Genomic DNA, 72,089 nt, shown 5'->3' on the forward strand with positions numbered 1-72,089 from the left:
TTATACCGATTTGCAGAGGGAGCATAGTAATAGGAAGCTAGTCATACAATGTGATGGGACCTGAAAACAGATTATGGTTTGAAGCATTACAACATCAATAACAGCAGTTGGCATACTGGAAAGTTCTATTATAAATGAGAATACCAAATAGATATGATATCTGGGGGCACCTGGGTGGCTCAGTGGGTTAAATCCTCTGCCTTCGGCTTGGGTCATGATCCCAGGGTCCTGGGATCGAGCCCTGCATTGGGCTCTCTGCTCAGCAGGGAACCTGCTTCCTCTTTCTCTCCACCTGCCTCTCTGCCTACTTGTGATCTCTGTCTGTCAAAAAAAAAAAAAAAAAGATATGGTATCTGAAAAAAATTGAAATATAAAAATACTACCTTCTAACTATTGTCTGGTCTCCATTGCTCCTTGATCTCTAGTAAATGCCAAGAGTGGGACTGGGGAGGAGCCAGAATTTATTGATCAAGTGCCAGATTCTATACCAGGATTTAGTCTGTGTTCATGATTATGTCCAGTGCCAGGTTTGTTTTTGTTTTTGTTTTTTTTAATTACCATTTCCCATAGTGGGAAACTGAAGTTCAGAGATATTAAGTACTTCCTTAAAGTCACATGATTAAGAAGCTAAAGAACTATTTTTTCTAGTCTAATTTATTCAGAAACCTATGTTCTTTTCCCAGTCTCTTATTGCTGCCTTCAAGAGAGAAACAGGCTGGCAAAATGAATACATTCATTTAATATTGAATGCATTGGCTCCCTGAATTATTATATTAATACTGCTGTAATTTTGTTACAATATATTATATATCACATACAGTATATTATAAAAATTATATAAATAATTACTTTTTACTGGGTACTAATTTGAGAGTCAGAAGTCAATCAGGCATGCATCCTATCACTAATGAAATGTCTGTAATTGTAGGAACAATGTGATACTTATATATATAACCACAATTCAAGGTAGAATGTGTGTGTGCTCTGAGGTCAGAGCATGGAAAGCCCCTACCTAGGAAGATCAGAAAAGGCTTCAGGAAGAAGGTGACCTTTGAAATAAGCTTTGCAATATGGTTTGGATCTGAACTTGCAGAAATGAAGGAGAGGACATTCCAAACAAAGGGAATGGTCTGAGAAATAAAAAATAAAACTACACTTTAGTGGGTAGCTCCAGTGGGTAGCTCCGGCTAGGGCTGTCAGGCTCGGCTCGGGGTGCTGTAACAATCATTATCTGGGTGGTTTAAGCAACAGACATTTATTGCTTACAATTCTGAGGGCTGGGAAGCTCAGGGTCATGGTAGTAGCAAATTCTGATCTTGGTGAGACTCTTCCTGGCTTGCCGTGTGCTCATGTAGCATTTCCTCAGTGCAAAGACGCCGAGGCAGAGAGAGAGAGAGTGAGAGAGAGGAAACTCAGGTATCTCTTCCTCTTCCTTTAAGGGCACTAATCCTGTCCTGAGAACAACACCCTCAGGACCCATTTAAACCTAATCGCACCTCCTGAAGGTGTGATCACCTTCCTGAAGGCCCTGCCTCCAAATACCTTCACATTAACATGTGATTAACATAAATGCCATCATATTAGCCTATGATGATAACATACTAACAAATTTTCAGAGGACACAAATTTATAATTTGTAACAGTGGTATCCACTAGATAGAAGGAATGGTGCATATGTCATTTCATTTAATTATTTTAAGAACTCTGTTGGATGGTATTGCTGTTTGTTCCATAAGCACATGAGACACAAAATTTTCAGGCTGAACTCAATACTTTTCTCTCCTCCTATCCTGTTCTTTCTCCTCCTGTGTGTCTATCCAGGCAAGTGGTATCACTCATTATCCATTTCTGTTGCACAGGCTTGACTTTTCCTCATAAATCTTGACTCCTCCCCCTCTACTCTTCAGTCTCGTAGAGCCCTGGAATCCACCACTTTCCCGGGCCCTGGCTGCCCCTGTTTTGGTCCAGGCCATGACCATCTCTCATACAACCACTTTCTACTAGTAGATCTTGTGGCTTCCAGTCTTGTCCTCCTACCCATCCCCATTCAGTCCGTTCTTCACACAGCAACCAGAGAGACCACTGTAGCATGCAGATTTGGTCACATTCTTCCCCTAATTAAAATTCTGTGAATACTTTTCATTTCCCTTAGAATAAAGGATTCTTGAACAAAGCTTAAAGAGCCTTCATGATCTAGCCTGCTTCCTTCATCAGCCTCAACTTGGGTCATTCTCCTCTCCCACATCCATCCTCCAGTCACGCCAGATTCTTTCAGTTCCCTGCTTTGACAGCCCCTCCCCACTCACTTGACCAGCACCAAGGTTGAGTCTGCATCTCCTCTCCCTCCATTATAACCCAGAGGGTATCAGCTCTTGAACAGCAAAGACCATGTCTGTTTGTTCACCAGTAAATATATTTCAATGAATAAATTGACTTTTTAAAACTGTAGCTCCAAGGGCTTAGATTACTTTATCAATCAAATGGCTGGTTAATGATAGAGCTGGCAATCTGAAAAAAAAAAAAATCAGTCTGTCTCCAAATCTAATGCTTTTCTCATAGCATCATGGTGTCTCATAGATAGGTGAGTATGAGGCACAAAATGATTCATTCTTCTGGATCATAGCATGCACATAGAAGTAGGCTAGGAGACAAAATGGGATAAGAAGACTTTAATCATATTGAATATGGCCTGTGCCCTAAGTTAAGGAATTAGGATTTTATTCTATAAGCAATGAGAAGTTAGAGATAGGCAAGAAGGGTCCAGAGCAGAATAATTAGGTTTCCTCATACCTTCCAAAGGTGAAAGAGCAGAGGAACATAAGAATTTGGGATCTTTTTATCAAGATTTTCATTTATAAAATAATACTGCCTATGTTATAAGACTTTTCTGAAAATGAAAATAGAGACTCTATGTAGAGATGCTGTGTAGCCATACACCTCTTTATAAGTTATTATGTGTCGTCCCCCGCCAGGTTGTTAAAGGGGTTGTTGAGCTTCGTAGCTACTTATAGAAGTCTCTGAGTGAGCCCTCTGAGGAGCCATTCCCTAAAGGTGGTGCTGAGACTACAAATGAGGTTTTCAACTACTAGGAAGTTAAAGACCTATTCCAGGAAGAAAGAGAAATCATGGCCTGGAGCAGCTGGAAATTGCCCACGTTGTCACTGGGGTGGGGGACAGGACAAATAGGAGGTTGACAGAAGATCCCCCACGAGGAGCAGCTGCCCAAAGATAACTGCCAGCACTCCCTGTGAGGAAGAGTCACCAAAAAGCAGCAACGGGAGCAGCGTGGAGCCTCGTGAAGATAGAGCCAGATTGCCTTGGCCTATGCTGTCTCCTCAGCTTTGTGTGAAGAAAGAGGAGAGCTGGATTAATTATCGGTTCCTTACCAAGAGGACAACTGGAAAAAAATGTTTTGAGGCAAATAATGATGACTATTTTAAGTATTATTATATTGACTAAGGAGAGTTAAAGACACAATTCAAGGCCCAGAAACAAGGTCTAAACAGAAAGTCTGTTTAGGAAAGGATGCCCAGAACAAGAGCTGCCTGTGGGAGCAGCTCCTTGGCCCAGAGAGTTGAGTGTTTTGCAGGTGGTCATCTGAGGAAAGCCCCCTGAAGGGACTGTTTGCCTGTACTTCTCTTTGGACCCACTGTTTGGAAAAAGGAACAGTAGAATGTTCAGGCTGGAAGTTATTCTAGAAGCTCTGGTGGTCGGAGTCGAGCCTTGGACTTGAAAGAAATAGGGTTTCTGTCACCTTTACTTGTTTTTTATCGTCCTGAAGAACTGCATGCAAACTTAGAGAAAGAAACTTTCAGGAACAGGAGAGCTGTTCTGTTTGCTGCTCTTGTGTTCCCTAGCCCAACAGTGTGTTCTGGCAAACTAGCCGGAACCCCCAAATGGCTTTCCCTGTGACCAGACTCTGGACTCTGGGTCTTCCTTGCCTAGTAGTAAGCAGTGAGGTGGGAAGAACTGGAACACGAGTCGAATGTTCCGAGTTCTATTCCCAGCTCTGCTAAGAATAACCTGACGTGAATGATGTCTACAACCGACCGGCTTTCCAGATGGTACTCGGGATTTTTTCTAGCATCTTGGCAGTGAATATGACTCATCATCTAGTCTAACAGGTCCTCTCAAGTAAAAGCTGAACATGTAATTATGACCAAAACGCTTTCACACAGTTTTTCAAAGAATTAAGCTTAAACACATTGTCAAGGAGAAAATGTTGTCTACGGGGGTCACAGGCAAGCTTTCAGTCTGCTACCTATGAAAAAAAGATGCAAATGGAGCTGATTAAAGATTACCCCATTAGAGAGGATCCCAAACCAAGACAGGCCTAAAATGATAAAGTCCTTTAGCCAAATTGAACTTCTTTGCAATATGACAGAGAAAACTGCCCTTTAATTTGGATCTAGTTTAAATTATTTAATGAGTCCCCTCTCTCAGTTAATTGGACATTAGGTTTAAGAATGAATCAAAATGCTTCATGTGGCACATAATAGCTAAACAGCGTCTGTGGCAAGCAGCAAAACCAGCTGGCATTCTTGAAGGGACGGATCAGCGGTCTTGTCTCAACCTCAGGCCTGGGAAAACCATTAACCAAACAACTCGAGTTTTATTTTTAATTCGATACACTGTGTTTAATGCAAAATGTATGGGCATTGCGAGAGGTGGTGTGCTCAATTATGGGGAATGGCTGTAATCCCAGTGGGTTTATCTTGCGGGCTTGGGAGGCTGCTGTTATTTCCTGGTGGGTGTTTAAGGGAGTAGGCAGGAGAATGCAGAGAATCTGGGCAAATGAAGCCTCATGAAGCAGCCCTTTATTAGATTAGAACAGGCCTCTTTATCCCTCAGGCAGGCTGTGAGTGAAGTGCCAAATCAGTCCTTGCCTGCTTTGTGACTATTGGGTCACAGCAGGAATCCAGGAGACAGAATTTAAAAGACCGCCTTTTGGAGCTGGTAAAGTTATGGAAATGCCACCCTGAAGAAGAGGGAGAGCATAGGTGTTCTGCCGAAAATCCACCTTTCAATGTTCACAGAGCCATTCGCCACATTCTCTTGCCTCATCCAATAAAAAGTTCTTGGATGCCTACTATGTGCCAAGCAAATGGCTAAGAAAAAGTCCCTGATCTGGAAAAAAACACTTGTGGTAGGAGTAATTCTCATCCATATAATTAAGGGATAAAATAAAAATTATCATGTTTAAGGTGGGAAGAAATTTCAGTGGGAACATAAAGGACAATGCAACTAAATATTTGGGAACACTGACTTATTGTGGCAAACATACACTTCATGCCCGCAATGTGCCAGGTTCCCTGCTACGAAACTGTGATAGGCAAGACAAGAGAAGTGTGTGCGCTTCTAGAATTTTCAGTCCAGTAGGCCAGGAAGGATTTTGCAACGTGGGTTAAGCCCATCAGGTGAAGAAGGAAGACAGAGAAGGAAAGCGAATGGGCAAAGTCACAGAGACTTGGAAAAGCAAGGAATGCTAAGATAATAACAAGAAGGTGTGTGTGTGTGTGTGTGTGTGTGAGAGAGAGAGAGAGAGAGAGAGAAGGGGGAAGGCTTGGTGGGAGAAGGAAAAACAGAGTGAACAGATAGAAAGTTACCTGAGAGGAAGTTTCAGGAAACAAGACAAGAAAAGTCAGGATGTTAGAGGCCAACTTTGAAGATATTTGTATGCCTTGCTGTTAGTTTGCTTTTTGTCCTGTAGGAACTAGAAGCCAATGTAAGGTGATTTAAATGGGGGTAACCTTGGAGCATCTTCGCATTCTAGAACAATTACTCCAGCAGTCAGAGAGAAAGGAGGAAGGGTCTTACCTAAGACTGTTGCAACCAGTGGATGGGAGCATCCAAGGAAGCAATGTTTAACCATTTGGATCGCCCCAGAAAGGTCAGGAAGCGCAGTGACTAAAAACCGGTCACTAGATTTGGCAGCAGAATGGTGCCCTGGGTGCAGCGGGGTGGATGGCCCTGGTTTAAAAAATAATTTACTGGCAGGAGAGTAGAGGCTCTAATTATCCAGAGTGCAGTTGATTTTCAAGGTTGTTCTGTCCAGGGAGAGTGGCTTGCTTGGACAGGAAGAAAACCCAAGCCTGACAGGAGTTCTGAGGCCTCCAGGAACTGTGTTGATCTCTGAGAGTTGTATTCGCAGATACAGTTGTGTGGGCATGAGGTGTGTCCTGTGACTGTGAGACCCAGGCAGATTCCGAGGCAGCCTTTGTTCAACTCAGGATTCTTTCCCCCAGTTTTCCAGCTCCCTTGAGCTTGCAGGGAGTGTCCTGGTTTTGGAGTTTCCAGCATGCCATTTACAAATCATTCTCAGTTAATTTCTCATCTTCTGAGGACAAGCCTAGGAACACCCTCCCTGAATTCTCAGGGGGGCGGCGGGGGGGGGGGGGGAGGCCTTGTGAAGTGCTGTACTGGATCCCTGATAATCCACTGGAAAGTCTGCGGAGGTGGAGTTGGACCCCAGAACCCTATCCTGTGGTTGCCAGTTCCCTTTCCCCACCCTGCAATAGAGCCAGCCTGTTTTGCTGACATTTGCCACCGGGCCAGCTCTTTGTTATAATCAATGTTTCTATTCTTTTCCAAAATAAACATGTTGATGGTCATTTGCAAACAGGGAAGTGAAAGTTTTCCATCCCTAGGTGCAGCATGTGTGTTTTTGAAAACAAAGAATTTAGCAAAGGAATTTAATCTAATCTCTGGTTACTTTTTAATTTGTCTGGGAGCATTGGACTTTAGAAGGCAATTTTTTTCGCCCCCTCTTTTAGATTCAGTTCAATTTTCCCCCACCCCACCCCCATCCCCTTCTGGCTCTGTTCAGAATTATCAAGCAGAATGGCTTGAAGAGAATAGGACCTTATTGTATCACATTTCGAGAATGAGCCACGAGAAAACAGAAGCCAAGCCTGGAAATGAAAACGTCCTTGTAAATGACCAACAGAAGATAGCTAAAATACACAACTGTTGTTGTGCCAGAAAATTGTCTGCCCTCCCTGAAGGAACTGGGGAGTGCTGGTTTGCATTTATACCAGGTTTTAAGAATAATAAATGCCATGCTCCCTGCGCAAATGAAATGTAATTGCATAACCGCTTTGATGATAACCCCTCCTTTCTGTATCCATAGAAATGAACAGCTTAATATCCCGGAAAGTCCTGTGTATCATACCTGTTTAATGTAAACAGCGTTTGTTTAGTCTGGGTGATTAATAATTTTATTTCAGAAAGAAATGACTGATGGAGAGCTGTGCAGATGTCATGATCAAAGCTCAGTTCTCATTCCCTGGGGGTGACAGAAGTGGCCAGGCTGTTTACGTATCCACTGGGCTACATTCGTACCATTAGCACTTGAGTAAAGCTTAGGTATTACTGTGCTCTCTGCTAAAGAAACCAATTATAATATCTGCCGACAGTATATTAAGTGATGCCATTTAATTAAAGCCTAATTTCTCTCTGAATGAACAATATTTTAAATTATTGTACGTTATTTCATTCAATTACTGAAAATCTCCTTCCATTTTTAAATGCAGAAAAAAATTCGTTTGGCACCCTAACTGCCAGGAAGAATAATTGCCATTCTGTCTTGTGTTTGGTGCTCGGTGCCCAGTAACAGTCAATCCAGGACACACATCGGTTCGGGAGCTTTTTTAGTTTTCAAATATTTCAGTTTTGTTTCTCAAGCCTCTAGGCAGCAAAGAGCCCTATTCTGCGATTGCCAGTGGGTCCCTCTAAGGACTGCAGGATAATGGAGACCTCTAAAAAGAATATGTTTAGAGGAATAAAGCCATTAAAGAAATACAATTCCCATGCCAGGAGCGGAGCTATGTAACTGACAGGATAGCAATTCATTTTGAATGAATATCTCATAGGGGAATGCAGGAATTAAAATGGACTCGACAATGAACTCCAGAGATAACCTCTAATAGAAAAATCCACTTGGTAGAAGGAGAGATGAGTTAAGAAGAGGTAACTATTTAAAAACAGGTAGTGCAGAGCCAAGAGTGAATGGGTTTTCATTCCTTGTTGTTATTTAGCTCGGGAGCAATGTTGGCACGCATTCAGGTGGCGGACAGCAGGAACCACCTGCCAGATATCAGTGATACGCTGCTGCTGCAGCTTTCTAACATCAAGGAATATGATGTGCGGGTATTAGGTGTTCATTGGCTTATTGGGCTATCATTTAAGTCCCAGGGAAGGAAAACAGCAGCAGTGTATCCTAGATATTGTAGGAGTATACTCCGGAACCCACACTGTGGATGGGAAGGTTGGAACTCAACCCTAGGACCTAGCACCATGCCCTGATCACAATAAGGTATCTTTGCAGATCCTAGTGTGTTAATATTAAGGGTCGGAAGCCAAGCTGATCTATACACCTTTTGGTCAGTTCTTGGTAGTGTGGCCTATTTGAGTTCAAAGGGTTTTTTTTTTTTAAAGGTTTTATCTATTTCTTTGAAAGAGAGAGTGACAGGGTGAGCATGCATGAGCAGGGGGAGGCGCAGAGGGAGAGGGAGAAGCAGACTCCCTGCTGAGCAGGGAGCTAGACACTGGGCTTGATTCCAGGACCCAGAGATCACGACCTGAGCCAAAGGCAGTCGCTTAACCTACTGAGCCACCCAGGCGCTCCAAGTTCAGATTTTGACTTGAGGAATGGAGTTGGCTAACTGTTTATAATGATGGTTATAAAGATGAACAGAGCACAGTGTAGGTTTTTGCAACACACAAGTCACATAATCTTGGTCTGTTTGTTCAACTTAGTGGGTTTTGTCCCTCAGTGTTACTTTTTTTAAAGACTTTATTTAAAAAATTTTGTAATGGGTGGGGGGTATAAATTTATTTTTAAAAAATCTCGGGGCACCTGGGTGGCTCAGTGGGTTAAAGTCTCTGCCTTCAGCTCGGGTCATGATCCCAGGGTCCTGGGATCGAGCCCCACATCGGGCTCTCTGCTCGCCAGGGAGCCTGTTTCCTCCTCTCTCTCTCTCTCTCTGCCTGCTTCTCTGCCTACTTGTGATCTCTGTCTGTCAAATAAATAAATAATTAAAAAAAAATCTGTGTTACAGATGTATGACATAATTTCATTAATGGGAGAGGGGGAAAATTTACCCAAATAATTTAGGAAATGAGTAGAGACTGTGAGAACTAAAGGAACTATACAGAAACACTGTACTATAGTGAATAAAGCTGTTTCCCATGGGAGCACAGGTCAACAATTCTGACATAACTATAAATGTTCACTGGGATTGAGCAAATAAACAAATAGATTGTGGATAGTGATGAAAAATAGAAGAGGTGAAATTTGAAAAAATAGAAGTAATTATAACTTGAGCCCTTCCTTTGTGCTGTGCCAAAGACAAAAGAGGAAACGTCTAGCTCTTTCCATATGGTCACATTCTGTTATACACTTTTTTTGCTTTTGTACTTGATCTTCCCTCCTAATCTACTGAATTAATTTGTACTCCTCCCAAGAGAAAAAAAAAAATACAGGAAAGAAAAAGAAACCTACTATCACCCCAAAGCTTGGTTCTTTTAATGGAGATATATATATATATACATATATATATATATATATATTTTAGCTGAAAATTTGTCAATTGAATTAGGTAGTAATGTATTTCTTGGTTTTTCAGCTATAATCACCCACCTCATTAAAAAAAAAAATTTTTTTTTTTTTTTTTTTTAAGAGTAATTCTAAGTTCACAGCAAAATTGAGAGGAAGTATCTCCTGTATACCTCCTGGCCCTACATAGTCATAGCCTTCCCCACTACCAGCATCCCTCACCAGACTGGTAGTTTGTTACAACTGATGAACATACATGGACATCATAATCATTCAAAGTATACTGTTTACTTGGGGTTCACTCTTGGTGTACATTCTGTGTGTTTGGACGCATAAATAATGACATGACTTTCTCATTATAGTAGTATACAGCATGTTTTCACTGCCCTAAAAATCTTCTGTGCTCTTCCTGTTCATCCCTTCCTCGTCCTCCACCCTCCCCCCCATCATAACCACTGATCTTTTTACCATTTTCACAGTTTGACCTTTACCAAAATGTCATATAGTTGGAATCATACAGTATATAGATTTTTCAGATTGGCTTCTTCCACTTAGTAATGTGCATTTAAGTGCCCTCCATGTCTTTTCATGGTTTGATAGCTCTTCTTTTAGAACTGAAAATTATTCCATTGTCTGGATAACCACAGTCTATTTATCTATTCTGTGCTGCATTTCTTTGAAGACAACTCTTGATTTTGTATAATTGTCAACTATTTACATGTAGGGAACATACACATTGTCCAAGGTATTGGGCTTATTATTGTGACTATAAAATGGTTCAGTATGACATCAAGTTTAAGGATGTGGGTTTTAAAATCCCTCACACATTCACTCATTTAGCAAACATTACTGATCCCTAATGAAAATCAGGATAGAAAGAGATCCTGCCTAAGAATACTCAAATTCAAATTCCTACCCTGCCTTTGCTAATTGATAGCATTGGGCATATTACTTAACTCTCCTCACCTATAATGTGAAGTTAATAATACATCCTCATAGAATTATTATGAAAATTAAAAGAGTAATTTCATTGCTGCTATGAACATTGGAGGGCAGGTGCCCCTTCTTTTCACTATATCTGTATCTTTAGAGTAAATATCCAGTAATAAAACTGCTGTGTCATAGGGTAGTCATAGCAGCAATGTCCACAATAGCCAAACTGTGGAGGGAGCAGAGATGTCCTTCAACAGATGAATGGATAGAAAAAGATATAGTTTGTATGTGTAATGGAATATTACTCAGCCATCAGAAAGGATGAATACCTACCATTTGCATCAACATGGATGGAACTGGAGGGGATTATGCTAAGTGAAATAAGTCAGTCAGAGAAAGACCATTATCATATGGTTTCACTCATGTGTAGAATGTAAGAAACAGTGCAGAGGGTCATAGGGGAAGGAGGGAAAATTGAATGGGAAGAAATCAGAGTTGGAGACATACCACAAGAGACTCTTGACTCTGGGAAACAATCTGAGGGTCATAGGAGGACAGGTGGGTGGGGGATGGGGTAACTGGGTAATGGACATTAAGCAGGGCATGGGATGTGATGAGGACTGGGTGTTCTATGCAACTGATAAAACATTGAACACTATATCTGCAAGTTATGATGTGCTATATGTGGGCTAATTGAATTAAGATTTTAAAAACTCTCAAAAAAAGAGTAATTTCAGCCATGTCCACAATGGCCAAACTGTGGAAGGAGCTGAGATGCCCTTCAAGAGATGAATGGATAAAGGAGATGTGGTGCATATACACAATGGACCATTACTCAGCCATCAGAAAGGATGAATACCCAACTTTTGCATCAACATGGATGGGGCTAGAGGAGATTATGCTGAGTGAAATAAGCCAAGCAGAGAAAGACAGTCATCATATGGCTTCACTTATACATGGAACATAAAGAATAGCACAGAGGACATTGGGAGAAAGAAGGGGAAAATGAAGGGTGGGGGGTCAGAGGGAGAGATGAACCATGAGAGACTATAGACTGCAGGAAACTACCTGAGGGTTTTAGAGGGGAGGGAGTGGGGGGATGGGTTAGCCCAGTGATGGGTATTAAGGAGGACTCAGATTGCATGGAGCCTTGGGTGTTAATGTGCCAATAATGACTCAAGGAACACTATGTTAAAAACTAATAATGTACTGTATGATGACTAACGTGATATAATTTTTAAAAAGTAATTTCAATATCTGCTATATAATAATATAATACTCAGTGAATAGTAAGTACATAATGAAGTTACTGTTTTAAATTTTTTTAAAAATTCAGTTAGCCCACGTATAGTACATCAGTCTCAGATGTCATGTTCAATAATTCATCAGTTGCGCTAACAGCCAGTGCTTGTATAATGATGTTACTTTAGAGAAGTAGGTGTCTCTCATCTTCTAAGAGGTATAGTTTGGCTCAGAGGCTGGACATATATCAATACAGTAATAATGACTTATTAAAAGCAGTACCTACAAACCAGCAAGAATTAATGCCAGCTTGTGTGGGACACTGCAGCACACCTGAACCTCAGCCTACACACATATACACAAGCATCATTTTAAAAATAAGAGTGTTCTTCCTGTCGAGGATACTTCATAATTGGAATGGTGGTAGGAGTGCTCTCTGCTCTGGCAGAGCACAGGACCAGACCTGGCATTAGTAGATGTCATATCAGGTTGAGTTACTTATACAAAGCCCGTTATTTGCCATCAGCCTTTTGGAGACGTGCCCTTAGGCCCTGCTTGGATACTAGCCCATTGCTATTCAGCGGGAAGTGTTTCTGTCTAAAAAACTTATCTCTTGGTTTCAAATTCTAATGTGATAAAGGACAGTCAAATAGATACTCTGTCTTAATGATAAAGGGAACTATAGACATTCATTGTCCTTCTTATGGGTGGGAACAATAGATAGGGCACGCTTGTTGAGGCTTTTAAGATAGAGAACTGAAGAATAAAATATTCAGAAAACTAAAATGTGGTTCAAAAATAAATTCAGTAGAAATTTGGCCAGGTGGGAAAATAAAGTCTTTTTCAAAGATTTTTACCCCAAGGTGGGGGCAGTAAGTAATGAGGACTGTATGGGGTGGAAAATTATCAAACAATGTTAGGATAATATGAGAAGCACGTTAGGTGTAAGTCATTTTTATTGTGATCTAACTGAATGAAAAATGGAGGTTCAGTACAGGCTGGGCATGCTCATGGAGATACTGAGGCACACTTGGGGACAGGTAGCTAATGGTACAAAATCATTTCCAGGCACTCGTGTAACGGAGAACAATTGATCAGAAAGCCACATCTTGTTATAGGATGTGCGAGAGAAGGGAGCCACCCGTGTGGACTGGATGCCCACCATCAGTGCTGCTTTTATCAGTAGCTCCAGGGTACGAATGAGGGGACTGAGGGCAAGGTCACTCACTAGCTGGGTTTTTTCTCCAAAACTCTATTGTTTTTATCAAAACCATAAATGGCATTGATCTCACCTGCTCCTACCCCTAGGAAGTTGGCTCTACTCATTCCCTTCTGTTGAATTTTCTTCCCTGACACAACGAAGTTTTCAGCTGCTCTTTGAAGATTTCCACCTGCATGTCTCTCCACCAGCACAAACAGGACATCTCAAACAGTTGATTTCCTGCCTCACTTCCCCATCCTGCCCCCAACCCCCCAGGCAGGGGTCCTTCTTCCAACCTTCTTACTTGTAATGGCACCATTCTCCAGTCTTCCAGACTAAATCTTCAGAATGACTGTCGACACTTTCTCCCTTAACTCATCCTTCTCTGCCTTCCCCAGCCAGTTCATTTCCAGGGGGCATTTTCTTTTCATGTCCATGGAGATCTCAAATCTAGACTTTATAAGCTCATACCATAAAAACTGTTGCAACAGACTCCAGATGGGCCCCCACCTTCCCATCTTCTCCTGCTTTGACTCATCCATGTACGTGCAGAATTACTCTTCCTAAACCACTGCTTTGACCCTATCTCTTCCCTGCTTATAAATATTCCGTTGGTTAAGAACTTTTGGAGCATATTTTAGAAGAGTAAATGAAGGGCGCCTGGGTGGCTCAGTGGGTTAAGCCGCTGCCTTTGGCTCAGGTCATGATCTCAGGGTGCTGGGATCGAGTCCCGCATCAGGCACTCTGCTCAGCAGGGAGCCTGCTTCCTCCTCTCTCTCTCTCTGCCTGCCTCTCTGCATACTTGTGATCTCTCTCAGTCAAATAAATAAATAAAATCTTTAAAAAAAAAAAAAAAAGAAGAGTAAATGAAAAGTCGTTGCCTTGTCCCATATCCCCCAGCCAGCTGGAGTCTCCCTGCAGCTGTGGGGGAAGACCAGCAGCTTCCCCCTTCCAGCATCTGTAGCATCTTTGCATGAGGGGTTTCTCCTCCTCACTCCCTACTGTCCACGAGTAGCCTGGAGTAAACTGCAAGTGCAGGGAGCTCATGCTGTGGGAGCAACCCTCCACCAGTGGGGGATGGGAGTTGGTAGACAATGCCCAGTCTCTCCATCCTCCAGGGGTGTGGTTCTGATGTGTGTTCCACATGATTTATCAGATTTCCCAGGGGAATTATACCTCAGGTGCACAAGTTTTTAGCTTTCTCCCTTCTCCTATTTCACGTCCCCACTCCTTAAATCTACTCCCAAGATCACCACCCACATGAACTACTTGTACAGTACTCAGATCTTTGTCTCAGGACCTCTTTTGGGAGAAATCCAAACGAAGACACTAGTTTAGAGGGGACATACTGAGAACCTCCTCAGCCTTGAATGTTCCATTTAGAAAGGGAGCACCATAGGAATTCTGCCTTGACTCTCCTAGAGAGAAGAGGATAAAAACAGGAAAAAAAGATAATTAAAAAGATGACTTTCTTGCTGGCAAAAACTCTAAGTAAAAAAGAAGTCTTTACAATGCCCTTTGAAATACCTTGAGAGCAGCCCCTTTTGGCACTTAGACCTGTCTCCAGAGGTTTAAACCAGATGGGCACACCCTACAGCCCATGGAGAGAAGCCCATCCCTCTGGATGAAGGAAGGGGGAAGGGAAGTGCAAGAGGAGGGTTTCTTCTTTGTTCTGTGGTGTGATGGTGTGATTCAGCCTTTCCTTCATTTTGCGCATTTACCTTATCCAAAGATAAGCTGATGCTCCTTGTTTCACTCAATATTTCAAAAGGCTCTGCTTACAGAGGTAACACGAGCACCTTTTTGTATCCTCAGGGAGCTGAGCACCTTTTTGTATCCTCAGGGAGCTGACCGTTTGAAGCCTAATCCTTGAGTGTTGATTCTAGTAAGTTTTCTCCAGGGAATGAATTTAATCAGTTTTTATATTCACTGGCCAGATACACGATTTTGGTGATTTCCTAGATGTTTAAAGGCATTCCCTGACCATTTGAGGATGTAGGCATCCCATTTTATTTAGTTGGATTTTATCTAATGCCTCTTGTAACTAAAAGTGATGGATGGCATACATTTGTTTCTTTAAAAACATTTTTTTAAAAATTGAGGCTACTTTGCTTGGACATTTTTCAAGGGAATGTTTTCTGTCTCTTGGGATACCTTGAGATAATAGTGGACATGCTTTTGTGTGTCCCAGTTAAGGTTGAGTGTAGATACTATCGAATCCAGAGAAAGACCCTTGTCTAATTATTTAGAGTTCCAGAGAAGGGACTGCTCTTAGAAGGGTCTTGATTAGCCTTCAACTAATCAGACTATGGGCTCTCCTCTGCCCAATTTCAATGTTAGTGGCATCGGATTCAGAAAACTATTGAGTGGATTGCCCAGTAGACTGCATGTAGATGACCCCCGACAAATACTTAGTAAAACTGGAAATAGATCATAAGATTATCATAAACATTTTACAACTAACATTAGGAACAATTTAAAAAGTTATGAGTGAAATAGAAGAAGGAGGACTGTCCCTCCATCCAACTTGAATTTGCTCCTTGAGGGTATATATGTATGTGTGTGTGTGTGTGTGTGTGTGTGTGTGAGTGTGTGGTGGTGTGGTACTTGTGAACACAGGATCCAGGCCTGAGGGAATATATGTGAATCCCCTATCACCTTACTAGACTCTTGTCTGCTTTGAACAGTACAACTACCTAGTCTCCAGTCAGGTTAACTCCTTCAACACTAGGCTTTCGAGTTTGCTGGAGCTGGGTTTAAATGCTGGTTCTGCCATAGAGTTTGCCTTATCTAGGGCAAGCCACTTCCCTGAAACCCAGTTTTTTTAGATGTGAAATAAGGACAACACTGTGTCTCAGCCCTAGACTTCCAGAAGGTAGAACCCAAGGCAGAGATGAAAGTGCCGAAGCTTTATTTAAGCACAAACCTAGAGCCACGCCGGTAAAAGGAAGAAGGCAAGTGAGGCAAGCAAGGCAAAGGCGAGAAAATGTGTTGCAGTGTGGAGCTCTGCTGGTCACGACCTGACAAGCTGTTCAACAGGGGTATTCGCCACAGAGTTTATGATCAGAAACTACATCTCAGAGCCGTTCGTGGGGAGGAGAGAGGAGGGGACCCTATTTGCTCAGTGCTTTCCTTTTTCATGTCTCCTGTTGGTCAAGGTTTACCTCATTGGCCACAGCTTCTCCCCAGCTTCAGGGCTGGATCATGCAGCCTCTTGGTGAGTACTCAGGAATCCAAATGCAGTGCTCTGCAGTGTTGCAGAAGTATAAGGGAATGACAGAAGACAAGGTTCAGCATACATGGTGTGGACTCTGGGCTACTGGGAGTGCTGAGCCGGGTACCAGGGGCACCAGCAAAGTAGCAGCAGAGGTACAGTCTGAGAGAGAGGCCTTTGGCAAGAAGCAGATGGTCGAGAGAATTGGGAAACTGCACAGTGTTTGTGCCCCATCCCTGCTGCTACTTACCTCAGCGGACTTTCATCAGAACTGAGTTGAAGGAAAGTACGGAGTGTCACGTCTGCCGTCACAGTAAGCACACGGACTCGGGAACAGATGACTTAGGTTGATTATCAGCTTTGCCACTTGTTAACCCATAAACATAGGCAGGTTACTTGCTTGAAGCCTCAGGAGCCTCCCTGTAGAGTGAAAGATAACAGTTGTGCTTATTTTATAGTTTTGGTAGGACTACATGTGACACATGGTACTTAAACACGGTTGCCTCGCGTGAGGTCAGTGGTCAGTAAGTGTCAGCTGGGATGATGAGGATAAGGGATGAAGAATCAACAGTGCTTTCATGTAGAGCAAAAATGTTCTTCCCTGGATTCCTGTGTTTGAAAGAAATTATTCTATCCTGCCAATTATCTCAATGGTCTAGGAAGAAATCTTTGGTATCTGGGAGTCTTCTATTTTAATTCCTGTTACATTCTTGTTGTGGTTGAATTATACTAAACTTGATTTCAGTGTCTCTCAAAACTTTTGGTTGCTGGAAATGGACCCCGTGCCCAAATAGGACAGCAGCACCTGTCAGTAGAATAGCCCTACGCACCTGAGTGGCTCAGCTGGTTAAGCATCTGACTCTTGATTTCAGCTCAGGTCATGATCTCAGGGTCTTGAGAGCAGGTCCTGTGCTGGGCTCCATGCTCCGTGCTCTGTGGGGAGTTTGCTTCTCCCTCTCCTTATGCCCCTCCCCCCACACCCTCTCTCTCAAATAAGTAAATAATTTTAAGGAAAAAAAAAAAAGAATAGCCCTATAAAGACTATCAGGCAGCAAGATCTCTTAATAAATCTTAAGCCTGGTCTGAAGTTTAATGATTTTGAAGGCAGCCGGAGTTGGCCAGTCAACCAAAGACACATCAACTTTATTAATAAGATTTTCTGTAGTCCTTATCTATTTATGCATCAACAGACACCCTAGCAACAGAACCCATCTCAGTGCTGCCGTGCGCATTTTCGGTTTCTGGTTTCTGCAGTACTTTTCCAGCACAGATGTATTTGTGTCCTCAACTGTAGATGAAATAAGTGATTTTCATCACTCAGGTGAAATGTCTTTCCTTACCAAAAGATCACGTTAAATATAATTGACTTTAGACACCTTATGTGTTTTCTTGGGAGAAACTATGCAACAAGTCATTGAAAAACTTGAACATGTGTCCTAAGATCCCTGGAGTGATAGGACATATTCTAGCAACATAGATGGCAGTATGTGCTGCATATTGCCTGCATAGTGCGTACGTATATATCTGCATAGTGTGTAGTCTGCATAGTGAAAGCTACCTCGACTGAGAACAGGAGGCTTGGAGAAGATGCAGGAATCAGGTCTGTCTGAGAGGTTGTACACGAAGCCATCCCTTAGCCTGACACAGCCTGCCCCTTCCCCATGCACCTGTCAGCCTGGGAGCTATCTTCAGTCAGCTCAGGTATCCTAACCAGAGATGCAGCAATAGATAAATATAGACCTCTGAGTTGTTTCCAAGATCTTAGTAGTTTATCTGGACCAAGGAGAGTAATTCTGTATCGAGGAAAGTAAGTGCTGGAGACTGGTTAAAACTCCGGGTTTAGGGCCATTCAGATATAAGTTAAGATCCTATTATGACACTTAACTACTTTATGAGCCTGAGCAAGCTGCGGAGTCTCTGTGATCTTCAATTTCATTATTTCAAAAACAGGGTTGATGGAGAAAAAGATGCTAGTGGTAATTAACCTTTATTAAGCGCTTATGGTACCCTGAGAGCTGTACCAAGTGCATATATACATTCTTTCAAGCATCTTCTTAACTCCGAGGCATATGTCACGACAGATAGTGCTCTCTAAGTGGTATTACTGGGATGTCCACTCCAAATGCCACGTCGCTGTTTTTCCAGGAACAAAACTCATCCCCAGTCCTAGACACAGTTGCTAGGAAGTGATAGATGTTCTCACTTGCTTTCCTGAGGCACCAAAGCCTTTCCCTCTTTGTTCTAATGCTAGATGTATCTGAGATACAGTGATCTAAGGAAATTTGATTCTATCTCCGTCCTTCTGAGAAGTGTGTAGTGCATGTAATTTTGTCTCACATTATTTAGGAATGTTGATCTGCTCTGTACGCTCCAGGTTTACTTAATGAAAAAAAATCTAGAGCAAGGCTTTTTGTATAGAATCAGACTGCCTTAAATCTGAACTAAAATTTTGAAGACATTAACAAAAATAACAGCAATAATACCAAAACCATCCTGGGAAAGTCCTTGACTATTAAGTATTGAATTTTCTTTGACATTGTCGGGCGATTCAAGCTGTTCAAGCTGTTCAAGCTGTTCTTTATGCAGCAATCGCTCTGTGACACAGGCTCTATTTTATCTAGTGATTTGTTATATTAATGCAGGTTCCTGAGGAGCAGCAATTGTGATCAAGACAAAGCAGTCAGCTTCCAGGAAGGTAAAATTTCTACCCCTGAAGACAGTATAATATCCATTACTGCCCTTAGCCATAATTTATTAGTAGTATTTGGGTATTAGTTTAATTTAACCCATAATGCATTGCTCTCCAAATTACAGCATGCTACCCATGTCCTAAGTTGTCTTACACAATTAGGCAGGTGGCAGCAACCCTGGGGTGCTAGTTACTGACATGGAGAGGTGTTTTATCACAGGTAGTGTCATGGATTGCATTACACCTAAACTCCCAAACCCATCCTGAGAAACCTCAGAGACACAGAATTACTCATCCTTTCCCAAAGTGGCATATGTATTTTAGGTAAAAATTGTAACTTTCTACAATCTAACTGTCTGGCTCTTACAATCTAAACTTTAAACTGTTGAGACTTTTTAAAAATCAGCCATGGTTGCATGTAAGCATGTCTAATGCCTAACTATCTCAATTTGCATGGATGAGTAGATGAGTAAGTAACTTCGGAAACTCCGCGCTGCTTCCAGAATACAGACTGGATGGCACTATTACTTGTCTGCAGTAGGAGCTTTGGGGGAGGAGGAGCTCCTTTGCTCCCTGTGGGTAGATTTGACCTTGGGTTGCTGTTTGGAGGTATTCCTGATTGAGGACTCTGAGTGTGAAGCCTGTTCCAAAGCCCATTTCAAGGAGATTCTGGAATCTTCTCCTGCATGCAGTTAAGCTAGATAGAAACCAAGGAGCAGATTTGTAGCTAGAATTGCCCAGATGCAGGTGACTGGCTTGTGTGAACTTAAAAGATTTCCTCTAGTTTAGTGAAGTCTCTTTGGAGTGTGATATCACAACTCTCCAAAAGCCAAGGTTGCTAGCTAGAGAGAGCTATGGCTGTGGTGTCTTCAGCCAGCCCAGTAAAATGGCAACCCAACAATTCGCAAACTTAGAGCATATTGGAATCACCTGCTGGGCCTGTTGAACACACTGATTCCCTGCGCCCAGTTTGCAGAGAGTTTAAGTCAGGAGTTTTCACAGGACCTGAATCATTTATTTGTTGTCATTTTTATTGAAGTATAATTTATAGCCAATAAAATAGACTCATTTGAAGTACAAAGGCAATCAGTTTTGATGAAAGCATACATTTCTGTAGTCACCTGCACAATCAAGGTACAGAACATTTCCATCACCAAAACACATTTTCTCGTGTCCTTTGAACTCAGTACCCCTTCCCACAAACTCCTGGCTCTAGGCGTTCATTGATCTGCTATCTGTTACCATTATTAGTGCCTTTTCTAGAATTTTGTAAAAAATAGAATCATAAGTTACCATGAATAATACATTATTTTGTATCTGGCTTATGTTTTGAGATTCTCCCATTTTGTTGCATATATCGTTTATTCATTCCTTTTAATTGGGAATTAGTGTTCTTTTGTGTGGTATACCATGATTATTTATCCACTAGTTAGTGGTCATTGTGTTGTTATAGAGTTTTGGCTTATTAAGAATGAGCAGCTATAATCATCATGTAATAGTTTTTGTGCAGAATTTCTGAGTCATATGATAAGTATATGTTTAAATTTATAAGAAACTGGTAGATTGTTCTCCAAAATGGTTGCACCATTTTAAGATTTCCACGAGCACTGTTTGAGAGCTCCCCAGCTCTTCCACATCCTCACCGATAATTGGGGTTTTGTCAGTATTTTTCATTTTAGCCACTCTGGTTGGTTACCTGGGACTTTTTAATGAGCTCCTAGATAATTCTGATGCACGCCCAAGTTTAAGAAGCCCACCTCTCATAAAATCAATAACCTCTGACAACCTAAAAACTGCCTGATCCCTGAGTCCCAACCTCACCTCTGAGCCCGCCACTGCTGTCTTAACCCTGTGGTCTTCCCTAATAAGTAGGATCTCTGCGATTCAGCAGGCAGGTTTCCTGCCTCTCTGCCACTCTTGTCCACTACACACTGTTGCCATGCGCTGTCCTCACACCTGCCAGCTCCATGCCTAGTGACTCTGGAGCTGGACTGTAAGGAACACGAAAACACTGTGGGGAGGGGGGTTCACATGGCAGGCAGTGGGACCAGCAGGATAAAGGTTTGGAGACCCAAAATAGCTTGGCCCATTTAGGAAACTAGGTAGTTAGGTGTCCTTGGAGGGTGGCCCTGAGAGGAGAACTTGGTGAGCAATGGCTATGGAAGGACCAGACCTCAGAGGGTCTTCAGGGCGCGGTCAAGGGCTTGGACTTTTTTTTATAGGAGAGGCTGAAATATAGGGCCTGAAGTGCTGTCTTCCATGTTTCAGAAAAATTACCCTCAGTTTGTCTGCAAAATGAATTGGAGGGGCGGGAACAGATACAGGAACACTCGTTAGGTGACCAGTGCTGTGCTTCAGACGTGTCCCCAGCACCTGTCCAGTTCTTACTCCTTGTAGGTGCCTTAGGATTATTTTTAAATAAAGGATTGAAAATAATGAGTCTTTCTGTGTCACTCACATCTTGCTTTCAGGGAGTCTTTCCCTCTTCTCCTGCCCCACCGAAGGTAGTAGAATATCTTGAGGGATATGGGGTTCTGGGACCTTCCCAGATACAAAGATCGTCCTGCCAAGATAAACACCAACTTAGCCACTCAGCGGGGCATAATAATGGCATCATTATAGTTTTATGACTGTTGCCTTCTGGTCCTCACTCATTTCTCCATCAGCAAGCTGAGGATTTAGTATGAGATAGACATGAGCTGGGCATTCAGAGATGAGATAACGCTATCCCTGCCCTCAAGGACCCTGTACTCTCTCCTCTCATCTTCAAGCCTTAGACTAGGGGTTCACAACAACACACACTCCGATCACTACAGAGTCCCTGCTGCTCTCACCAGCTGTGTTCCTTGGTCTATTGTATCGGTCCAAGTTTGGATTCTTTTTTTTTTTTTTTTTAAGATCTTATTTATTTGACAGAGAGAGATCAGAAGTAGGAAGAGCAGCAGGCAGAGAGAGAGGAAGGGAAGGGAAGCAGGCTCCCCACTGAGCACAGAGCCCAAGGCGGGGCTCCATCCCAGGACCTTGAGATGAGGACCTGAGCCGAAGGCAGAAGCTTAACCCACTGAGCCACCCAGGTGCCCCCAAGTTTGGATTCTTAATCTCCTGTTTGGTTAACTCCTGCTTGCTTGTAAGGTTCAGTCTGATCACCTTCTTTGACCACACGCCCCTAGGCAGCGTTCGGCATGTTTTCTGGCACTCGGTGACCTCTGGCAAACTGGCAAAGTTGGAGCCCCTGAGGGTCATTTTATGTCTTGTCCTTTCTCAAGCACGCACTACAGTGTGGAGGGTGTGGCAGACGCTGTGGAGACGTTTTCACGAATTCTCCAACATCAAGACCCGTTTTACATACTTCATACAACCACTGCGTGTTGTATGTACGCTCCTTTATGTGTGCTTCCTTTTCTTAACCTCAGGAGTGGTTGCAGCTAGAAAGGTTCAAGTCTATAAGCGCAGACACAGAGTCTGTGCTCTAAGTACAGATGTTCCCCATCCTTCTACATCAAATCGCACTCGGCGGCTCATGGATTCTCCCCCGGGCCTGTGGCTGATTGTGGTGGGCTTTCATTAGAGTGCCTCAAACCAGCTTGTCTCATAGGAACACAGGATGCCACTGAGGTCCTGGTAGGGTGCCTTTTCACAGGTGAGGAGACTTCTGAGACAGGAGGCTGCTTGCCCAAGGGTTCAACTGGTAAATGCCAAAACCCAAACAAGGGCTGAGAAATGGGCCTCGATATTACTAGCATTTGAATTTGATGCAGTGTGCAAGGGTAGTGTTCGGTTCTGAATGCGGATTTGCAATTTATGAGCCTGTAGGTGTGGGGCGGGTTGGGGTGTGGGGCGCACCCGGGAGGCTGGGCAGGGGTGACCTTTAGTGCCTCCCATCTTCTGAATAGGATTCCTTATTTGCTGGTCCTCCCGGCCCCTTTCTTGCTTTTTTAGCGTATCAGTCATTCCCTTAAAACAGTGACACTCATTATAGCTGGCAAACAAATGGTCGGGAACTAGGCAACTCCAATTATTGAGCTCAGCATGTGGGATCATTTAATCAGAGCTCACAGGACTGAGGGGCAGTATTAAAAAAGAAATAGGCACCCTGTCTGGTCCCCAGAATGAACTCTTTTCAGGAAAGAAGAGAGCTTATATTATTTATTGTGGCAGGAGGAAGATAGAGGGTAGTATTTCGATGCAGAGAAGGCGTAGATGCAAGAGCTTGGAAACGAGGATTCTGCTTGAACACTTGTTCCTGATTTCTTTTTTTTCAGTTTCATTTTGGAACAATTAAGTAATTACCGTGTAACTCGATTTCCCCACCATAAAACAGAAGCACTGTTTTTTTTTGTGTGTTTTTTTTTGTTTTTGTTTTTTTTATAGCGTTAAGATCTCTTATGATACTGCCCTGGAACCCCGGGGCAGTGCCGTCCGCATCATCTTTCATTCGTCCGAATTGTTGTAGTTCCCAAAAGACACAAAGGACCTCGTTTTAAGGTACTTTTCTGGGCAGTGTGTTTGCCATTGTGGCGGTTCCACGGGGTACACAGATACGTTTTTTAATGCTTAGAAGCCATAAGCACACATTTAAAAAGTAATTCTGTGTTCACCACTATTTGCCTTTTTTTTTTTTTTAAATGGTGTAGGTGGCCTTTTGTTAAATGTGAGATTATGGAGGATGGAGCATTGTGCTGAGTAATAGTTGAAAAAGGCATCAAACACTAAGCTAGACAGATGCTGGTGGTGGCAGCAGCCCTTCCTTCATATCATTTCTGACTTCTTTTGGTCACCTGTGGAGGAGGAGTCTTGCAGAGCTAAGCGTGCCTGGGCCAGGAGGCGGCAAGGGGACAGCCAGCCTCCTCCAGCCACCAGCACCGGGGCCTGAGCTCACACGTGGGTGCCACACATTCCCTTTCAGTCTCTCCGGAGGTGTTGTTATTTGGAAAACACCCTATTTGTCTTTGCAACTCTTTCATATTCTTTCCTGAGGAAAGCCAAATGGACGTTCTTCTCCTGACTGACAGATTTAAAGAAAGAAAAGCATTGTCATGGCAAATAGGATGCCCCTTCCAAGTGACCACATAGAATATGCTTTCTTCAAAACATACAGAGGCATGGGCTGAAACCCAGTACCTCCATTTAATAAAGTTAATTTCCCTTAGCTGCTACCCAGAAAGCTATATTTCTATATTTCGTTTATTTGTTTGCAGTTTTCTCTTTCAGTGCTTATTGGCCTAACGAGTTGTGTTCTTGTGTCAGACAGCTTTGAGAGCCTAGGCACTAGAAGCCACACGTGACCCAGCCCGCCAAGCCAGGTGGTGTGCCGTGGGAAGAGTACAGGAATTATTGGGGATTCCACACACTTCCGTGGTTTATGCAGCCTTCGTGAAGCCTAGCCCCTGTATCAGGCCTTTTAGGTGGTGAGGATTTTAATATGCACCGTCTCTCCCATTTCATTTGAATTGAGCTCTCTGGGGTCCAATGTCAGTGGAAGAAACTGGAGTTTGCCCTGGGCAAAACCTTATATCCTGACTGCTGGGCTAGCGGAGCCTAGAGGGAGAAGAGGGGTAACAGGAGGCCAAGGGTAAGTGGTGAGCAGGCCCATGTTAATCAGGGTATGTTAGTCAAACAGAATCACAGCACCATTATGTCATTTTTTTTTAAATCCCCATACAGCCTCATTTTTTTTTCCTGATTTTTTTCTGTCATTCTGTCTCTTTAGTTTCTTAATCTCTTTCTTTTTTTTCCCTTTTTCTCTTTCTTTTGTTTCCCCCCCCAGAAGCAAACAAACAAACAAACAAACGAATAAACATATTCAGAAGACGGGTTTAAGAACTCTAACCAAGAAGAGAGAAACCATACTGAACCACAGCTTGGCTTTGGGCCTCACAGCGTCAAGAAACGATCTTTTTGAATATTCTGATCAGGGGCTTTGAAAACAAGATTTAAAACTTGGGCTCAGAAGAGTATGATTAACTTGGAGCGGATGTAGTTCTAGCCACGTAATTTTAGACCTTCTAATTGGCAGTTTAAAAATAGCAGAGTTGCTGCCTCCTCTCCTGCTTTTTCCCTTTGTTTGCCTCTCGCTTGTGTATTGCATTTAAGGAGTCTCGTGTTGCTGGCAGCCTGGGAGCCCTGAGTCCCTGAGGGGTCTGCCTGCCTCTGCCTTGAAATACCACAAGGGTCATAAAAACTTGTGTTTTCTTAGGAATGCTCTCAGCCTTGGACTCACAGACATAGTCCCCTTCCTTCTCTAATAACCAGGTGCATGAGGGGTATACTTCGAAGATTAAATCCATTTCTGGGCACCTGAAGCTTCCAGCTGAACTGCAACCTTTGCCTGTCTGGTAATAAGTACCTTTAGGATGTCACTGAGTAAAGGAAAACACTGGTTTCAAATAACCCAATTATTTACCAAATTCTTTCCGTATCCGTGTGAGACGGTGTCCAGAAGCTGAAACCCAGGTCTGAGCCACTTAGCTACTGTTTCAGTTGACAGCAAGATAACATATCAGCCTAAGGCAACCCATGATGCCGCGACCCCTTTCCCTGCGCATTTCCAGGGATCCCTGAGTCCTGTCCCGTCAGGCACGAAGTTGCTCCTCTTTACCTCATTTCGGTGTCTGAGTTTCCCTTCCCGGAGACACTTGCTGTATCACTGAGGAGGGGGTGGGGGGGGCGAGGGTGAAAAAGTGCCCAGGCAACCGGAGGCTCTTTGTCCCCTCTGGATGGTTTGGTGGGCCCCGTGCTGGGAGATTCCCAGTGGCAACCACATTCCCTGTGGGATGTGGTTTATCAGCCCTGCTTTGAATTTTATTAACACGGAATCTTGCAGTTTCCTAACCAACGAGGCCACAAAAGCATAAACTATATTAAGTCTATAAATCCCAGAGCACCAAATCCCTGGAACATCCGGGGTCTGTTCTCTAACCCTTGGTAAGGAATCATCTCCCTGTCTGTCTGCGTGGCAGGCCTTCAGGGTCCAGACAGCACTACTCTTCTCAGGGCACCCTTTTCTGCCTGCTCCTTTCCCCAAGGGGTCTTGCAGCCACCTCTCTCTTTCATCTTAAACCCTCTTAGATTGTACCATTTAAAAAAAAAAAAAAAAAACAGAAGCACAGGGGGGAAAAACCCCACAAAGTTGTCGTTTCCTGCCTGGCTGCTTGCAGCAGGGGACACTTGCCAACATGAGGTTTGTCTTCCGTCCTAAGCTCTCAGAAGCCATTAGGAATAGTGACTGAGGTGCGTGTCCCTCTCCCCACCAGTCTTCTCCAGGCTTCCTCCCCTGGTGCCAGGGAGGGGAGTAACTAACTGTTTACCCGAAACGGGAGGTCAGTCCCTCATTCCCTTTTCCCAGAAGTCATGGTAAGTATGAGAACCTCAGTGCCCCAGGGAGGGGTGAAGAACAAGGCCACCCCCTCCTTCCACAGCCCAGCCCTTACGAATGTCAGCACCAAATGTCATCCAAGGGCCTTGACAAACACCTCTGGAGGAATGAGGTGACCTGTGCTCTGGGAAGTGGGGATGCCTTTTCTGAACATGAAGGATGGTGAAAAACGCACTTAGATGTTTAATTCTGGTGGAGAAGAAGGAACCCTCATGCACCGTTGGTGGGAATGTAAATTAGTAATTCTAAAGTAGTAGTGCATTCTAACGACATTAGTAGTTCTAAAAATAGAACTACCATATGATCCAGTAATTCCACTACTGGGTATTTTCCCAAAGAAAATGAAAACGTTAATTCAAAAGGATAATATGCACCCCTATGTTTATTGCAGCGTTATTTATAGTGGCCAACATATGCAAGCAGCCCAAGGGTCCATTCACAAATGAATGGATAAAGAAGATGTGGTATAGCTGCACAATGAAATATTACTTGGCCATAAAAAAGGTTGAGATCTTGCCACTTGCACAATATGGATGGATCTCAAGGGTATAATGCTAAGTAAGAAAAACAAATACCACATGATTTCCCTCTTAAGTAGAACTTAGGAAACAAAACAAAATAAAAAAAAAAAAAAGAGAAACAAAATACCAGACTCTTAAATACAGAGACTAGAGAAGGAAATGAAATAAAGGGGACTGAGAGGACACGTATCGGGAAGAGCACTCAATAACGCATAGAACTGTTGAATCACTACAGTGATACCTGAAACTGACAGGACACTACATGTTAACTATGCTTCAGTTTTTTTAAAAAAGAAAAAAATAAAGAACACATTCAAATGGCTCCTACCGGGGAGAGGCTAGGTGTCACATAGGTGTCACTCTGGGTCTAATAATAGTACTACCTCACAGCTGTTCACATTGGGATTACTAGTTATCTTATGTATTCATACATATTTGCATGTATGTGTACACACATATTACACACATATATATAATGCATATTATATATGCACAACATGTATGCATGTCTGAAGGTCTATAGGACTGGTGAAAAGGCTTAGGATAGGAGCAGTGTGTCCTGAGAATTATAAAAGTATTTGCTAAATAAATTAACAATGCTTTGAGGTAGGTGCTGCTTTTCTGTCCATCTAAAAGATGCCAAGAGTGGCACAGAGAGGTTGAACAACTCGCCCCCACTCATGCAGCTTGTCAGAGATGGGATTGGAGCCCAGACCCCCATACCCTGTAGATACTGTGCTGTGCTGTGCTGGTAAATACTGGAATGAATGAGTAAAAAGACAGGTGAATTGATGACAGCTCCACAAAGGGGCTTATACCGCACTCCACAGCTGGTTGGAAGAAGAGTTGGTCTAAAACTCTTAACTCCTAAAACTGAAGGTTTATGGGGATGGCGAGGAGCCCATAGATTATACGCCCCTTAATGAGAATCAGTCTGAGGAGCCTGTTATGTCCCCGACACTTCCTGACATGAGCTGTGCTGAGGGAGAGAACAAGAATACCAGAAAGGAGAGAAAAGGAGAATGTGGGTGTGCGAGGCTGTGTGTGATGAAGGCAGGCGGGGACTGAGAAGCAGAAGTAGGGACGGTTTGGCCTGCCGGGACAGCTGGGGATAGGTTTGACTTCAGGGAAAACTTCAAAGTTGGAATTTTCTTTTGCTTCAAGTCAGACCTACTCGGAGAAGAGACAGCAGCAGTTGGCCATGACTGAGGGTGGTGATGTCCCACCTAGCATGTTCTGAGCCTCCTGGAAGAGCACAGACTGTGGGAGAAGGGGAGAAGGGCCGTAGGAATCCCAGCCACTTAGAAGCACCCCACACTCCCTTTGCTGTCTTCACATGATAACTGGTTCTAAAGAAGCAGGGGTAGACAGAGGGACCCACAGACCCACCCAGGGTCTCCTGCACACAACCCACCAAGGGCCTGTACAAAGCTTTGGTGATGAGGATAGTCGCTCTTATCAGTGCTCACTGAACACTGGCTTTACGCTTCAAGTATTTGGGCCCTGTTGCTCTGATATAGTTAATCAAAGCAACACGTATTATGTTAAAAAACATGAATTAGAAAGGGAAAACAATCTGAGGGGTTTGAAGTGGCGGGGGGGTGGGAGGTTGGGCTACCAGGTGGTGGGTATTATAGAGGGCACGGATTACATGGAGCACTGGGTGTGATGAAAAAATAATGAATACCGTTATGCTGAAAAGAAATTAATTTAATTAAAAAAAAAAAAAGAAAGGGAAAACTCATTTGAGTCCATGACTCCAAATGCAGTAGTCAATACAGTCATCTACAAAAAGAGTTTATCAGAGCCGTCTGTAAACAGTTCGCTTCAAGCATATGGTATTTGGGTCTCTTCTAGACACAGCTGAATCTGTCCCAGAGACCTACAGCCCCCAGCATATCCTCCCTCGCAGTCTCTCTGGTTCCAGCTCAGACGATTAAGAAGTCGAGGTCACTCTGCAAGGCATGGCCTGTCCGTTTCGAACTCCCAGCCCAACTACGAGCAAGGCGGTATGTGCATGTCTCCAGCCAGATTTCACTGCCACAGGAGGTGAGGGAATCAAAGGCAGGGGGATGGTTTTTAAAATGCCTGGAGAAATTTATGACTCAATTTAAAACCACTTGTAGTTTATCAAAGCAAAGGAAATGGAATCGCAAGCTCCGGGGCAGGAACAGATTTTCTGTAAGCGAGAAAGAGGAGCCTGTCCTTCTACCCAGTCTTCCATGACAGCAAAATCTTTCCCAAATCCCACACATCTGCCAACAACAAAGCAGTCTCTTCTTGACATGACCAATGATTGTACAGAATTTATAAATGTCAAGTCTACCTTTAGAAACCTTGGCTAATTGGAGCGGCCGCAAGCTTCTTGCGATGGCTCTGTCTATTCTCAGACTTATTTCACTTAGCGTTATGTCTTCAAGTTCTATCGATGTGGTCACAAATGGCAAGATTTCCTTTTTTAAAAAAAATTTTTTTATTTACTTATTTGAGGAGAGAGAAAGAGAGAGAGCATGAGAGGGGAGAGGTCAAAGGGAGAAGCAGACTCCCCGCTGAGTTGGGAGCCCAAGGCAGAACTCCATCCCAGGACTCTGGGATCATGACCCAAGCCAAAGGCAGTGGCTTAACCAGCTGAACACCTAGGCACATGCTTTCCTTCTTTTTTATGGCTAAATTATATTCCACTGATATGTATACCGCATCTACTCTGTCTACTCATCTACCAAAGGACACAGGACATTCAGGTTGTTTCTACATCTTGGCCTCTGTGAATAATACTGCAGTGAACATGGGTGCTCAGATGACACTTGCAGATGCTGATTTCGTTTCCTTCAGTGGGATTTCCTTCATTTCCTTCAGAGTGGGATTGCTGGATCATATCATCATTCGAATTTTAATTTTTTGAAGGTCTTCAATACTGTTTCCCATAATGGCTGTACCAGATAGGCCTTCTTTAACACTTCTGCAAGATATGTTATCCGTAGGATGATACATGAATAAAGGAATAAAACCTGAGATTCATAAGCATCCTTCCACACCCATCTTAAGTGTCTCTTACTCCATAAAATTTCTCCCTTACTCTTTTATCTAAAGAGAGATTACCCTGTCAGTTAGCAATAGCTAGTTCCAGGTACCATACAAAACCTGGTGATTCCTTATCCTGGCTCCAAATCACAGTCACCTGGGCAACTATATAAAAAACACAGATTCCCAAGGCTCTGTCTCAGAGCTTCTTCTTCTTTTTTTTTTTTTTCCCCAAAGATTTTATTTATTCATTTGTCATAGAGAGAGAAGCAAGAGCAAGCATAGGCAGACAGAGTGGCAGGCAGAGGCAGAGGGAGAAGCAGGCTCCCTGCCAAGCAAGGAGCCTGATGTGGGACTCGACCCTAGGATGCTGGGATCATGACCTGAGCTGAAGGCAGCTTCTTAACCAACTGAGCCACCCAGGTGTCCCTGTCCCAGAGCTTCTAATTCAGTAAGTCTGGGATGGTGTTACTAAGCCCTCCAGATAAATCTCACATGCCACGAGAGGCAGAGTCCTCTTTTCTTTGTGCCTCTACGTGGCTCCTTGAAGAGCAGTTAAGGAAGCTCCTGGAGCTTGCTCACACACCTCGCCCTGCCAAACCCTGGAGGGTGGGAACTGCCTTTTCTCTTGGCATTTTGTCTGAGGGCCCAGAGCATAGTAGGTGTCGTTATTTATTTTCGACATTGTTGAAGTAAATAAAATGTCTAATGGACCTCTATGGAGTGCTTCTGAGAACTCTAGTACAAAGAAGTTTGTCTTCTCTATTAGGCAACCTGTCTTAAGTTCGAACTCAGGGACTGTGTGCTGTGAAGTGACCAATAAAGGATCTCTAATGAACTTGGTGGTGAGTCACCTTGATAGCCCTGAGATTCTTGAACAGGACCTTCTTTGTTTTTTTCTTTTTTAACAAAATAACATATATACATATAATTGTGATGCCAGTTATCAATGGTGATCATAGAGTTTATTTGGAATAATGCATGTTAAATGCTTAGTGCAGTGCCAGAACAAAATGACGTAACAAGAAATGTTAGGTGGTGCTGCTAATGATATGACAAGTATAATTATAAGAGAAAATCCTCCTTATTAAAAGCAACTTAGAACATATAGAAAAATACACCCTTAGTCTTACCAGTAGAATCAATAACCTTACAGTATAATTTCTTCTGGTTTTTTTCCTAGCATCTATATAACATGTGCTTTTAAAATGTGTAAAGTATATATTGATTAAAGTATGTATTATATGTCTTTGAATGGCCAGTAAATACATGAATAGACGCTCAAAGTCACTAATCATTAAGGAAATGCAAATCAAAATCCCAATGAGATACCATTTCATACCCATTAGGATGGCTAGTCTCAAAAAACCAGGAAATCGCAAGTGTTGGTGAGGATGTGGAGAAATTGGGACCCAAGTACTGCTGGTGGGAATATAAAATGGTATAGCTCTATGGAAAAAAGTAGCCTAGTTTCTCAAAAACTTAAAATGCTCTGGCAATTCCATTTCTGGGTATATACCCAAAAGAATTGAAAGCGGGGTCTTGAAGAGATGTTTGTATACTGGTAAGGGCTGAATCGTGTCCCATCAAAATTCGTATGTTGACACTCGAATCCCCAGTATTATGAGTGTTTGGAAATGGGCCCTTTGGGAGGTAATAAGATCTAGATGAGGTCAGGAAGGAAGTCTCATAGTGAGATTAGTGCCCTTATAAGGGACATTAGAGAGTTTGCCCTCCTCCACTCTCTTCCTCTCTTCTTCTCCCTCTCATTCTCCCTTTCTCTCTCTCCTGTCTCCTATATGAGGACACAGTGAGAAGATGGCCATATGCAAGCCAGAAGGGCACTTTTATTAGAACCTGTGGGGCATCTGGGTAGCACAATTGGTTAAACGTCCAACTCTTGCTTTGGGCTCAGGTCATGATCTCAGGGTCATGAGATTGAGCCCTGCGTTGGGCTCCAGGTTCAGTGAGGGGTCTGCTTGAGATTCTCTCTCCCTCTGTCCTTATCCCTATCACACACTCTCACTCTCCCTCTCTCTCTCTCTAAATATATAAATAAAATCTTTAAGAACCTGACCAGGTTGGTACCCTGATCTGGGGCTTCCAACATCCAGAACTGTAAGAAAATAAATTTCTCTTGTGTAAGCCACCTACTCTATCATGTTTTGTTAAGGCAACCCAAGCTAATTAAGACATAAATCCATGTTCTTAGCAGCATAAGCAACCCAAGTGCCCACAGATGAAAGTGATACATACATACAATGGAATATTATTAAGTCTTTAAAAGGAAAGAACTTCTGACATATGCTATGACATGGCTGAACTTTGAGAACCTTATGCTAAATGAAATAAGCCAGGCACAAAAAGACAAATACTATGTGATTTCATGTATGTGAGGTAATTAGAGTAGTCAAAATCATAGGACATAAAATAAAATGATAGCTGTCAGAGGCTGAGGGAGTAGGGAATGGACAGTTATTGTTTAATGGATACAAAACTGCTTTGGCTCTTCAGCGTCTTTTGTGGTTCCATGTGAATTTTAGGATTGTTTGTTCCAGCTCTGTGAAAAATGCTGATGTTATTTTGATAGGAATTGCATTAAATGTGGAGAATGCCTTGGGTAGTATAGACATTTTAACGGTATTTGTTCTTCCAATCCATGAGCATGGAATGTTATTCCATTTCTTTGTGTGATCTTCAGTTTCTTTCATAAGTGTTCTGTAGTTTTCAGAATATAGATCTTTTAGTTCTTCGTTTATTCCTAAGTATCTTCTTTTTGGTGCAATTGCAAACGGGATCAATTCCTTGATTTCTTTTTTGAAGCTTCAACCCAAATAGCCAAAGCAATTCTGAAAAATAAAAACAAACTGAAGGCATAATGATGCCAAATTTCAAATTACATGAAAAAGCTATAGTCATTAAGATAGTATGATATTGGCACAAAAACAGACACATAGATCAACAGCACAGAATAGGGAGTCCAGAAATGGACTTGCAACTATACGGTCAACTAATCTTTGACAAAACAGGAGAGAATATCCAAGAGAAAAAAGACAGTCTCTTCAACAAATGTGTTGGGAAATTGGACAGCTACATGCAGAAGAATGAAACTGAACCACTTGTTTCACTATACTAAAACATAAATTTTAAGTGGATAAAAACCTTAATGTGAGTGAGACAGGAAACCTTCAAAATCATAGAGAACACAGGTAGCAATCTCTTTGACTTTGGCCATAGCAACTTCTTATTAGACACATCACCACATGCAATGGAAACAAAAGCAAAAATGAACTATTGGGACATCATCAAGATAAAAATCTTCTACATAGCAAAGGAAACAATCAACAAAACTAAAAGGAAACCTATGGAATGGGAGAAAGTATATGCAAATGACATCTCAGATAAAGGTTTAGTATCCCAAAATCTACAAAGAAGTTATCACACTCAATACCTGCAAAACAAATAACCTAGTTAAGAAATAAGCAGATGATATGAATAGACACTTTTCCAAAAAAGACATTCAGATAGCTAACAGACACATGAAAAGATGTTCAACATCACTTATCATCAGGGAAAGACAAATCAAAACCATGATGAGATACCACCTCACACCTGTCAGGATGGTTAAAATTAATGACACAAGAAACAATAGGCGTTGGTGAGGAAGCAGAGAAAGGGGAACCCTCTTGCACTGTTGGTGGGAATGCAAGCTGGTGTAGTCACTCTGGAAAACAGTATGGAGGTTCCTGAAAAAGTTAAAGACAGAACTACCTTATGGTCAAGCAATTGCATTTCTAGGTATTTATGGAAAGTATACAAAAATGTAGATTCAAAGGGATACATGCACCCCGAGGTTGATAACAGCATTATCAATCATTACCATAGACTGACGAATGGACAAAGCAGATGTGGTGTATGTGCACGTGCATACACACACACACACAGGAATATTACTTGGCCATCAAAAGAATGAAATCTTGCCATTTGCAATGATGTGGATGGAGCTAGAGTGTATTATGCTAAGTGAAAAAGAGAAAGACAAATACCATATATGTGGAATTAAGAAAGAAAACAGATGAACATGTGGAAGGGGGAAAAGAGAAAAAAAAGGAGAAAAGGAAACAAGTCATAAGAGACCCTTAAGCACAGAGAACAAACTGAGAACTGATGGAGGGATGTGTGTTGGGGATGAGCTAGATGGTTGACAGGAAGTAAATAGGACACTTGTGATGAGCCCTGAGTGTTGTATATAGGGGATGAATCACCAAATTCTATTCCAGGTACCAATATTGCTCTGTATGTTAACTACCTAAAATTTAAATTAATAATAATAATAATAAAATGAAAAATATGAATACAGAAGCTTAGTTTTACAAGGTGAAAAGAGTTCTGGGACATGAGTGGTGGTGATGGCTATGAAGCAATTTAGATGCAGTTAATACCACTAAAAATACTCACTTAAAAATGCTTGGGACCACATGGTTGGCTCAATCATTTAAGCATCTAGCTTCAGTTTAGTTCATGATCCTGGGGTCCTGCGATCGAGCCCTGGGTCGGGCTCCCTATCCAGTGCAAAGTCTGCTTCTCTTTCTCCCTCTTCCCCTGCTCATGCTCTCTGTCTCTTTCTCAAATAAATAAATAAAATCTTAAAAAGCTTGAGATGGTAAATATTATTTGTATTTTATCACCATCAAAAAATTTAAAAGGTATATATGTTTTTAAACATTTTAAGCTTCTAGTTTCAACACATTAAATATTTTAAACATATATAAATAATATCACATATTATTATATACAATCTTATGCATAATATAAATAAAAATATATATTTAAAAATAAGTGTATCTAGCTTTGTATCAAGCAGCCCTGTTCCCTGAGATGGTTCCTTATGCCTCATGCCATTTTACTAGCTTCACTGGTTTGGGGTCCATTGGCCACAGCTCCCCTCCCTCAGTGTAGAGAATCTACCCCCCACGCTGCAAGGCCAGCCTGAAATGGCAAGTCTGAACTGTTTTCACAGTGATGATAATTGATATGACCAGGAGCTCGAACGGTCTGGTCCTGTCGTGGGGCTCTGCTGAGCTGTGGGTCACTATATGGCCAACGAGAGGGACTTTTTTCCCCTCACGCTGTGACCGTGTTCATTACTGGGCCCTCCCTTCTGCTGCCATTTGGAAAAATGACATGTGGCCTTGGCTTTGTTGCCACACGTTAAGTCTCATCTCACAATGGGCACTTGGTCTGGCGCTATCCTGGGCATTTGAAAGTCACATTGCCATTTTGTATAAGCTGAGACCCATGAATCATGTTCAGCCAAAGGTAAAAATTTACATTTCAATGATCAGCAAGTTTTAGTACATATAAGAAAGCGGCTAGAGATGTTCAGCCCGCATACACAGGTTTTGTTAATGAATCTGGCAGAAGGGGCTGCATTCCTAAGCTAAGTATTAGAACAAAAGGGACCTGTTTTCCTATGTAATGAATTGCTGAGAAATTATTCAAAATGTGACTTAAAAAGCCACTTGCCAGAGAGCTCAATTCTCTGAGTCATGAATTAGATAATGGGCTTTTATAAACCCACAGAGGGAAACCCTCTGAGGATTTATGTGGGTGAGGAGAGAATGTCTGTCGAGAGCTGCCACCTTCTCCCAAATGCCCCTGCCCAAGACAGAAGCTCAGAGATCTTGCCCGCAAATGTCAAGGCCAACTGTACCAGCAGCAAGAGTGGGTGGGATCAGCCATGCTTGCCCTGAGCCCTTGCCTCGGCTTGCAGCCACAGCAGATCTCAGCAGACTGCAGCAGGCCCCCGGTGCTGGCCCCACCAGCAGGGCAGAACGAATGGTCCGGAGCACCGGGAAGGCTGCCTCCCCGGCACCATCCCCTTCCCACGTATGCGGTCCCTGCCCCCAACCCCAGCCCTAATTCAGATGATAAGACCTGAGCCTCCCATGAGACTAAGGCTCTAGCTCTTAAGTACATATGGAGGGGTGTTTGAAGATGAGCCCACAGAGCCACAGTCTGGTCACACAACAGGGACACAGTCCCCTTCAAAAGAAGAGCTCTGAGAGCGAAGGAGGCAGTGACCAGTGAAGAGGATCTCAGACCAACAGTAGAGCTCCACGATGTCTTCTCATCAAGTCTTCCCTAAAGTCGAGGACACTTGGGAGGACACAGCGCTATACAAAGCATTCTCTTCTTTTTTTTTCCCTTCACCTAAATGTTCTCTGATACAAGGGATACAAACTCTGTTTCTACCCACCCAGGAAACCTTGCCTTGCTTAACTTTGATTATGTCTTAGGAGAGCCTCCTGTTTTGACCTGAGTAGAGCAGATTTGACTCTGCCTTGTGCCCGCTACCCGCTCTGACTGTGTGTGCCCTTGGACCACCAGCTTGGAGGTCTGGCCTGGCTCCTGATAATCACTTGGGCATGAGAACAACCTGGGTGTGACATCTGTCAGCCCAATGATGGCCAAGATAATCTGGCAACACCTACCCTTTCTGATTCCCAGGAGGTTCCAAAACTGATTTTGCCGTCTCATATAAGATGAGTGGTCACAGAAACCACAAAGGGTTTCCTCTATAACCTAAGTTTACATGCCTTTTGAGAGGGAAATAAACACATAAGGGGCAAGAGGGTTTTCCTTAGATCAGAGCCAGAAAGATACAGTGGGTGAGAATGCCCTCAATTAGTACATCAGACCACCCACCACACAAATTTAAAAAAGAACAAAACCCCTTCTAGATAGTACTGGGCCTGGAAATGTCATTATTCTGGGGGTGAAAAGCCCCATGTTTCTAATTCCAAAAGCTCTCTTATCTCTCCAAGAACTCCAAAGTTCAATAAAATGTAGACCTCACATCACTCCTGGGAGCTAGAAAGGCAGATGACTATTAATAAGAGTTTTTGTGGCTCCTGGAGGTGTAGGCAGGAGCTGGCTGGCTGGTTTGGTTAGAACACTGCAGTGAGCCGACCAAGCTCACACAATCAGATGGCCCCAGCCTGCATTCTTCCCATTTGTAGCCGCACCTGTGGTATGGTACTTGTTTGGTGGATGGTCTCACTGAGAGATGAGTGTCTGTTTGTCATTCCTCTTTTTTTTTTTTTTTTTTTAAGATTTATTTATTTACTTTAGAGAGAGAGAGCATAGTAGGGAGGAGCAGACGGAAGGGGAGTGAGAGTCTTAAGCAGAGTTCATGCTGAGTAAAGAGCCCGACTAAAGGCTTGATCCCAGGATCCTGAGATCACCACTTGAGCCAAAACCAAGAGTCAGACGCTTAATCCAATTGCACCAGCCAGGCGCCCCATGTTATTCCTCCTTTAATTCAGTAAGTCTGTACTGAATCCAATGCCTAGCACTATAGTAGGTGGTTCAAGATACAAAAGATTAAGAGCAAGTTTATAAACTAGTTGAGAATTGCCTCAAATTTATCTTTATCCTCCTCATTGGAAGGTTCTGGCAGCTAACTTTAACCAGTAAACTCAGCGCCAGGTTTCTCAACTATTGTAATTCAAGTCTCAAGGTAGATGCACTTCCACACCCTCCAGTCATTGTAATCTGAGGAGCAGCTGACAGTTGCATGTCCCAGATCAAAGCCATGTCCACCCCCCCACCCCCACAACCAGCTCTGTCTCCATAATTGTGCTATTATTGCATTTGTTTCTTGATGTATACCTGAGGTTCCCTGCTGGGGGTAAAAGGTTTTGTTATTGTTGTTGCTGCTGTTGTTGTTGTTGTAATGTTAAACCACTTGTCCAAGTCCGAGTCCACCTAGCTTTTGCCAGTACCTATTCTTGTGGGAAGAACACCCATCTCTCAGTAACCACTATTGCTCTGTGGAGCCCTGTCCCACACCTGAGACTTGGACATGGTCATCTGTTGACCTGCATACTGTTGGTTGTCTTATGCAGCTTACCACATCCGGAGCACATAGCTATTGATGCCATTTGGTCAAGGCTAAGGGCACCATTTCCATTTAGATGACTGGCCAACGATCCTTCTTGATCCATCCTTGCTTCTGCCATGTTCTGGCCTCTTTTGTCTGCCTGGCTCCCATTGAAGTCCCTGTTTGAACTGGAGCTGAAACTCCAGAGATAGGAAAACCTGCGATACACAAACTATTGGGTGGTAGAGTTTCTATGCTAGTTGTCAGTACCATTCCTTTCACATCACGGTAGCATCCAGGCTCATGATCTCTCAAAGCACTTCCTAAATCCACGCAGTTTTACTCTCTACCTTGTTATCCCCAAATCATTTAAACCCAGCTCTTCTGTATTGGGTTTAAGCAAAGAATTATGAAGTCCCCATTGCTGCACAGCCTCAGTCCTCTCAATCATCCCTCTGTAGGTTGAAAAGCACAAAGTCTGGAAAAGACATTAGGAGGCGAGAAAACCGTATAAAAAATAAGTATTAGGGGCAGCTAGGTGGCTCAGATGTTTAAGCGTCTGCCTTCAGCTCAGGTCATGATGCCAGGGTCCTGGGATCAAATCCCACATTGGGTTCCCTGCTCAACGGGGAGGCTGCTTCTGCCTCTCTCCCTGACCCTTCCCCCAATTGTGCTCTCTCTCTCAAATTAATATATAAAACCTTTTAAAAAAAGTAAGTATTTCGGGACGCCTGGGTGGCTCAGTTGGTTAAGCAGCTGCCTTCGGCTCAGGTCATGATCCCAGCGTCCTGGGATCGAGTCCCACATTGGGCTCCTTGCTCAGCAGGGAGCCTGCTTCTCCCTCTGCCTCTGCCTGCCATTCTGTCTGCCTGTGCTCGCTCTCTCCCCCTCTCTCTGATAAATAAATAAAATCTTTAAAAAAAAAAAAAGTAAGTATTTAGCTTTACCACAGGTTAGTGGTAGAATAGAATCAGCTGTAAAATATGGTACAATGAGAAGTCTGAGACCTGGACAGCATCCAAAGATGTTGAAAGTAACACATTATTTGTCCTTATTTTCAGGGTTGTTGTATTGCCATGTCGTAATATCTGATACATTTCCTTTCGAAGTATGCTCTTTTCTGGTGATAAAATCCATCCTTTTTCTTTCTCATTCTTCTCTTGTGCTCTGCTCATGCAGTACCCCTGGCTAAAAGACATTGCTAATCAGAACACTTTGTCCTCTAGCTATGGATTTATGCACAGGGGAGCACATGTCTTAAGCCAAAAAAATTAGAGGCAGCCCATTTTGGGATCATAATGCTAACATGAAAGACTGTGGGAACCTTTAACTGCCGGGAGCTGTTTTGTCCACCATACAGAGAAATCTTGCCACCGCAGAGGAGAGCAGGCCTTAAAATGTCAAGAAAGAGATTTCTGATGACCGCTTGACCCAAGCCATGTCGGAAGCCAGCAGACCTATGTCCCATGGACTATTTGGTGGCATGAACAAAGAAAGGATTCTTTTGTTAAGTTAGCTTGAATGAAATTTCTCTCATTTTAAATCAAAACATTCCTGACAAGTATCCACCTTATTTGTAGGATGATGAGGCTGGAATCTGGACACAGAGGACATTATGGGGACACAAGTGGTGGGTTCCATATATCCAGCAACCAGAGAACACATTTGCAGTAAGTAACACAGAAGGCGTTTCACAGCAACTAATGGGGTCTAGTTTTAAAAGTATTTCTTCTTTTTCACCGGGAATTTGATATTTGAAAATAAAAGATCTGTTATACTGTAGAGGTCCAGATAGTTATGACATATAAACCAGAGTTTTCAAACAGGCTGGCCAAAGTCATTGGAAACTGCTGATCTGAGATGGCCTCTCAATCTCCAGCCATCATATCCTTGCCACAGGCAGCTACATGGATATATGGACAAAGAACATACCCGTCCTTTAAAGAGACTGCTCAGAAGTCCCATGGACCTCCCAGGCCAAAACTCAGTCACATGGTCTCTCTTCTTTCAATTGGGTGGCAATATGCCTAGCTAAAGATCAGGGATTCTATTACTTAGGAAAGGGGGAGAGTGGATCTGGGGAGGGGGGTGGGCAACAGAGTGGGGTGGGAATTCAGGGAGCTTACATCTTTCAAGACTCACAGATGACCTGTGTTGCTTAAACTTGGTATGTCTGAAAGGAAGCTATTGAATTGTTCGTGATGAAGGATATTTGGGCTCTTAACTTTTTGGAAAACCGTTGTGTCCCAGCTTTCTCCGCTTTTCCTTTTATAAAAATCAGGTCCCCAAAATGCACACAAAAACTAAATGTTTCCATTACTCATGGATTTTTACTTATTGCATGAGCTAGGTTACTCATATGTCTGCAGACGATAGGTTTAAGTCAAGATTTTAATGATAAACATTAAATAGGAGTATATTATTTCTTCTCTTACTATGCATATTTTCTAGTTCTTCCCTCTCTGCCCCACCCCGCAAAAGACTTCAAAGATTCTTCATTTGGTTTAAACATTTGGATGATGGCAGGAAAAGGACTAATACCATTTGGAAGAGGTAGACATAAAATTTTTTCTCAGCTGTTCATTGTTTATCAACCACGGCCATCACCTCTTTACCCCTCTCCAGCCTTCGAAAATCTATAAGGCACTCTGCAGGAAAAAAAGTCCCTTCATGGAACTGTGTGTGAATTCTGGTAGGGGACTGTTTGCCTGGCTGCTGATTGGTGAGAGAAGGATCAAAGCGATTATGTAGAGACCTCCAGTCAAGACGTCATGGTAGGTTTTTGTATGTTAATCATACCTTAGTAATGTGGCTTTAAAAAAATCCAAAGGAATCTAAACAACATGGTAGTCTGATACTCAACATTATCCACTTAAACAAATACATGGATGTGTTATGTATAAAAAAAAATCCTAATATCTCAAATGTATAACAAAGATAAATACAAGAATGAGAAAAATACATAAGCCCAGTTTCAAAAATTGGTAATTTTTTCAGTGTCCCCCCCCCCAAATTTACCTTAATGTGGTGTTTTTGTTTAAAAGCCTTATACTTAGGGATGCCTGGGTGGCTCAGTGAGTTAAGCGGCTGCTTTCAGCTCGGATCATGAGTTCAGGGTCCTGAGATCAAGTCCCTCCTGGGGCGGGGGAGGAACCTGCTTCTCCCTCTGCCTCCTGCTCCCCCTGCTTGTGCGTTCTTTCTACCTCTGACAGATAAATAAAATTAAAATAAATAAATAAAATAAAAATCTTATATTTATTACTCCATTATACTTTGTAATCAAAAGTTGCATATACATAGAAATTTAACTTTTTAAATTCCCTGTGACCCAGGCCATAAATGACAAAACAGCTTCTGGATTGGTTATAAATTTTAGCAATATCAAGTTAGTATGAAATAACAAGCATCTGTTACAAAGTTTGGTAATCAAATTAAAAAGTAAAATTTTATTGGAAATTTATCTCAATATGGATAAGGATTTTAAAATTTTTCATTTCATTCATGTATCAGTGGATAGATATATTTATTGCTAAAATAGGTGAGTTTTCCGCATCACTTCCATTGCCATTACTGCTCTTGCCACTGGGAGCTGAGGAATAATATTAGCATGATACAGCCATTATCCACACAGCCTGTGGGGTGAGTCTACTGAGTTTGCATCTCAACTCTGTGACTTACTGCTCTGTGAATTTGGATGAATAGTCAACCTCTCTGGGATTCCTTTTTCATCAATAAATTAGCTGTCATAGTAAAGCCTACCTTACAGGGTTGTTGTGAGTATGGATTGAGTGTGTGTAAAGCGCATAAACCCATCCCCGACATTTAACAAATATCTGAAAATATTTAAGCAAAATGCTAAGTAAAAAGATGAAATAGAAAGTTTTGCTATAGCGTAGTTCCAAATTGCGTTCGTTCCTCTGAGCTATTTGAAAAAAAAAAAAAATGACGTGATCTGTTTTCCAAAATTATTTCTGATAGTATATCCAGTGACAATTCCTCCTTCATTTCTGTAAATGGAAAGAATTAGAAATTACCTGACTTGAGGAAGGAGTTGTTAGTCAGTCATCTGACTCATTTACCTTTTCAGTGTCTGCACTAATGTCTCTAAAGTTCATTTGCTTGGTGACCCCAAGGTTTTTATTCCCCTGGGCATCAAAGTAGAGCTCTACATGGAAAATTAATAGGGCCTCTTTTTCTTTCAGCAGCAAAGGTAGACTATGAAATGAATTATCTGTCTGAAGGCAAGATCCTGAGATCGGTCTCAGATAGGGGCACCCGGAAACTCAGTGGTCTTCTCGTTGGTAGTGTGTTGGGGATGTCCTGGGACTTCTAGCAGCTACGGCCCTGTTGGAGATCTCTGATAAGTTGCAGGCCCAGGAGTGATGGCAGCAGCCTGGGGTCCAGTTTCTTCTACTCCCAGGGAAGCAATAGGACTCACCTAGTTTCTCAATGGCCTGGAGAGTTTAGGTGCTAACATTTAGCCTACAGTTTGGAGTAGGAGGAGCCAAAATGAGAAGCCAGTTTTTGCAGAACTGGTAAGATAAGTGTACAAAGGGATCCAGAAGCAGGAATTGCTGAGACTTACCCCCTCAGCAGATCTAGTCAAAGGCCCTCAATGCTTTCTCATGAGGGGATTTTTTTCTCATGCTCTTCCTCTTAGCTGTAGGAAACTGGCTTTTGCTTGCTAGCAGAAATGCTGCTTGCTTTAGGCTTGGGGGCTCTGCAAACATCTTGACTCATAGGCTGGAGCAGCCTGGCAGTAGGTAAATGTGGGAACTTGGGGAGAAGGGTCAGGTGGGCCCGACATTGGACTGTGCCCTCTCAGTGAGGCACCTTGTGAGGCACTTGGGTTTCCACTGTTAGCGCCCACAAAGGCACCAAGACCAGAAGAAAAATCCTGACTGTGGCTGAGGATTCTTTAGCCTAAACTGAGGGTTGGGTTCACATCAGAGACATGACTTTCCCTCCTTTACCTATAATATAAATTATGAATCTCCCCTATGTATTGCTTGGAAATGGGATTTGTACTGTTTTCCTTCATGTGATTTTTACCCCTACAAGTGAATGCAGTGCAATAGCCAGTGATTTTTTATATTACCAGTTACTAAAAAATATTCCAGATCACAGCTGGCTAGGAAATGCTCCTGTGCTTTCTCGAGGTATGGGTGGGTGTGGTGGCGTGCATGCACACTCAGCCTGGGCAGCGAGGGCCCAGCAACACACCACCAGCCACACCACACGTTGGCAGTATATCTCGTGATCCGAGCTTCTCGTGGGTTATTATTCCATTTTGCTGTCCTCTTTTTTGGGAAGCGGGGGGGCTCTGGGAGGGAAGAAGTACATGGAGAACCAAGACATTTGTTGAAATTCCATGTGGTTGTGAGAAGCTTTGCGAAGTCTTAGATGCTTTATACAATTTAATAAAGGCATTCTGTATGCAACAACCAGTAGACCCCTCCCATAGAAAGAAAACATGGGAAATGATAAAAGGAAAAAAAAAGTTGGGCTTCAAAAGACCCTTGGAGATTATTTATAGAAACAGCCTCAGACAATGAGAACTGACAAAATTATTTTCCAGTGTTAGATAGTCTGGTATCACTGACGGAACTTTCCATCTGATTAAAAATAATTATTGCTGGCATTAAATCCAGTTGGAATCACCCCGCACGATTTATCTTCTATGTCATGCTGCTACCATATGCCCGACATTGTGGAGCAGAAACATTCTCTTTCATTCTGATAAATAGTACTTTGTAAATATTTAGAGACGGAAGCACTGGATCGCTGAGCCGTTCTGACAGGGAACATGTGCAAACGAGCCAGTTACTCATGTTCCTGACAGAGACTCTGTTTGAGGGGTAGGGCCCCAAAGCATTGCTGGAGCCAGGTATGCCTTTCCCGGGAGTCTTGTTCACAAATGACGGCTATTGGAGCCGCGTGGCAGGGCTCTTCGGCGTGAGCTATGCTTTCCAACAGTGCACACAACACTTCGGAGTAAGACATCTTGCTGTCTGGCTGGTGCCGTATCCGTTGATAAACAGCCCTAGTTATTAAACGGGCTTTTTCTGGATCACTTGATTCAAGGAAGAAATCATACTTAGTGTGACCTTATTTGGAGAAAGGGACCTTACAGAGGTGATCAGGTGAAAATGAGGTCGGTAGGGTGGGTCCCTAATCCACCCCAGTCTTTACAAAAGGGGGAAATTTGGACACAGAGACAAACATAGAGGTAAGACAATGTGAAGATACATAGAAGACTGTCACCTGTGAGCCCAGAAGAAAGGCCTAGAACAGCTTTTCCCCTCACAGCCCTTGCCCAACCCAGCCAATGTCTTGATGTGGGATTTCTGGTCTCCGAAACTGTGAGGTAATGAATTTCTGTTGCTGGAGCCACACAGTCTGTGATTCTTTGTTACAGCAGCCTTAGCAAATGCATACAGAAAGAAACCACGCCCAGTGCTCTTTGGGGTGGGGGGAGGATTCTGTTTGGGGAATTTGAGTTTCTTAAAAGAGAGGGACTTCTACTTTACTCTTCAGGTAGGAGCTGTTTGGAGGAATCCCTGTTCCTCTCTCCCCTCCTGTGAGAAGGAGTAGCTCATGGAATCACCGACATTGGGATGCAGGTCCCTAACTGTGGGCCCAGCATATGGCACCTTGCTCTCTCGGGGACTGTCATGCCTCCAAACTCCACCTCCTCTCCATCTACTCTGCTTCCTTGCAGCAAACTGTCCAAGCCTAGCTGCACACTCCCGGTGGTTGGGAGCCCTTCCTCCTGGGCTTTACTTGGGCTCCATTTGAATGGAAAGCATCAGAAGTACATCAGTCTCAGGCCCAAGCTGTCTCTCTGTCTTGCATCTGCAGTGACAATGCTGGTGGTCTGACATCTGTTGTCTTCGTCCCTTGTGAGGATACTCTGTTGTCCAGGACTGTAGCACCTGGGATAGACTCCTTAGAGTTTACTTGATATAATCTTAGTTTGTGGGGGGTCCTTGACTCTTGTAAGGAGTAGAATTGGACCACGATACTCAACCTCATAGTTTGTGTATGGGTGTGCCTTCCTCAGAATTGGAACTGTTAGAAAAACATAATAGTAGTGATTTCAGCATTTAGTTACCATTGGATTTGAGTTGGAAATTTCTGTTCATGCCATTTATGAACATCTGACACGTGCCCCAAAGTGAGGAAACTTGCCAGATCAGCATTTCTCTGTAATTGTTGATGCTTCAATTAGCCTATAGAAAATCATTCTCTAACTATGTCTAGACCATTTCCAATGCACTTTTAAAAAAAGGAATATCTCGGGGAGCCTGGGTGGCTCAGTGGGTTAAGCCTCTGCCTTCGGCTCAGGTCATAATCTCAGGTCATAATCTCAGAGTCCTGGGATCGAGCCCCTCATCGGGCTCTCTGCTCAGTGGGGAGCCTGCTTTCCCTCTCTCTCTGCCTGCTTCTCTGCCTACTTGTGATCTCTCTCTGTGTGTCAAATAAATAAATAAAATCTTAAAAAAAAAAAAAGGAATATCTCAGCTGCCCCATTCTTCCCCCATTCTGAAATCTGTAGCTTTAAATATAGCATCTATCAGGAGCAAGGATGAATATCTTAGGACATATGTCTTACCTTACATTGTTAAAAATCATTTATCCATCTTGAATACATCTCTACATCTCCCCAGATATTAACCATGTGTTATTTATCTGGGTGAAAGAAGTTTTTCTACTCAGCAAAGTCAGGATCTAGTAGCTCTCTGATATAGAAAATGAATTGTGCATAAAATAATGTCAGTTGTCATTAGAAACAAAGAGCAAGAGGAAGAAAAAGAAGGAAAATGTAGGACAAAGGAGCAAATTCACTGTTGTTCAAGTGCCCAGAAAAGATGCTATAAGGAGTTAGAGAGCCTCCTTTTCTTGTCCTGGAATGGATGGACCAGAGCCCAGCCATGCAGTCAGACGGGGGTGGGGTGCGGTGGGAAGAAGGAGTGTGGGGAGAGGAAGAAGGAGATAAGGAGTGGTTGCTAGCAAAGTGTGGAGACACAGAGATAAAGAAGTAGAGGAAAGTATGTGTCTGCATATATCTTCTCCTGATTGAATGTACACGGTTAAATTAAACACCAGGGCTTTTCTAAAGACTCACCAATTCCTATAGTTAAATACTAGACAATGGTATTTTAAAATAGCATTTATGTAGAATATAGGTCCATAGTTCTTTATCCTTCTTTAAATAAGAACCACTTTACATAGAAGAATTCAGGTTTTGCAAGTGATGCACACAGATGGTCCAGGTTGACATGTCTTTTGGAAAAGAGCAGATTCAGCATTTTTCATTAACTGGTAAGGAGGAAAAGGTGTTTAACTCTGAGTAGCAAAAACAGTACGTGCCCAAGGACTACAGTCCACCATTGTTACTAAAGGATGAATGTGTAATTTATTTCCTATCCATGGGCTGCATTTTCTGGTTTTGACTATGGTGGACTATGACAGGGGCAGAGGAATACTGGAGGAACCCATGTTCACCCTGACTTCCAAGGAATATGGCATGGCAAGAAGTGGAAATGGATTGTCACATCCATGACACTCCAGAGTACAGCTCAAGGGGGGGAGGGGTTGATGTGTAATGATAATGATAAATTAAACGTGCAGCTCCAGCTTAAATGAGTCTAATGACAAGTGTTGGAGACTCTTCAGAAATAGATATGGACAGTTCTTGCTTAGAGCTTGGGTGCCATCCCAAATATATGGTTAATAACCTGTGGCTTTCATGCTTTTTGGAGAAGTGCCAAAGTATTCTATCTCCAAGGAATGGTGTGTCTCATCTTCATGTTTTTGTACACACCATCAGAATGTTGCCCACTGCCTGCTTTGACTTTCTCAATTTTATGTGATCTTCAAGGATTTTATAAAATCTCGTCTTTTCCCATGAAATTTCTTGGCTTGCCCAGGCAGTGATGATTTTAATGTAATCCCATAAAGCTTAGTATATATATTGTCTATAGCTGGTATGAATTTTGCTTCACTACCATGCTGGGTTGATTAAAAAAATCCGAGTAATGAATTCATCCCAAACATTAAATTAGATGACTTGGAAGTCCACTGGCCAGGATGACAAAAAAATCAGTCTCGGTTCTTACTGGGATTTGCCACCCCACCCCATTACTCAAAAGCCCCGTGGGTCTTACAGAATCTAGCATAGTCTGCCTTTTGTCCTTATTTGGGACTTCTGAGATGTTCCTTGTCCCACTCAGTTCTGCCTTCCACGCCACTTGGGGCATGGAGGCCTCTGAAAAGGCTGGGAGATCTAGAATACAGGGCAGAACCTTCCCTTAAAAACAGAACTCTACCATTCTCCTCTTAGTTTTATCCACCTCCACATGATGCTAAAAAGGTTAAGCCTTGAAAACCCTGGGATTTACAAACTTCAATCCATTCCACTCTCAAGGAATCCTGTACCCTGGCTCCCTGTCTCATTTCTACCTCTACCCCTCCAAATATTTCCTAGTAATCTCTGCCCCACCCCCTGGCAAAGCCCATGTACCTGTGTTTCAGTGAGCCTTTAGAAATACATCTTGAGGAGGGGGTTTGGGGGGCAGGGTTGCTGATACCTGTCATTTCTCTTTTACTTACTCACCCAATTATGCTCTCATTTGGCATTCACCATATAGGGCTTTGTAGTTACTACTTGTTGACCTTTTTCAAGTCTGTGTCTCACCTACACAACTAGATTATAAATTTCTGCCTACACTGACCATACACCAGAAGTCTCTATAATCCGTACAGTGCCAGGGATATAATGGTTTATTTTTATTAATAGATGAAGAAACACAGTTGGTGGGGTGTTTTTTGTTTTTGTTTTTGTTTTCCTATCTATTTTCTCTTTGCTGAATCTGGTAGGTTTTCTTGTAGGACCTTTTGAAAGGTGAAAGAAATTCACTATAACCACTAAACGTGATTTATATTTTAGGACCTTGTTCAAACACCATCCCTTCAATGTAGCCTTCCCTGAATTCTCTAAATAAGAGTAATTATTTTTTCTCTAAGTTTATAAAATATTTTAACCCATTCTCTCCTTTTCTTGGTCTAGATTTCTGGATATTGAGAAAATTGTGAATGGGGTGGCTCAGGGCTCCGATTCTGGAACCAAATCACTTGGGTCCAAAATCTAGGTATGTTGCTTCCTAGGTTTGTGACTTCGGACAGGTTTTCTCATTTGGAAAACAATAATAACTGTAGCAATCTCCTGTTAAGTATTAGGTGAGTTTATACACAGAAACCACTTGGGACAGAGTGAGTATTCGGTATGCCTTGGCCATTAATATATGCTGATTTGGCTCACAGTGGTTCAGCATTAATTTAGAAATCTCTAATCATAGCAGTAATGTGATAATAACATGGAGTGAATGGAAGGAAAAGAGATATATACTAATAAAAATGGATTTTTAAAAGAAATCACTGATTGAACATACACAGTAATCAAAACTAACTGATAAAATGTTTCCTCAATGAGCACCTTTGATGATCTGCTTCAAAGAGGGAAATTATCTGTAGTTAGCATATCTGTTTTTGCAAAGAGTGCTTCTAAAGTGTCTGAGTGTTGAAAACAATTTGCTCTGCCCAGCACTCAAAAGACTTAACAGCTTTATGTAATCATGGATGCTAGATACATGTACATTTCATGAACCAAATAAAGGTGTGGTTCTACATCGAAAAAAAGAAGTTACCATATTATTTTAAATGAGCCAGGTTAGGTAATGTCTGATGGATGACAAACACTAATTTGTCTCAACTCAATGAGGCTTTCCCACTTGGTGATCGTTTATCTAAAGATACCAAATACAAATGACCTGGAATGCTTTTAGGAACTGAATCAGCCCAGTTTTTCTAAAGATGATAGAGATGTAGTTTAGATTGAGGCTCTTTGGGGAAAAAAATAAAATAAAATAAAATAAAATAAAATAAAAGGCTGAGATGGAGATTTGTTTGAAGGAGGTTTATTGGGGGGTGCTCTGAGAAACTTCCTGGAAGGAAGTGAGGGGAGTTGAACTGGGGTGTGTGTGGGGGGGTGAATTTTGATGAAGTTGCCACAGAGATCTGTTTTGATCCCATAGGAGTAGCTTTGCGCAGTGGCAGTATCGTAGCCAATGAGGTTTATCCGAGGCGCGATTATTGCTAATTGATCCCATAGGAGCTTATCCAAAATTGAGGCAAGGGTCTAGGCTTTTGTATGACCAACAAAAGCACACACACACACACACACACACACACACACACACACACACACACTGACCAGCTTGGGAAAGGAAGGGACAGTTAACACTGTGCAGTGTAGCTCTTGTTAACTATTGGCAAATTGCAGAGGGTAACTTAACTGTGACGCTTCATCAGCCACTCCAGAGAACTGAGGGAAGGAATGTCTAGATGCTAAAATCAAGATCTGGGTGTAACACCATAGCATCTAATACACCACACCAGTGAGACAACAAATCATATGAAGTGGTTTTAAAGTTTATTTTAGTGCTGAACAAGTTACCCATGTCTTCCTTGCCCAGGGTTCTCATGTGGAAATTGGAGGTGCTCTATGAGAAGTGGCCCAGATGGATCTTAGAAGAAAAGAGTCAACTAAATCTGCCTTAGAACATTCATTGACAGCCCATTATCAAGGTTTATACTATTTTAATTAAACATGCTCCCAACACCTGGTGATTTTAGCCCTAGGACCAAAAGAACAGCTCATCCCTCCCTCGCCTATCGAATTTACTTTGATTCTTTGTGGCGCAAAAGTAGGAGTGGGGGGTGGGGAGGTCAGTCTGGCCATTATGTGGATGATGAAATTCATAGAATATTCTTCGTCACCATCAGATCTATACTGAAAATGAGGAAAACGGAAGGATTCTGCCTCTGTGCTGGGAACTTGTACACATCTTACTCTCTCATGGTGTCATAATACAGTGCATTTATTTTAAATTTGATTAAAACCCAGGAGTGAACAATGCATATTAGTTGATCCATGCATTTCAGCGAACAATAAATTTGAGTCCCTGGATTGATTTCTCTTTGCAAGCCAATAAAGTAACTAGACTTTGCATTATTTATCACTGGTCATCCAATGTAATGTTTAAGTCAACAGAACCACTCTGCTTTCTATGTTTCCTCAGGGAGGGTAGCAGGCTTATTTAGGGGAGATCAGGATATAGCATCAGAGCTTTACTCTGAATCTTTCAAAACTCAGCAAAAGGGCCTCCAGAACTTTCTTTTTTCTTTCTTGAGCACACATGTGGATAAGGACAGACAGTTCATCTGTAGCCTTAGAAAGATGATAATAGACCAAAATGAAACCCAAGTATATTTTTACCCATCAGATGAGTCATTTTTCCTGTAAGGTTAATGATCATTAATGACTTTAATTAGGGAGTCAGCCAAAGTATCTATCTTGGAAAACGTGTATCCATGTGGTTTGCACTATTGGATTTTAGCTCTCTGCTGTGATGGCGCCCTTTCAAAACACCCTATTAATGTGAAATCTCATTGGTGCTGTCTGCTTAGGTTGTAGTACTGGGGGCATATTTTACAGCGACAGTGGCGAGGTTTAGCCTGGCATTTAACTAACTGTGGGGCTAGAATTATTGTTGTTCATCTGAGTTTCCAACTTGGAATTTGTAAGATAAATGAGCCAGTTGCATCTATTCTCTAGCAATTAACTGGTAATTGGGGCATTTAATCAGAATACTGACTTGAAGGACTTGAGCCTGATTAGATGCTGTTGGCATGAACAAAAGATCCAAATCCTAGTTTATCTCATTCATGTGCTATATTCACACCTTATGTCCAGATCAAACCCAGATCCAAATAAATGAATACTGATGAAAATGCTTTATGGAGGTGAAATAGATTTAGAAGCCAAGCTTCTTCAAAATACCTAGGTTAATAATATTCTTTCTAGGGCTGCCTAGGTGGCTCAGTGGGTTAAGCTTCAGCTCAGGTCATGATCTCAGAGTCCTGAGATCGAATCCCCACATTGGGCTCTCTGCTCAGCGGGGAACTTGCTTCCCCCACCCTCTCTCTACCTGCCCCTCTGTCTACTAGTGATCTCTCTCTCTCTGTCAAATAAATAAATAAAGTCTTTTATAAAAAAAATAATAAGGTCCTCAAAACCAGGGTGGCTGCCTCACTTTCCACGTGGCTGGCCCTTCAGCCGGGGACCAGGACCCTGCGTGTTTTCTGTACCTCTGTGTCTCTGGCCACCTGCTCCACGATACCAAGCCCACATACAGCAGAGAGAACACCCAGATATAAAAGACTGCTGAGAAGAAAGGCATTACCTTCCAGGGTGGAGAAAATGACTGTTGACCAAGATTGGCCAAGTGTTTATCCTGTTGCAACACCATTTAAACCCTCTGCTGTACCTCTTCCCATTCGAATGGGCTATCCAGTAAAAAGGGCAGTGCGCATGGCAAAGGAGGGAAATCTAGAACTATTAAAGATCCCCAATTTTCTGCATTTAACTCCTGAAGCAATTAAAAAGCACCGTAAAACTCTTAAAGATTTCTACACTGATTGGCCAGCTGCACTGGACAGTGATGAGAAATGTGAGAAGCATTTTCCCATTGAAATGGACACAACTGATTAAGTTTCAGTAGGACCATCTATTTGAAACCCCAAAGCATGAGTAGAAACCTTAAGGGTTAAACTTTCCAGTTTAAATTTAGATGATCATGCAAAGAAGAAACCCATTAAACTTGTGGGAGAGCGATACTGCAAGACTACAGATGTACTTACCATCAAAACAAACAGGTGCCCTTTAAAGAGACAGAATTATGAGTATGCACTATATCTGCTAACAGTTTTATACCATGAGTCTTGGAAAACTGAAGAATGGGAGAAAGATAAGATTGAAGCAGACATGGAAGAGTACGTATGGAACAGTAGCTCCTCTGAAAAAAATATCCTGGAAACACTTCTCCAAATGAAAGCTGCTGAGAAAAATCTGCAAGTAAATAAAGAAGAGCTCCTTGCTACGAAAGAAGTTGAAGAGTACAAAAAGTCTGTTGTTAATCTTAAGAATGAAGGGGACAATGAAAATACCCTTTCTCAGTACAAAGAATCCGTGAAGAAACTATTAAATCTAATGTGATTTATTTAGAAAAAAATAATAAAAAATATTCTTTCTATAATTATTTATTATTCATCTACTTGGTGCAAGAAATTCCTCCCAGGTATATAAACATGAATAATATGGCTGTTGAATTCAAGAAGACTTGCTTAGCCTAAGTTTCACTTGACTAAATCAAGATAAATAACTATCCCTCTGTGTCTTCTGTGAAAACCAGATAACCATCATACTTCATGGTCCACACAGTGAAGACCAACAGACAAGCTTTTGTGGTATGTGCCAAAATTACCAAGATTAACATACGTAAGGTTAAAGTCAGTAGTTCAAGTCTCACTGTATATTAGAATCACCGGAATATTGGTTCAGTCGGTTAAGTGTCTGACTCTTTGTTTCAGCTCAGGTCATGAACCATGTCTGGCTCCATGCTCAGTAGGGAGTCTGCTTGGGACTCTCTCTCTCCTTCTACCCCTCCCAACCTAAAATTTAAAAAATAAAAAAGAATCACCTGGAATGTTTTCAAAAACAAAGATTCTAGGGCACCTGGGTGGCTCAGTGGGTTAAAGCCTCTGCCTTCGGCTCAGGTCATGATCCCAGGATGCTGGGATTGAGCCCCGCATTGGGCTCTCTACTCAGCAGGGAGCCTGCTTCTCCCTCTCTCTCTGCCTGCCTCTCTGCCTACTTGTAATCTGTGTCTGTCAAATAAATAAATAAAATCTTAAAAACAAACAAACAAACAAACAAAACAAAGATTCCACACCCTGAACCTGTTAAATCAGAATATTGGGGTTTGGGACCTTTGCATCAATTTCTCAAGTAGCTTAGGTGATTTTTAATGTGCTAATTAATAACTGTTGACATAACAAAAAAATTTAATTTAACTTTCAGATTATGGACACATAGTTAGAGCAAGAAGATAGATGATCCTAAGAGTGTGGGGGGCCATAGGAGAAACAGGCGTGGATATGAAGGGGTGGAATGGATCCAGGCAACTATCCTCTGGCCCATCTGAGTCTAGCCTTGCAATTGCCTCTCCACTCATGAACGCATGACCTTACTTGTCAGCAGAGAACTGCAAGAGGATGGGCTCTGCTTTCTATCTGCCTTCCAAAGCTCAGGCAAGTGTCATTTGAGGACTCTTCACCTTTGGAGAATAGGAAGAAACCATAAAAGGAGGGTGGAATGGGGTTGAGCTGAACAATGAAGTATCGTCCATAGGCATCCCTCAGAGATGGAACTCATCCATTCTTTTGGTTTCAGCTGCTGTCTAAACGATGATGCCACTAAAATCAATATCTGTGGCTAATACTGTTTCTCTGCCATTCAAATTTATGTACCCAGATGCCTTGCAGACAGTCCCACCTGGGTATTCTATGTAACACAGGGTCAACATATCCCCAGATGAACTCATCTTGCTTGCTACTCTTATTCTTCTTCTCGTGCACCAATTCCCAGATGCTGGGAATGTCACCGTCATCCACCCAGGCACCTAGACTGGATTCTTTTTTTTTTTCTTAAATTAACATATAATGTATTATTTGTTTCAGGGGTACAGGTCTGTGAATCGCCAGGTTTACACACTTCACAGAACTCATAGCACATACCCTCCCCAGTGTCCATAACCCAGCCACCCCATCCTTCCCAACCCCCTCTCTTCCAGCAATCCTCAGTTTGTTTCCTGAAATTAAGAGTCTCTTCATGGTTTATCTCCCTCTCTGGTTACATCTTGTTTCATTTTTCCCTTCCTTCCCCTATGATCCTCTATCTTGTTTCTTAAATTCCTCATATCAGTGAGATCATATGATAATTATCTTTCTCCGATTGACTTATTTCTCTTTGCATAATACCCGCTAGTTCCAACCATGTTGTTGCAAATGGCAAGGTTTGGGGGTTTTTTAATGACTGCATAGTATACCTATACATATCACATCTTCTTTATGCATTCATCTGTTGATGGACATCTGGGTTCTTTCATAGTTTGGCTATTATGAACATTGCTGCTATAAACACTGGGGTGCATGTGCCCCTTTGGATCACTACATTTATATCTTTAGGGTAAATACCCAGTAGTGCATTTGCTGGGTCGTAGGGTAGCTGTATTTTCAACTTTTTGAGGAACTTCCATACTGTTCTCCAGAATGGCTGTACCGGCTTGCATTCCCACCAACAATGTAGGAGGGTTCCCCTTTCTCCACATCCTCACCAACATCTGTCATTTCCTGACTGGTTAATTTTAGCCATTCTGACTGGTGTGAGGTGGTACCTCACTGTGGTTTTGATTTGGATTTCCCTGATGCCGAGTGATGTGGAGCACTTTTTCATGTGTGTGTTATGTTGGCCATTTGGATGTCTTCTTTGCAGAAATGTCTGTTCATGTCCTCTGCCCATTTCTTGATTGGATTATTTGTTCTTTGGATGTTGAGTTTGATAACTGCTTTATAGATTTTAGATACTGGCTCTTTATCTGATACGTCATTTTCAAATATCTTCTCCCATTCTCTCAGTTGTCTTTTGATTCTATTGACTGTTTCCTTTGCTGTGCAAAAGCTTTTTATCTTGATGAAGTCCTAATAGTTCATTTTTGACCTTGCTTCCTTTGCCTTTGGTGATGTTTCTAGGAAGAAGTTGCTGAGGCTGAGGTCAAAGAGGTTGCTGACCCAGGCTGTATTCTTAAACTCTGTGCTGAGTTCCCACCTTTGCCTCCTCTCCCATATCTAGTCTCCTAGAACTGTCTGTCTTCTGAGCCTTTCTCATTCATCCTGTCCTCCCAGGCCTGCTACCACTGTTTTAGCTTAAACTGCCATAATTTCTGACCTGGATTTCTGCAACAACCTCCTAATGGGTTTCCCTAGTGCCGGTCTTCAACCCCTCAAATCTATATCCTCCATAATGTTGGCATGATTATGTCAAACACAGATATGCCACATCGGCTCCCTGATTGATGGTTCTTCATCATCTGTTGAAATAGCCTTAAAATGTGCCTGCCCATTAAAATTTATATAGAATATATTATAAGAGATATCTTGGGGCTCTTAAAGCTTTTAACGCCTGAACCCCACTTAAGACCAACTGGATCAGAATCTCTGGGGCTAGAGCTCAGGAATCAATATTTTTTTTAAAAGCCTCCTAAATTGGTTCTAATATGCACCTAGAACATGTTAGACCAAATTCTCTTCTGGCTATCTGTTGCTGCACAACAAAACTTTGTTGGCTTGAACAACCACCGTTTTGTTACATCTCACAATTTCATGGATTGCAAATCCAGAGAGAATTTACCTGGGAAGTCTCCTGCTTTACATCAACTGGGATCATTTGTTGGTATTTAAATGACAGATGGGCTGGTCTGGAGTTGCCCAAGGTGGTGTCCCTGAAATCAGAAAGGGTGAGCTCCATGGGCACATCAACCAGAGTGCCGACATATGGCTTTTCAGTCTGACAATCTTAGATGAGTTGGTCTTGTTACATGGGGGACTGCTTTCATGACCTGCTACCCAGAATATGGTCCACAGGCCAAGCAGTCCTGGTATCATCACCTGGAAGCTTGTTAGAGAACGAAGAATCTCTGCCCTACCCCCCGACCCCAGTCCTTCTGAGTCAGAATCCCCTTCTTACCCATACTCACAGTGATTTGTGCACACTCTCATGTTTGAGAAGCACTGACCTGTAGGGCAAACTCTGATATCCTTAATGTATTTGAGGTCTTCTTTCATCTGACACTTGTCGTACTTGCAGTGTTAAAATTCTCCATTCTTTCCCGCACTTTCAGATGCAGGATCACCAAGTGACTTTCATCCCTCTGCACTTTATTTTCCATGTTTCTGCGTATCGCTCTCCCTGCCTGTAATATCTTTCCTCCTTCTTCCTTCCACCAGACGCTCAACACTCCTCCTTTCTAATAAGCGCCGGTATCGCTTCCAGCAGGATGCCTTGCCTGACCCCCTCCTGTGTGTGACTTAAGGTGCGGTGCTTTCCACTGTGCAGGCGTAGCTCCTGGGTAGATCACTGTCACTGCACTTGTGATATTGGTGTTTAGACTTATACCAAATTTTTTGTTTCAGGTCAGCATTCTCCATGAGACTGTGAGCTCCTCTTGGGCCAGACTTATGCCGTAGTAACATCTCTTTCCCACCACTTAATAAATATGAATAATAGTTGCTCAGTTAATGGTTACTAAATGAAAAGTAGTATTTATGAGTATATAATTATGACTAAAACTGTTCTCAGCAAGTTGTTTGGGCGGAAGCACCCATGGAGCCTTTGAAACCTATCTTCCTGAGCAAGCTTCATTGCTAGAGATTCTGACTGAAGAGACTTGAGTGGAAGCCAGACATTAGTATGTGGAAGAAAGGTCATGGGTGATTCTGAGCCACAGTCAGGGTATCAAACTATGGTTCTGGATATTATGATGAACAAAAATATGTTTTCTTTGCTATTTTGTATTAATTAATCTCACTATTTAGTACTTTTGTCCAAATGAGTGAGCAAAAAAATTTCAAGACAGTTACAATGCCAAATTATAGGAGACTGTGATAATACTATGAATATATTTATAATTCAAGTAGCTCTAGATTAGCAATCAGTGAGTACAGATGTCATCTCATTAGAGCTGACCCCTAATATTTATCCCAGACATTGAATGTAAGGCAGAGTAATCCCTGAGACAAAGGAGTTAGCCCTATGATCCACCTGTTCCTTCTTTGAGGGTCTGTAGGGTTCTGGAGGGAGAATCCATGTCTCCCTGAGTTGAGGAGATAGAATTCAGAGTCTGGGGGGTGCCAAGGAAGTTAATGTCCGCAGGGAGAATCCCAGGGAGGAGAAAGTTCCAGAGAAAGAGAGCTCTGAAGATCTGAAGAGGGACCTCTCAAGCCTTCACCTGATTGCTGATTAACATGCGAGGAAAGGACCCAAGGCTGGAGAAAGAATCTCCAAAAAGGATGAGAACAAAACAGTTTTCAGGGCTCATGTGGTACTGGAGATAGTTTGGGGTTTTGCCAGCCAGAGTGGAAAAGCATCATCATTCACATAACTCATCAAACCTTGGGTAGAGTCCTCTTAACAGTGTTGCCTCAATAGTCAGGAAAATTATCCCTAGACAAAAGACTGCTCGGAGCCTGCCCTAACAAAGCTTAAAAGCCAAGTCTTGAGAGGATCAGGCTGTTTCTGGTTAACTTAACTGTGTCCCAGAACAAGCTTAGAACTTGTTACAGGAATACCAAAATATTGGCACTCAATAAAGTAAAACTCACAATGTTTTAGGACCCAGTAAAAAATTACCAGGCATACAAAGGGCCACAAAAATATGACCCATAATGAGAAGAAAAATCAGTCAACCAAAACCAACCCAGAAATGACACAGATAATAGAAGCAGTAGGTAAGGACCTTAAAATAGTTATTTTAATTACATACAAATGTTAAGAATATAAAGATAGAGCCTGTTAAGTAGAGACATGGCAGATATTAAATAAAAAAGAAAGAAAAGAAAAGCACCCAAATAGAACTCCCAAAGATGAAAATATGATGTCTGGGATGAAAGCTACACAGAATGAGATTAACTGCAGGTATCTGGGGTAGCCTCATAATACGTGTTGAGTGCATGAAGGAGGAGTAACTGAAACATATATATATGTGTAGAGAGTGACCAGAGTTTTTCCAAATTTGGTGCAAATTAAATCCTATAGTTTCAAGAAGCTCAATAAGCCTGAACACAAATATTTTTTTTAAAAAATGAAGAAAATGACACAGAGGACAACATAATCAAATTGCTTAAAATCAGTGATCATGCAAAAATCTTAAAAGCAGGTAGAGCAGGGGCACCTGGATGGAAGAGTCAGTTAAGTGTCAGCTCTTGATTTCAGCTCAGGTTTTGATCTTAGAGGTGCTGAGATCAGCCCGTGTGGGGTGCAGAGCCTGCTTAAGTTTCTTCCCCTCCCTTTGCCCCTTCCCCCACTTGCTCTTTCTCTCTCTCTCAAAAAAATAAATTAAATATTTTAATAAAAAGCAATTAGAACATAAAAGATACATTATTTTCAGAAAAGCAAAGACTAAATGTTACAGTAGATTAAATCACCAGAAGCAGTACACCCCAGGGGATGGTGGAGAAACGTCACTGAAGTACTAACATAAAAACACAGAGTCTAGAATTCTTGGTCAGCAAAAAATATGTATTGAAAACAAAGGTAAAAGTGAGACTTTCAAGCATTCAAAATCTGAGAATTCCCCCTCACCCCCAGCAAGCCAGCATTTCTGGATATGTTAAAGGAAGTCCTTCAGGCAGAAGGAAACGAATACCAGATGGGAATCTGGGTTTACACGGGTATGAGGCACACCTATAAATACAGCCTTTTTTTTTTCTTATTTCTCATTATTTTAAAAGATAACTGGCAGTCTAAAAATCATAACAACGTGTTGTGAGGCTTAGAACATACGTAGAAGTCAAATGTCTGAGCACAAACAACACACAAAGGCCAGAAAGAGGGAAATGGAAGAATGTTGGTATCAGGTTCTTGGGCTCTATGTGATGTGTGAATAATGTCAGTTGAAGTTAGACTGGGTGGGGAGAGAAGCAGGAGGAAGAGATTATGGAAAAACACGAGAAAATGGGGGTGTGACATACACATTTATTATCTTGACTATAGCGATAGTTTCATACAAGTATATATATATCAAAACATTGGATTTTATATTTTTTGTGCAACTTGATGTATATCGATTATACCTCAACAAAGCTGTAAAAAGAAGAAAAAAAACAACCGAGACAATTTCACACTCATTAGACTTGCATAATTCAAAAAAGTCATCCACCAATGTCAGGTGTTGTCAAGGATAGGACTGTATACTGGAGAAGGAAGTAGAAATTTTGCATGACCTCTTTGGGAAGCAGATTGGCAATACCAAGCTGAAGATGGACAGATGAATGTCCTTTCCATGTTGCACTTCTACTTCCAGGCCATGATGATAAGAAAAATTACATATGTGCACCCCAAGTCATGTCTAAGTATATTCAATGAAGCATTATTTCTAATAGCAAAAAATTGGAAACAACTCGCACATCCATCAGTAGGGGAGCAATAAATATAAGCATATTTGCACATATATTAAAACATATTTGTATATCGTAAAGCATAAGTAAACTGTGGTGTTGGCATTTGATGAGATGGGATACAGAAATTTTTTTTCTGACTTTTATGTGCAAAGAAACCACCTAGGGATCTTTAGGTCTGGGGTGGGGCTTGGGGATCTACCTCTTTGAAGAAGCCTCCTGGTGGTGCTGCTGCTTCCAGTCTGTGGTATTCTGTGTAGTAAGACAAGACTGCATGCATGAACTCAATGTCTTTGTATCGACATGGATCAGTCAAAAGAAAGGAAGAAGGAAGGAAGGGCAAGTTACCAAAAGATTTGTGCAGTATGATGGCTTTGATATAAAAGTTTAAGAATACAAAGCAGTACTATACATTCTCCATGGATATGAATAAATGTAAAATTTTTTAAAGAGATTGAAAACACAGACAAGGAAGATAAGTAGCAGGAGAAGTTGATTGTAGGAAGGGAGAAAAAGAAACACATAGTGCTGAAGAGGGAAACATGACCATCCACCTTAATCCTGGTAGACTGTTGTGTTTATATTTTTAAAAAGCCCTGGGGTAAGCCCTAAAACAGAACCATTTGTTCCTTGTTGGATGTGTACCTAATGTTTTATAGGGTTCTGAGAACTATAACATATTTTAAGCTTATAGAAAACAAACACAAAATGAAATTAATACCCAAATACAACCTATTGCACAGTTCAATTTTCATGAAAACAGTGCTAGAAATCAACATACTCAAGGCCAAAATGGTGATGTTGTCACTGGGTCTTGAAGCCAGAGAGCCTCACTAATGCTTCACAAAATGAAGTAGAATTTCCTTTTGGTTGCACACCACATCTTGGTAGATAGAGACCCTAGTGCCCTCTCCTTCGTGTGACCTTAGTTTCCCTAGGCAGAGGCTACCTTGTAATGAGATTTTCTTTCTTTGGGCATCAGGTTGTATCCCAGTATAGTTGAAGTTTATGGGATAGATATGTTTATGTCTGATGCAACTTGGTTATAATACAATATTTTGAATGTGGTGACCATGCTACATTAGAAAGCTAAGTGTAGGAATTGATGTAGGCATGATTTTAAAGGGTGAGTTAGTTTTCTCTGATTTCCTTTGACGTGACAAGACACTCAACCTTCATGTCTGGCTACCCTCTTGCAGAAACAGGGCCACATGAGCTAGGCCCCCATAGCAAAGATCCCAGAGCCATCAGTCTGAGGAATTGGGACCGTCACCTGGTCTGCACTACTGCCTATGCAACTTCTGAGACCTAACATGCAGTCTGTTTCTTCCCCCAAGAGAATGAAGAATGGACCCAAATTCCCAAGAACTCATAAGCCATCAGAACAACTCGCTCTTCATCAGAACAACAAAGATTACACTGAGCCCATATGAATGGTTGAGAAACTTTAGCCCCCTTTTTTTTATATATAGAATACTCACTTTTCCCCCCAATCCAGTCATAGAACAGCAGGTTGCATTTAAGTGTGCTTGGTTTGGGTGTGGAATCGAGTCTTTCCTTCTGTGCAGTAGAAAAAGATTGCACTTCATTTCCAGGCCTAGAACATGATGTCAGCCATCCTGCTAGATTGCACTGGGTGCAGGGGGTCCCCGCCACAGTAACCAGTGAGGTTGAAAGCATGATGGCCACTGTGATCAATGTCAAGCCAAGCCAGGATTCTGAAGCCTGGAGCCCTGGCAGGTCCACAGAGGTGCCCCTCGAGGGGTGGAACTTGGCTCTTGTCCCTCTCACCACCTGTGGAGATGGGAATCCACTGCACCCATTGTTTGAGAAATTGGAATAATTCCACTGTACCTTGGGGCCAGAGATGTTGTCACTATCTTGGCAAAGAGAGAAAAATGCTCTTCTGTATTCAGCCCAGGCAGGGGGGCGGGGAAAGAGAAGGAAGGGTTGTCAGTAAAGTTTATTGAGCCCCAGAGGGCTACGGTGCTTAATATACAGCTCATTCCATTTCATACAACTAAGCCCTTTTTCTACAATGACAAGTGCTGGCACTAGGACTAGGTCAGGAAGTTTCTGGTATCAACTCTTGGGCCATTCTTAAAATCACCTCTCCATTCTGGCTCACCGATCCACACTCCCCCTTCTCTGTGATAACTTCTCTCTAAAGACTGTTGTCCTTCTGGCTCCCACTGGGGCCAGCCCAGTCCATCAGACGTGGCTGTGTGTGATTCCCAATAGTGGATAGCATTCAAGTCTTTTGTTTTCTCCAGGAGGCTTTAGTTCTGTATAAATTAGTGGCTATAAAAGGAAATGTCAGAGGGAGGCTTAGAGTCCAAATCTCCTTCCCCGGGGCCTCAGGGGCTCAGTTCCTGTCTAATGGAGGCTCTGCATTATAAGCATATTGACTTCTTTTCTTTCTTTTTTTTTTTTTCCATGTATTTCCATTTGATTATCACATGAACTCTGTGAGCCAGACGATGTTTTCCAGGTATTTCAGACGAGGCTCAGTGAATTATAAGTGAAGCAATAGTTTAGGGAAGAGAGAAAGTAGTGGGAGAAGGTGAGATGAACCAAGGTTTGAAAGAGAAGGATTTAGAAAGTGACTCTGAGGAGTAGCCTTTTATATTGTGAGTCTCTGGGGGAGTTTCGGTAGCCCAAAGTGAAGAACTCAAACAGCATAAGCTTGGTATACAGGGGGAGAGAGTGAGGAGACTGGCCTCCTAAGAACAGAGCTCATGTTGGGAGGTAACTTGGAGAGGTGAGGTGAGGCCTCTAGGAGCCGTCAGGCTCAGGCAGGTGTGGTAGGCCAGAAGGATGCCATGTATGCTATTGGACAAACACAGAAAGAACTACCTAGTTTAAAAACGATATGGGGTGATGATAGGGTCAGAGAGTGAGAGCAGAGAAAGAATTGAGGGAAAATAAATTAGAAGTTACTGTAGTAACTTAAGAAAAATCCGTTCTAAGGTGGGAATGGGAAAGAAAAGGACAAGTTTTACGCATTTCAAAAGAGTAACCCATAACAAACACAGGACAATGAGGATGTAAGAATCCAAAATGCCTAGGAGTTGAGCCCTGCTTTGGGTGGGTGGTGTAGAAAACGAACACCATTTTGGAGGAAAAGACAAATTCTCTTTGGGACATGATGGACTTGAGGTGGTAGAACAGTCTGAAATCCAACAAAAGATAATATGTTTTAAAATCTATTAATTTCAAAGTTGGAGTTCAACTCTTCAGAAGAACAATTTAAGATTGAGTCCCTATATTATAAAGTAACCTTGCATTGCCTAGGATTTTCCACATGTCGACATGAGTGACATAGTCTCAGAAATTCAAAGCAAGAGGAAAGGATGAGATAACATGCTGGACTGTGGTATGATTCTATTGAATGTCATTAAGACAAGAAGAGGAAGATGTAACCACAGAGAAAAATAGCTTATTCATTTCTTTTTTAGCTATATCACATCATAGTCAGAAATATGGACACAACAGATAAAAACGGAACAAGTGTCTGAGTTCTCTGGATGTTGAAGGCTCTATGTATATTTCAGTAAAAAAGAATTTAGCTAGAATCCCAAAATTTTGATAGGAAACTTGCGCCAGAAGTTTGAGTTGATTCAATAATGTGAAGAAGAGGAAAAATTCTATTACAACTACTGTTTTCTTGAAAGTTTGTTTTGATTTGCAAGATAGCTTGTAGGTTTTACTAATACAAAGTGAGCCCTGGAACTTTTTTTTTTTTTTTTAAGATTTTATTTATTTGAGAGAGAGAGAGAGTGAGAGTGCAGGAGCAGGAGTGGGGGCCGAGACAGAGAGAGAAGCAGACTCGTCACTGAGCAGGGAGTCCAATGGAGACTTGATCCCAGGACCCCAGAATCATGACCTGAGCTGAAGGCAGACGCTTAACTGATTTAGCCACCCAGGTGCCCCATGAAGCTTAGAACTTGAGAAGTTCAAATGGCTCTGTACTGGAGGGAGAACTTGGAGTTTAGGGCTTGGCCTAGGGGATCATCCAGAGTATATGGAAGTGAGGGACCGGGGGATGGTGTTAGCCTTTAAGCATCTCTGCATAGAGTGGCTAGCCTAAAATCTTAGTGAAGGGGAAAACACCAGAGATGTCTAATTTCAATTTAAAACCACTTGAAATCCCATGTTAAAAATACTTTCTCTTTGGAATAAACAATGATTTATAAGCTAGGACTTAAAATATATGAACCACCAAAGAAAAACTGGTATGTTTGACTTCATCAAAACTAACTTTTGTTCATCAAAAGGCCACAGTAAGAAAATGAAGAGACAAGCCACAGAGGGGTGTAGAGATTTGGACCTCTGTGAGACCCAGAACAAGAGTTCAAGCCAAACTTGTCTGGATCTCAAGTGGGTAGGGAGACCCCTATTACAATGTGGGTTGTATTAAGAGGAGCCCCCACAGGCCATATGGCTTGCTGGGTTTGGATAAGTATTTGAAAACTTTGTATCAGAACTTGAAGGATCTTTTGACTAAACTCTCAGTGTCTGTTACGTTATATTCACCAGTCATATCCAGGGTAACACAAATCCAGTCATTAAATTCTTTTTTTCTTGCTCTTTGGAAAGGCTCACACAAGAATATCTTCTCTCTCCCCACCACCTCTTCTTATCCCCATTCTTGCTTTCTATTCTGTCTCCTCTCTACTTCCTTCCTCTTATGTCCTATTTGTTTATAACTTTTCTATTTTTATTGACTTAAGTATTATTTTGTGTAAAGCATTTCACTGTTGATGAAAGAGTCACTCATTAGGCAAGAATAAAAAACTAAGATTGATTTTATACTATTTAGCTTTCTAATTTTTTATCCCCCCCCCCAAAAAAAAGTAAAATTCAGTGTTCAAACCATTTGTTTCTAGGGCAGCACTAATCGGAGTGGATTGGATCCAGATTTTACATGAGTTATCACCTGAGAGGGGAAAAAAAACCCCAACCTAACTAATCCAAAAGTCTAGCTAATTTATGAATGAGAGCCTTGAATCAATTCACACAAAGAACACAAGCTGTCCTCATAGTGTTCTCCTGTTGCTGCTTTTAAGCTTGTAGAGTTTTATAGTAAATACCAACATATAATGTGACCCCAGGCATGCACACGTGCAGAGCAAACTCACTGCCCTGTGTAGAAAAGAATGGTAAGTGTTATTTTTGTGTTTCTTTTGTTGATTTTTTTTTTTTTAAGTTTGAACTTGGTAAAAACTAAAAACCCATAATCAATTTTGAGACAGACCTCAAAATCTTCTGTAATTCTCTCTCTAGGGAGAGCAAAAATAGGCAGCTTCCAATGCAAGAAATAGCTGTGGTTACATGGAAACCTTTGACTCTCAGTTTCTCTTTCCATCCCTTCCAAGGCTCCCAAGAGCAGCTTACAATCATGGAGAGAAGGTCTTTGAGAACTTGTTTTAAAGGGCGTTATTTTGGGGAAAGGGTAATTAAAAAAAAGTCATGCTGGTTGGTTTAGAATTTGCTCATGCAAAATACATGTGCATTTGCTTTCCACAATGCACAAAGGATTCCTGTTACAAACCTCCTTCATACTAGTGAAAAGAATTGGTCTACTGGCAAATTTATCAAGGGATTTCTCAGCTTAAGTACTATTTGTCGGTGAAATCTTTTGCAGACGGGGAAATTATTTTAGTCCACTCTGATGTCCTCCATATTTGTTTAAAAAAAAAAAACAAAAAAACAAAAAGGAGGGGTAGGGGGAGAAGAATAAAGAGTGGGGAGGAAGAGGAGGTGAGGGGGAAGAGGCAGAGGAAGAAGAGGAAGGAGAAGAGGAAGAAGATGACGGAGAAGAACAAGAAGGAGGAGAAGAAATCGGACCTAAGAGTTGCTAACATGGCAGGATCTAATTAGACACACTCTCTAGATATTTTGCAAGAAGCTGTGATATCCTTTTGATGTCAACGACCCTTATATTAAAATAAAAATAAAGGTGTTCCAAATAACCTAATGATTTGGGGCAGCAAACAGGCAAAAGAAAGAAAAAGAAGAAAGGAAGGGAGGGAGAGAGGAAGGAGAAAAGGAAGGAAGAAAGGAGGGAAAGAAGGAAAAAAGAAAGAAGAAAGAGAAAGACGTGAAGACTGGAGGAAGAGAAGGCGCTCTCTCACACTTAGGAAGCAGAAATTGGGCTAGAGAATGGAATCCATGCATCTGCCACCAGAAACATCAGCTTTCAGCACATGGGTCACTGCTTCTGAATAGCGTGGCAGCTGTGGGCCATACATGTTGTTGACAAGGAAAGATTCTGCTTTGAAACCTCAGGTTGGCATCCTATCACTAGGAAATCAACAAACCTGGAAGGCCCAGGGTGTCATTTGTCTCAAAAGACTGGGGGTGCCTGGGTGACTCAGTGGGTTAAGGCCTCTGTCTTGGGCTCAAGTCATGGTTCCAGGGTCCTGGGATTGAGCCCCACATCTGGTTCTCTGCTCCTCGGAGAGCCTGCTTTCTCCTCTCTCTCTGCCTGCTCGTGATCTCTATCTGTCAAATAAATAAATAAGACTTCAAAAAAAGAAAAAAAAAAAGACTAGATGCACCATGGAAGGAAAGGTGAGATCCCTGTCCTGCAGCACTGTTATGTTAAGAAAAGCACTTGACCCACATTCCCACATTCTCACCAGGCAGGATCTAATTAGATGGCCGTGGCAGGTTCCACAGTTAGTGAGACATAGGAATGGCAGTAATGGAGAACATGTGGCTTGAGTCCTCTTTCTGTTTCAGTGCAGGCTCCTAGAGGGTGTGCCCTCCTAGAAAGCATAATAATAACCAAAAGTGTCAAGAAGGAAATCAAGGCCTTGGGGTTAAGTAAGGTGTCAAGGGCAGATAAGGAGATAAAGAGAGGAAAATCAGAATTTAAATCCAAATCATCTGACTACAGGTTCTTAACTTTTATTCTGCATTACCTCCCACTCTGGAGGAGGAGGGGGAAAGTAGTAGGAGCATTAGGAATACTTGTTATTGATTGTTTCCAATTTCAAGAGTTCCTTCCCATGATCCATTAGTCGCCTTCTCTTATTTTACTGCCACCCTCAAGTGGTATTGCAGAGAAAGGCAAAGATGTCCCTGTGGATCAGACAAAAAAAGAATAAATAAATGCTGGTCTCCCTAATACCAGCAGCTTCTCACTGTAACACATGCCTGAAGTCCTGAAAAGGAATACGAGGATGGACTGGGAGGGGTGGGTAGAAGGAGCAGAAATGGGACCCTAAGGATACAGGACACAGGATGCATTTTTCTGTTTACCAAGGAATTTCTTGTTTAGTTTTACCTTGGCAGCTCTCCTGCTTGTTTTTTAATGTAGAGAAAAGAAGATGGGAAGCAGAGCTGCCGAAAACTCCAGTGCCTGGAAATAGCCAGGGGTCTAAGAGATTGCAGCCAATAGGACGAAGGGAGAAAGGGTCATTATTTATATTCTCCCAAGCTCTTGGGGGGAGAGTCTGCTCGCATCTCTGGTTCCAGATGGCTAGCTTTCCAGCCCACAAAGATGGATAGATACAATGATGTGTTGGAATATGAACCATTGTGGAATTAACCAAAAGAAACATTTTTTCTTTCTTACTTCAGTATGTATTCTGATCTCAAGGGAGTACATTGACTACCTATTAGATATTCACAGAGGTGAACAGATTGTTATGATGGGTTGCAAAACACAAAGGTTACAGGCCACCAAACATAAGGTTTAGATACACTGACATCAGAAACCTCGTGGAAGGGAGTGCTAAGCTGTGAAAGGACAGCAGCTGGGAGAGTGTCCCCAGGGCAGCAATCACATGTGCCTCTGGCAGCCCTGAGTTGTCATCTTTTCAGTCTGCACCTGTCTCTTCTTCTGGACTCCAACCCCCACCACCCATTCTCAGTTCCATTTTCATCTCCCAGATCAACCTTTGGATTTCAATAAAGAGCTATGGGCAGTTTTAATAGCTCATTGAAACTTGTCATGCCCAGCCTTAGAGACTTGAATTTTTCTCATCATTTTCAAGAATCTTTTACTAATCTATTTCTACCACATTCATTTGAAAAATGTCAGCAATGATTTGTTACTCACGTGTTTGGTTAGAGTTTCTGTAGAGAAACATTCTGGGTCAAACAGTAGCCAGTGCCCAAACCCTTGAGCCAAAGCAGGACTTCCTCCAAGAGACTAACTGGCTCCCCCTGCAAAAAAAAAAGTCTTTGCGTGTGTGGAATCAAATTGTTCTTCCAAAGTAATATTTAAAATCAAATTGAAGTTTAGAAAGCAATTTTTTGGTGATTGATTTAATTATGTATTCAAGCATGATTCAGTAGTCCTAAGAATGATGTTTTTCATAGGCCTTCTTTGTCATGATGCCAATTTTGTATTGTTTTCTGCAATGTTTGTGTAAATATAAGAAACCCTAATAGGAAAAGTGAGATTAACTGAAGGTTTTGAGTTAATTCCTTTATGTACTTCCTGTCCGTGTCAAAAACTCGTAAGAGTATGGGTGGTCTGAAAACCACGAGTATAAGCTGAACCTGTGTTTAACAAATCAGTCTGATGAGTGTCTACAAGCATTTTTTTAAAAAAGATTTTATTTATTTGACAGAGATCACAAGTAGGCAGAGAGGCAGGCAGTGAGAGAGGGGGAAGCAGGCTTTCCGCTGAGCAGAGAGCGGGATACGGGGCTTGATCCGGGGACCCTGGGACATAACCTGAGCCAAAGGCACAGGCTTTAACCCACTGAGCCACACAGGCACCCCAACAAGCATTTTTAAAAAGGTGGGGGAAAAAAGAATGGAAGAGAAAATATCAGAGTTTATTACCTATAATTGAAATATTTTTCAGGAAGTGTTTGCTTGAGTTGAGTGTGTGTGTGTTGGCTTTTAATTTGTTTATTGCTTTGGGTCTCATAAAAACTTTTTTGGGAGGGGAGAAACTACTGTCCAGAAAGACAGCAGAGAAAATAAAAGCTCCTCGAGAGAGGCTGGATTATTCAGAAGCCTGAAAAGCAAATTAAGGAACTTGACTTTATGTAGAATCCATTCCACCTCCTTAAGCATATAATAAAAAATGGTATGGTAAAAGGGAAGTTTCTGTAAGAGTTGGGCAGGGGTATGAGCGATTGCTTAGGATCAGGGACAGATGCGGTGAACTATCACTGACATTTCTCAGAACAGACCCCAATCCTTGCTGTCTTAAGCATGAAAGGAATTTTTCAAACGGATATTGGCTAGCTCGCAGAAAGGCTGGGAAGTTGAGAGAACCAGGCTGAGGAAATGAGCAGAACTGAAGGGGATGACAGAGCCAGAGCCACAGGTGAAATCTGCCCCATAGAGCTGGGTCTGCTGAGGACCCTGTCTGCCAGCAGCTGGGGACCGGGCATGGAAGCTGGAGCTGACTCGGTCGGTGAAGTTCTCCTAGGTAGCCCTGAAGACATCCAGCAGTGGTACAGCTGCCCCTGTGACCACAGCAAAACATTCTCAACTGTTCCATCCCCCATGCATCCTTGTTTCAGATGTAGTGTCTGGAATGGCTACTTCTGGTTGGCCAAACTTGGGGACAGACACATGAGCTCTGGCTTCAGGAGGGGTTGGGAGACATGATCTGCCCTTTCTGGTTTCTGCAGATGGAAGCTGGGTGTGCCTCTAATGATCCTGCCCCCAGTTCCAGTGTGTGGAGGCAGCTCCCACGCACTACCAGGCAGTTCTCAAACACCAGATGAGCGTCCTACAGTTGAACTCAAGGCCGACACTGGCTATTTGGAGACAGCAGTGGATTCCACAGGCTAAGGGCTCAGTCCTGCCAAGACTGGCCCTCTGCCTCAGGTGCCAGGTTCTCACTGACTGGTTATAAATCACAAATTCTCACAACGGCCTCCTTGGGTTCAATTAATTTGCCAGAGGGGCTCACAGAACTCAAAGAAAGATTTTATGTATTAGGTTATTGGTTTATTTAAAGAGGATGTAACTCAGAAATAGCCAGATAGAACCGATATATAGAACAAGATAGCGAGAAAATACGCAGAACTCTCCCTGAATCTACCTTCCCAACCAGGAAGCTCCCATGCTTGTGGAATTTTTAAGGAGGCTCCATGACACAGGGATGATTGGATAATCATTAGCCTTTGGTGATTGATTCAACCTGTAGCCCTTCTCCCTTTCCTGGAACTTAGGGTGGGACTGAAAGTTCCAACTCCCTAATCGTGTGGTTGAGTTCCCTGGCAACCATCCCCCATCCTTTCATTACCTAAGGGCTTTCCAAAAATTGCCTCATTAACATAACAAAAGATACCTTTATATTCTCGCCACTTAGGAAATCCTGAGGGTTTTAGAAACTCCGCCAGAGAATGAGAAAAAGACCTATATATCTTACGATAAGTCACAATATCACAGCCTCCCATCAAGATTCAGACAATGGAGGACTCTCTAAACATAGAAGAGGAGTTGGTTCATCATAGACCAGCTAGATGATTGCAGTACTCCAGCTGAGGTGATGAGGGCTTTGGAGTAGGGTGTGACAAAGAAAAAGAAGCCCAAAGAACTAACTAAGCCAAGAGATCAGTGAAAGAAGAAACAAACAGACTTGGTGACATTATGTACAGATGATTAACAATGGGGAATGGAGAAACCTAATACCAGGCTTATGTCTTGGAAGTGAAGAGAGGTTGGTACAGCTGGCAGATACAAGAACTGAGAAAAGACGAAACTGAGGAATGGTTGTGTAGCCATATTAATGACCACAGGACTTAATCCTTCTTCTAGACAGTGGCCATGATGAAGGTAACTCCTTCAGCTAGTCCTGTTCTTTAAGATCATTTCTAAGACGACTTACATTATACCATTGTCTTTTGTGGCTCTCCTATATATTGTCACTGGTCATCTGATACTCTCATGGGCTTAGAATTTCCTAAACCAGTGTTCTCATTTAGCCTTGTAGCCTGCATCCTACACTCTTTCAATATTCACTTTTACATGCATTTTGAAAACTTATACCAGAAAGAACCTTAAAGAATGCTTTATTTTTTTAAAATTGTAACATGTAGCATTTACAGGAATCACAATTTCCCATTCAGATTCGGCGTGTTAAAAGACTCAAGAGCATATTTATAATGCAAACACAGAAGCACAGATAAACCCTGGATAATAAATCTATATGGCAATGACTGCCCATGCTTTCCCCTCCCAAGATGAGAAAGGGTCGACCATCAGTCACAGCTCCAGTGCCCTTCATTCTGCCCATTTAGGACGGGACCTGAATTCCATGCATATCCATCCATCCAACATCAGGTTGATGAGTGTACTTGCTCATATGCATCTTGTGTCTCCTACAACTTCTAACTACGCTAGACCTTGCAGTTTAGAAAGTGCAGTAGGCTAGGTTATTAAGAGAATATGAAAAAACCAAACAAGAGAAGTGCTCAAATCAGTTTGTAGCAGTTCGCAGCTAGAAGACTGGACTGAAAACCACTGTAAGTCCTCCAGCATTACTTCCCTGGTGTCTCCTTTCCTAATTACTCTTTTCCACCTCCTTTTATGCACAGAGCTTACTTATGCGTTTCAAATTTCCTTGCTTTTAAGATGAAAGCCAGATATTGAAGTCTCCCTAGTAATTCTGAAGCTCTTATATCCTGACTGGCATCATGGTGTCTAGATGCTTCCAAATTTACACTCTTTTCCTTGTATTTCAGACAAAGAAACTAGGAAAGTATAAATGAATTGCGTTTAATGAGTTGTGAAAATCAAGAGACGTGGGGTGAGGCAAATCTTTTCCAGTTCTGGAATCCTATGAAAGAAGACCGAAAAATCAATGCTTTGAATGAGTTTAGAATGAGGGTCAACTTGTTCTTCATCATCATGATTTTTAAAGTCATACCAAACAAGTCACTCCAGACTCCTCCTGAACTAGTGCTTGCCGATTCTTGTCATCAACAGCGATTGGTGCCTGGAGATTATATTCTTAAATGATACCTACCTAAATCAAAGGAAAGATACAATAGGGTGCCTGAAAAACAAAACAAAACACAACCACAGCTGCATTCTGTGTGATGCAGTGGTCAAGAAATTGTGATATATACTGGAAGAGACTTAGGAACTTTTCCTAGAATCTTCTCTTCCTCCTCACCCAGGCCATGTCCCTTCATTGAGTTCATTCCTCTTCACCTGGATCTTAGATTTTCGCTCAAAGGCCATTTCATCAGGGAAGCTATGCCTGGCACCCTAGATGAGGTGAAATCCCCTGTTACCTTCTTTTTATGACTCAAGTTTGTACCCAGAGATCTGCTTTCCCACTCCACATGAAGGCAGGAGTATATCTTTTTGGTTTGTTTATTTGTTCTAGTATCTTGCACAGTTTGGGCACATAGTAATCATTCAGTACCTAATCAACAAATCAGGAGTCCTGAATTCTAATCCTAACCTTGCTTCTAACCTTGGAGGAATTTTCTTGTGATCTTGGAAAAATTGTCTTCCTCTTGTTGATCTTGATTTCTTCACTCTATAAAATGAAGATTTGGGGCTGGCTAATATCTTAGGAACTTCTCCGTATTTCATGATCCAGAAACGTTCTTTAAGAAAAATTCGATGGTAAATTCTTAATGAGAGGCAGGGTAAGATGCCATTTCACCAGTGCAAGCATCTTAGCAGGATAGGCAAGCTGGTTATTCTGAGCTGCAAGAGAACGCTTATTTTGAGATACTGGTAGATTTCCTGAATTCCTTAGATTTTCAGTTTTGGGGAGATTCAAACTTGGGTAAATTGCTGAGAACAGGGCTGGAAAGGGTTTGGGGGTCAGAATATCTATTAAGGAAAACTGAAAAGACAGTTATAGGGAAAAGTGGTGGGAATCATAAGAAAATATTTCTACATACTTATATACGTATGTGTTCTGCCCTACTAGAACAGATGGTGGTGAATCCTTTTGAAAAGTGACAATTATGGGCACCTGTGTGGCTCAGTGAGTTAAAGCCTCTGCCTTCTGATCAGGTCATGATCCCAGGGTCCTGGAATCGAGCCCCGCATCGGGCTCTCTCTCTGCCTGCCTCTCTGCCTACTTGTGATCTCTGTCAAATAAATAAAATCTTAAAAAAAAAAAAAAAAAAAAAAGAAACCCCTTTTACGAAGATGGCGCCGAAAGCTAAGAAGGAAGCCCCTGCCCCTCCCAAAGCCGAAGCCAAAGCAAAGGCTTTGAAAGCCAAGAAAGCGGTGCTGAAAGGCGTCCACAGTCACAAAAAAAAAAAGAAGATCCGCACATCACCTACGTTCCGATGACCCAAGACTCTGCGTCTCCGAAGGCAACCCAAATACCCTCGAAAGAGCGCCCCCAGGAGAAACAAGCTT

The 72,089-nt window shown here is 42.1% G+C and overlaps 3 pseudogenes; all 3 read left to right on the top strand.

Moving 5' to 3' along the window:
• The first annotated feature begins 8,046 nt into the window (after positions 1 to 8,046).
• LOC131999436 (small ribosomal subunit protein mS35-like) lies at positions 8,047 to 51,766 on the top strand (annotated as a pseudogene).
• LOC132000371 (U4 spliceosomal RNA) lies at positions 48,738 to 48,803 on the top strand (annotated as a pseudogene).
• A 20,092-nt stretch (positions 51,767 to 71,858) lies between the features above and the next one.
• LOC131998838 (large ribosomal subunit protein uL23-like) overlaps positions 71,859 to 72,089 on the top strand; it is a 538-nt pseudogene continuing 307 nt past the window's right edge.

This window comes from Mustela nigripes, chromosome 13 (assembly GCF_022355385.1).
Source record: "Mustela nigripes isolate SB6536 chromosome 13, MUSNIG.SB6536, whole genome shotgun sequence".
In the NCBI taxonomy this organism is placed as follows: Eukaryota; Metazoa; Chordata; class Mammalia; order Carnivora; family Mustelidae; genus Mustela; species Mustela nigripes.